At 51.2% G+C, this 70541-nt stretch overlaps 4 protein-coding genes and 1 pseudogene across 4 annotated transcripts; 2 read left to right on the top strand and 3 right to left on the bottom strand.

Annotated features, from left to right (window-relative positions):
• Positions 1–15312: 15312 nt before the first annotated feature.
• On the top strand, positions 15313–16953 carry LOC136492066 (uncharacterized). Its single transcript, XM_066488214.1, has 3 exons — positions 15313–15935; positions 16256–16655; positions 16939–16953. Exons 1-3 carry the CDS (start codon positions 15313–15315, stop codon positions 16951–16953), a joined length of 1038 nt encoding a protein of 345 aa, XP_066344311.1.
• Positions 16954–31901: 14948 nt separating this feature from the next.
• On the bottom strand, positions 31902–33870 carry LOC136490964 (aquaporin PIP2-5-like). The gene is made up of 3 exons (XM_066487172.1): positions 33184–33870; positions 32930–33070; positions 31902–32299 (listed from the first exon to the last, which is right to left on the bottom strand). Exons 1-3 carry the CDS (start codon positions 33802–33804, stop codon positions 32186–32188), a joined length of 876 nt encoding a protein of 291 aa, XP_066343269.1. The 5' UTR covers positions 33805–33870; the 3' UTR covers positions 31902–32185.
• A 1746-nt stretch (positions 33871–35616) lies between these two features.
• Positions 35617–50935, bottom strand: LOC136490963 (pentatricopeptide repeat-containing protein At1g77360, mitochondrial-like; annotated as a pseudogene).
• LOC136492064 (uncharacterized) lies at positions 41467–44530 on the bottom strand. Its single transcript, XM_066488213.1, has 2 exons — positions 43326–44530; positions 41467–41533 (listed from the first exon to the last, which is right to left on the bottom strand). Exons 1-2 carry the CDS (start codon positions 44528–44530, stop codon positions 41467–41469), a joined length of 1272 nt encoding a protein of 423 aa, XP_066344310.1.
• A 5518-nt stretch (positions 50936–56453) lies between the features above and the next one.
• Positions 56454–57474, top strand: LOC136494343 (protein S40-4-like). The gene has a single exon (XM_066490513.1). It carries the CDS (start codon positions 56627–56629, stop codon positions 57176–57178), a length of 552 nt encoding a protein of 183 aa, XP_066346610.1. The 5' UTR covers positions 56454–56626; the 3' UTR covers positions 57179–57474.
• The last annotated feature ends 13067 nt before the right edge of the window (positions 57475–70541 follow it).

The following is a 70541-nucleotide window of genomic DNA, read 5'->3' as shown; positions in this document are numbered from 1 at the left end:
CATAGGTAGATCCCAAAAGCTGTTGTGCGGCAAAGCGCACCTTCTGCTCATCTGTCACATTGAGCAGCTAAAACTTATGCTCTAGAATACGAAGCCAATGCTCCATGTCCAGAGGCTCAGCAGTTGGCATGAACATGGGCGGGTGTGTCCCCAAGAAGTCCTAATAGGAATAGGGCCTCTCGAGACCGCGAGCACCACCCCCGTTCCCGCCATTGCCACCAGGGCCTCCACGGGCGAAGCCACCAATAGCTTGTGCCAGCATCTCCAGGGCACGAGCTGACTCACGACGAGTAGCCAACATCTCAGCCATCATCTCGGCATAGGTCATCGGAGGCGGTGGCGGTGGCAGAGGAGGACAAGGAGTGGGGCCTCGTGGCTCTTCCCATTAGCATTGCCATGATCATCACCATGACCATTTTTGCTCTGGTCTTCACTAAGACCATGGCCCATCCTAGCACTGGTGCTCCCACGACCAGATCTTAGGTTCATCTGTAAATAGATAGGAACCCACTGTTAGGGACCAGGCCTCCATACTTAGAAACAAAAGGCTAGAGAGATGATAAGGCCTAACAAATGGTTACTAGCGAGACTTTTCCTTAAGTGTTAAAGCATTTCTATTTATTTATTATCCTATCAATTTACTACCCAAAATTATACGTGTGGAGGGAGTTTAGTTTAAACAGATTCTCTTCTCATGATGCATGGATCGACCTATTCATTCGCTCAAGCCAGAATATAGCGGCATTCGTAAATAATTTTTGGCACAGCGCACACTCACTCCCCGTACGCTAAACGATTCTTACGCAGTGTAAGTTAGTATACCTATAGAAGATTGATTAGATAAAACTAGTGCCACTATCCTAGATAGACCATATTACTAGGGCTTATGCTTATTTACGTAATTTATCGCATCCTACTTTTTGCAAAGCTTTTGTTGGTCAAATTTTAGGTTTTGAAAAAAGTTTTTAAACTCATACTCATTATTGGGCTCTGATACCACCTGTGGCAGAACCGCCTGAGATAACACACTTTTAGTGGCGCTCATCTTCCACTAGACACTAAGCACCTCGAAAGTGAGCTACATCGGTCAGTTCCATCGAGCACACCCTAAGGGAGAACTCAAAACAATCCACGTTTTACATCTAGAATCTAATAATGAGTACAAGTTTACAATACTTAGTCCATTTTATACAACCAGAGTTCTTGGAAAATATTTATTACAATACTAGAGTTTAGAGTGCGATAATTAAACAATGGAATAAAAATAAACATCTATCAGAAATGATACAAGGATCCATCTGTGCCCACTAGAAGAATCTTCTACACAAGAGCTACTCCTCAAGCTACACCTGCAATAGGGGTAAAATAAACCCTAAGTCCATAATGTACTCGCAAGACTTACCCAACTAGTGGGAATAGTTTCTCGACTCTCAAGGATATGATAGGCAATAAGGATTTGTTGTTTTCTTTTTGTTGCGAAAAGCATTACTAGGAGTACGTCCTTAAGATCAAGTTTTATTAGCAGTCATGATTACTTCATTAGCTAACAATTCTAAGTAAGCATCTATTCTACTTTCAAGCAAGGGTTGAGCAATCAGAACCATTTTACCATCGTTCCTCTTCTAGTTCTTACTACGGTGCTAGACCATAGCCAAGTCATACCGTCTCACAGAAATGGTGATTCATGAACCAATGTATACTAGTTGGGTACCTCAAAACACATGCCCTATTTGTACCCCAGGCACAAACAAGACCAACCCATTCCACTCCTGTCATGGGGTCTAGATCCCCGTCCAAACTTAGACTCCAAGCCTCCACACTTGAGACCTAGTCTCAACATGGTGCTTAGACCTCCACCTTTCCCCGCCTCCAATCAATCGGTCCAGAAAGAGCTGGAACCCACGACAAGAGCATAACGAGCCTTTCCGCTTCCATAAGCAAGTATGTGCTCAGGATAATAAGTCTGTGACCTGACTACCATCCACAGCAATAGACGGTCCTTAATCGACACGGACAGGAAAAATAGTGTTACCAAGCTAAGCTCCATTGGTTGTGGGACACAACTATTACACCCACCAATACCCATACCATATCCCTGCCCTGTCTCCATTTTTTCTTTCATCATTTTATTATGAGAGTAATAATAATCCCCTATTGTGAGCAACGGTAGGTTACTCATGCTACCGATGACCTAAGCATAGCATCTACTTGAACCTACACTAGTAAGACTCTTAGGATAGATATATCTATGCATGTGGTTTTCATAAAATTCATGTAACGTAAATGCACATCACATATATATATTCAGTGATTATAAAAAATAAGGGTTATGCACCGAGGCTTGCCTTGGACAGGCATGGTGTCAGCTGAGTCAGTCGTTGGTGGCTCCGGGACTTCATCCCTCATGAGGATCTCCTCCTCGTACTCCGCAACAATCTCCTCGAACTCGCAATCATCTGTGGTCACTATCTCCACCAACTCATTCTCTACATGCATACGATGATGATGCAACACTTAGCATTTAGGCAACAACAATTTTTAAAATAAGAATACGCATACTAAGTTACTAAGCTAGCTCTAATGACTAAGATACTAAGTTACTATCATCTTCATTAAGCAGAGTGTTGGATTCAACTAACAAACCCTTAGCTTGGTAAATTAAGGATATATCTTTATTTCTACTAGTGATTTAATGTATATTGAAACAAAGAGCATTAACTACCCTAATGCTTAGTCTACCCTAAGGCTACAAAAATTATAGCGAGCATGTAATAATACCATGAAGCTACTATAAAAATTTTAGGACTAAAACTAGCACCAATTTACCACAAAAATTCCTACAATGATTAATTTAATAATATGAAGCATTCTCAAATGATTTAATAACTCCTAGTATCAACATGTATATATAAGAACTAAGTACACCAAATGATAGAGCATAATTTTATGAACCTAACAAAATTTGTTTCACAATTTTTGGACGCCTACACGATTTTATATTAATTGCCAAAGATCAGCTCAGAAATTAAATTAGAAAACTATTTCTAATTCCTTATGAAAAACAAAAAAAAATCTCCCATGTGGCCCACACACGTGGCCCATGCGACACAGCGCGCGCGCTTAGTGGCCCATAGGCGTGGCCCACACGAAGACGGCCCATGCCGGGGAAAGCCCGCGCGCGTTGGCGATTTTGCAAAAGAGATCTCGAACTTCTCCTGAATTACAACTAAGTGCTAACACTATTTCTCCCTCTCTCAAACCTTCTCACTTAACCCCCTAGCTTTCCTGGAATTTCCCCGCACGCACCCCAAGTGACCCAGCGCACGGCGGCGCGGCGGCTGGTGACACAGCGTGGTTGCGCCGGCCACCTGGGACCTACGACAGACCACCTAACGGGCTTGGTAGTGCCTTCTTCATGGCTGGGTGGGGTCGGGTAGCGAGAGCACCTGATGATGAAGACGTGGATGCGCTGAATTGAATGGAGGTGAGCACTCGGTGGCCAATTGATGGTGCGGCTTGAAGGTAGCGGCAGAGAGAGAGGCGGGGCGGCAAGTGGGCTCGTCTCGGTCTTGCCTTGGCGGGACATGGTCGGCATGATCATGGAGGCACACGCGTAGACGCTTCGGACGAGCACGTGCGTCCCCGACCGGCATGGCTTGTGCGGCCGCAGAGCCATAATTGATAAGGCGATGGCGAGCTCGGCCACGTGCGCGTGGTAGTGGTGGCCTCGAACTGGGCTGACAGCGACGCAGAGGTGCAAAGGACAGGCGCGGACGCGATGGTGATGCGACGACAACGGCAGTGGCTGTGTCGCTATGCGGGACGGACCGACAGTGCAGCAGCACCGCTTGGCTGCGCAAGTAGCAGAAGCAGCTTCGCACGCCAGAGGCTAGCGGCAGCCAGGCCACAGCCAAGTCAGAGCAGCCGGACATGCACGGCAGCGCGCGGCGCACAGAGCAAGCAGGCATGGCGACGTTGCTCCCCCGAGGTGTGGTGACCGTGCTCACCCGGTGAACTAGCCCGAGAACATGCTGTGCACAAAATTTAAAGCGCCTATAACAACTAAACGATTGCTTCTGGACCTAAACCATCTTCACCATGCTCAAGATGGCATATGAGGCTACCAACCCGAGCTAAAACATAACCCCTTTTTTAACCCGATTTTGCAAAACAAATTGCCAAACATGGCATTATCTAGCTGTCTATACACTTAAAAATCTTCTAGGTCTATGATCTAAATTTGATTCTAAGTTGCATTTCTAGGCTATTAGAAATATTGGCTAGCAATGTTATTTTTCTACAGCAAGTATTTTATTGTCATCTACAAAGTTCATATTTCAAACTTTATTTAAGCGCTACACATATATTCTATAGTGTTTTTGTTCAATAAAATTTAGTTTTAAACCCTACTTGATATACATGAGCTATTGAATCAATTTTCGTTTAACATTTTTATTAGTCATTTTAGGTTACAAGAAATTGATCTACACACTTTATCACATGCACTAAGACATAAACATAATGCTCATGATATGTTTTAGTAAATGATTTAGAATGTAACACCGTGTTACATCACAACATAGCGATACACATTCATGTGTAATGTGGATTATTGATGGTCAGTCCAACATAATAGATAACAACAAAATGCAAAGCTATAAGCTTACTTGCAATTAGTGCAATGTAGAGAAAGTTAACTCGATCAAAAGGGACGCGTCTAAAACTTCAAGTCCAGATACATGCACTTAAGTATAGATTTAGGAACGGTATGCCTATTAAATATATATTACCCATATTTTCTTATGCCTTTACCCAAAATTCTTTTCCCTTTTCATGTCATAGTTACTTCAAGTAGTAATATGCTAGATGCATCATCTATGAATAATCATTTCTAATGTTCTATAGAATCCAATCATACTTCTGATATTTATTGGTTCTGGCATGATATTCACATATCAAGTGTACTATTCAGTGTACAACAATATATTCAGGGGGGTACGACATAGACTTCTAGCTTTTGGGCTATTAAAACTTAGTTTAAGATTATACTATTTCTTAGCAAAAATTGATCTTTCTAAGATTAGTTAATATGCCAGTATAGTCCAATTATTCATGTACTTCTAGAAATTTAGTTTTCTTTCTACCTACATGGTAGTAGTGCATAAAGAACTATAACCTTCACACTTAATTGAGGCTTCTTTATGGATAAGATTAATACAAAATTTGTTTAGATAGGCAATAGGCAATTATTTATATGTAAAACATATAAATCTAATTCATTCCATGCAAGATTAACATATATTACTACAAGTAAAAATTGCAACTAAGAACTTCACATTAGTCTTCAAGCTAATAAAGTAACCATTAACTCTTCTACGAGTTTACATAATCCACTTAATTCAACGGGAATTAAAACTTAAAGCACCACCACCACTACTATCAATACTTGAGGATATGAATTTCAAAAGCAACAAATCTATAAGCACATGAATTAAGTTCTTCTTCAAGAAAACCCTTAAATATTCTAAATAATATCCATTCTCGCATGTCTTGTAACATATGCAAGCTAATAATATCCTGATTTATAAAGCTGTCTAAAAATTCTAACTCAATTTCTATTTGAGTAATTTCTGATGATAAATTCAAATACTGCATGTATTACATTGCTCTTTGATATTCTATACACAAGAGACATTTCTTTGAGAACATTCATTGATAAAATCTTATTTACCATCTTGTCTTCTAGACATTAAATACTAAGCTTTAAGCTATTGTTTATAGAGCAGCATCATACCTCAATCCATAGGCATACAAGCTTGAAAATTCAACTTTCAATATAATATGATATTCTATAATCATAATTTGGGATTTTTCTCATGCAGTGAGTCCCACAATGCATTCGTTATTTCTCTCGGCCATATACTCATTCTACAGAGTAATCAGAAAATATATATCCTAAATTCACTACACTTCAATGGTAGCAAAATATCCTACATATATTTAATAATGATCGTAACAAATAATTTAACTATTCAGAATAATTCCAGGAAATTTCTTCTTTCTTTAAGGCATGCATATTAATATAAATTGGACCATGTGCATATAAGTTTACTATATGTAAACAAGTAGCAAGGTGCAAAAAGATAGTGAATGGTTATGCAAATATTCTTAGACGCATCCTAACATTTTTCAGGATATAATCATGGTACGTGCTAATTTTCAGAATTAATACCAACCTTCCATTCATCTCAAAAATTCATTATGCTAGGAAAAACAAATATGAGCCTCTCAAAGATGATAAGTTTAAGGTATGCAGGATTTAGAGAGCCTATCACTACCGGAGACCGGCTCTTTGCCGAGTGTCACGTGGTTTGCCGAGTGTTTTTTTCGGGCACTCGGCAAAGACGCCTTTGCCGAGTGTTTTTTTGACACTCGGCAAAGAGGCTCTTTGCCGAGTGTTTTTTTTGACACTCGGCAAAGAGTCTCTTTGCCGAGAGTTTTTTTTGACACTCGGCAAAGAGCTTCTTTGCCGAGTGTTATTTTTTTGACACACGGCAAAGAAAATTTCAAAGCATATATTGAAGCAGTAAATTAATTCAAATAAAAAAGTTTTCAACTACAAAGTTGTATAACTCATCAAGATGTACAATGTTTGTTTTGGTCTTTTCTTTATACGACAAAGTGAAAATAAATTTGTTCACAAATCTAACATATCTCTCTGGTAGTTTATGAAACTACAAGAGAGATATATAAGATTTGTGAACAATGTTAGAACGACCATGTCGGATGAACAGATGACCAAACAACCAAAATAAACTCTGTAGATCTCGAAAAGTTATGAAACTTTGTAATTGGCAACTTTTTGATTTGAAAACATTTTGTCATGCAAAATTGTGTTTGAATTTCAAAATTTTAAAATTCAAATTTTGTAAACGACCTCGGATGGAAAAACTTCCTAAACTAAAAGTGTAGATCTCGAAAAGTTATGAAACATTGTAGTTGACAACTTTTTGATTTTAAAACATTTTGTCATGCAAAACTGTGTTTGAATTTCAAAATTTTAAAATTCAAATTTTGTAAACGACCTCGGATGGAAAATCTTCCTGTCGGTGTTTCGGACCGAGGGGTCCTCAATCAACCAGTAAATGTGAACTGCGTGCCCCTAATCCCGGATGGCGATGCAAAGAGACACAAGGTTTATACTGGTTCAGGCAATCGATGCCCTACGTCCAGTCTGAGAGATCGATCTTGTATTCCTTGCACCGAAGTGCTTGTAGTAGGGGGTTACAAGCTAGGTGAGAGAGGGAGCTAGTCCCAGGTCTCGGCGGGGAGTGATGTGGGCTGCTTGAGACGTTGCTCTCAGGCGGCAGGAGAGTGTGCGTGAATTGAGTGAGTGTGTTTGCGCGTGAGGGCCGGCGTGGTCTCCTTTTTTAGAAATGGCCCTGGCTGCTTCCTTTTATAGCCGCAAGGAGGGAGCCAGGAGTACATGAGAGAGCTACATGTGGAGCCTTAGCGAGGAAGGAAGATCTAGTACTGTGGCCTATTCCTGTAGCAGCACAGTGCCAGGAATGGCAATTGGTACTTGATCACTGGTGCGTCGTGCCGGCCATGCCCAAGGCTATTGAAGTCATAGGGGTCCTCGTTGACGTCTAGTTAGCATGGCCTCCGCTGTAGGTGACATGCCGTGCCTTGTGAATTTTTGACTTGGTGGCGCGCCGAGGCCTGGCGGTGTTTGTGGCTGACTGCGCAGAGGCCTGGGAGGTGACCTGAGTATGATGCGGGGGCCTCGGTGGTCAGCGTCGTACCTGATTTAGGTGGAAAAGTGCAGGGTATGTGGCTGCAGGGCGTGGTAACCCCTACACCGTCAGTAAGGGATGGTAAAAAGGAGATTTGACCGTTGTCCCATCGCTCCTGTTGCTGTACCCTGCCGGTCGTGGCTGACATAGTGGGTGCATTCAGGCACATTAAATGGATGGGATAGCCTGCCAGAGGGACGGCCTCGGCGAGAGGGCCTCTGCGAGAGGGCCTCAGCGGGGCGAATCGGAAAATCGGCCTCAGCCAGAGGGCCTTGGCGAGAGGGCCTCGGTGGGGCGAATCGGAGAATCGGCCTCGGCGAGGGCCTTGGCGGGGCGAATCAGAAAATCGGCCTCGGCAAGGGGGCCTCGGTGAGACGGCCTCGGCGAGGGCCTCGGCGGGGCGAATCGGAGAATCAGCCGAGGCCTCGTCGTTGTCCTTCGGCTTTGATATTTGTAAGGTCTAAGCAATCGTTTTGGTTCTTGCTTAGGGTACCCCTTTTTATGGTATCCAACAGTAGCCCCTAAGCCTCGGGGGGAGTGCGAGCACTCTCCCTGAGGGTTTGTCAAGACTTGGCTTGCAGCTGCTCCCATCGGGATTATGTTTTTTTTGAGGTTCCGGTGGGTGCGCGCGAGCGCACCCACCGGGTGTAGCCCCCGAGGCCCTGGAGGAGTGGATTTACTCCTCTAGGGGCTTTTTTCCTATTGAGTGAGGAGTTTTTTTGCGTTTGCCGAGCCTCTGAGTGCAAGTTCGGGTCGCTGGGCTTCGGCAAGGTTGCAGGAAGAGCCCTCAAGCCTCTACACGAAGCGAGAGGGCGATCAGGAGTTCCCCTGGCTTTTTGTGCGACCCTCGGACCTCCCTGTCGGTCTCGGACACAATTTATGTCATGGCAGAGGACGATGAGAAGGCCGAGGAGGAGGTGATGAAGCTTGGTGGAGGCGGCTGAGGCCCCTGGCACATCGCTGGCCCGGCTGTTCGAAGAGGAGGTGGCTCCTCCTACGCCGTCTGTCAACGCTGGTAACCCCGTATTCTGACCTGGGCCAAAGGGGTCATGTAATAGATTAGGACGTACATCATTGTACCATAACGCTTGTGGCCATCGAGGCCTTTTCAGTACTTGTGTATATATGCATCTTAATCGTTTTCTATTATGTTTCCCAGCCCTTGCTCTCCGCTCCGTTTCTAAACATATCACTTGCAAAAAACTTCCTCGAAGCCCAAGCTGCCCCTCTAGCAAAAGGTGGTGAGGGAGTTGCCGTAGCCCAGAGGCGTAGGCAGTCTCACGGCTCGGCCGGCCTTTTGGCCTCGAGGCATACTTTTGGTCCTTAGGTTTTTTACAATTGATTTGTCAGAGTACGTGAGAGAGTTTGGCGTAGGAAATTTTTGAAAAGACGACTAAAAAACGGTGTCCCCCTGTCTCATTTTTAGACAAGTCCTTTGCAAAAACTTCCTTGAAGCCTAAGCTGCCCCTCGGGTGAAAGGTGGTGAGGGAGTTGCCGTAGCCCAGAGGCGTATGCTTTCTCGTGGCTCAGCCGGCCTTTTGGCCTCGAGGCAAACTTTTGGTCCTTAGGTTTTTGCAATTGATTTGTCAGAGTTCGAGACAGAGTTTGGGATTTGGGGGGGGGGGTCCCCCTAGCTCCCGAGGGAGGCTCGGTTCTATAGAGGCAGAGTCGAGTCTCACCCCTAGCGTTATCGTAATGCCGAACCCGTACCGATGGGCTCGGGGGGTTCCTCAAAAATTTAGAACAATTAAAGAACGCTTCTTTATTGTATTTTGAGGAAAATTGTATGACGCTTGGGAATTTAAGGGTAGAAGCGACATATCTATTCTATGTTCCAAGTGTTGGTGAGGATTTTGCCCTTCTCGTAGGCTAGCTTGTAGGTCCCGTGCTTTAGCACTTGGGTGGGCCACCAACTTCCAAGTCGTCGATGAGGTCACTGGCCTTCCTGGACTTGTCCTTGATGTCGTCCACGCCGGCCTCGACGGTTCGTCCGATGTGCTCGCCCAAGACCTGGGTGGTGCACCGCTAGTACGTGGCCCCTACATTTCTGAGACTGAATGGCATAGTCACATAGCAGTACATGTCGAATGGGGTGATGAAAGAAATTGGCTCCTCAGGAGGTGGCGGGGTAGAGCTTGATGGCAGGACGTCGCTCCATGCCACTGGCATCTTTCCCCTGCCCAGGCTTAAGCTAGATAGGTCCCCAACCAGGGACTCTGTACCAACAGCCGGGCATGGGATACCGACGGGGAGTCACCGCATGCCGCTGGCATTTCACCCATGTCCAGGCTCAGGCAAGTCAGGTCCCCAACCAGGGACCTTGTGCCAACAGCTGGACATGGGGTGCCGGCAGAACGTGGTGCGCCACCATGAGCTCACGCGGTGTCGGGGTGGTCCTACCCGCGTTACGCCTGGCGAGCGTGACGAGAGCGGCGGCTTGGGAGCCGCCCGCGCCTGGGCTGCTGGTGCATGATGTCACCGTCGGTTGATGGGGCTTTGGGTGGGAGGAGTACCATGTCGTACTTGTATCATAGAGACATGAACTCTAGGCTCCCGAACCAGATCATTGCGCCGAGATGTAGTGGTCGTATGGGGTCTGCCATCCGGGACTTGTTGGGATGATTAAGCTTACACGCAGTATGCCCCTACCTGGCGCACCAACTGTCAGTGTTTCGGACAGGGGGGTCCTCAACCAACCAGTAAATGTGAACAGCGTGCCCCTAATCCTAGATGGTGATGCAAAGAGACACAAGGTTTATACTGGTTTAGGCAATCGATGCCCTACGTCTAGTCTAAGAGATCGATCTTGTATTCCTTGCACCGAAGTGCTTGTAGTAGGGGGTTACAAGCTAGGTGAGAGAGGGAGCTAGTCCCAGGTCTTGGCGGGGAGTGATGTGGGCTGCTTGAGACATTGCTCTCAGGTGGCAGGAGAGTGTGCGTGAATTGAGTGAGTGTGTTTGCGCGTGAGGGCCGGCGTGGTCTCCTTTTTTAGAAATGGCCCTGGCTGCTTCCTTTTTGTCGGTGTTTCGGACCAGGGGGTCCTCAACCAACTAGTGAATTTGAACTACGTGCTCCTGATTCCGGATGGTGATGCAAAGAGACACAAGGTTTATACTGGTTCAGGCAATCGATGCCCTACGTCTAGTCTGAGAGATCGGTCTTGCATTCCTTGCACCAGAGTGCTTGTAGTAGGGGGTTACAAGCTAGGTGAGAGAGGGAGCTAGTCCCAGGTCTCAGCAAGGTGTCGTGTGGGCTGCTTGAGACGTTGCTCTCAGGCGGCTGGGATGTGTGCGTGTGTTACAATGTGTTACCCCGTGTTCCTCCCAAAACGGCCCAAGTCCTCTCCTTTTATAGCCTGAAGGGAGAACAAGGACGGTACAGGAGCTAACTATACGGTGTCGTGTGAACAGAGGCGGCATGTCCGGGCCCTGTAGCCTGTTCTTGTGGCGGCGTGGTCATCAGAGTGGTCCGTCCTCGGAGCACTAGGGCGGCGTGGTCATCCCATCCGATCCTGTGCGTCGTGGGAGCCCTGGGACTACCTCGGAGTGGGTGCGGCGGTGATCGTGCAAGCCACTGTGGACGGCCTGTGCGCGAGGCTGAGACTTGGTCGGTGCTGAGGCTGCACTGCAGTGGAGGGGTCTCGGTAGGCACGAACCCCAAGATAGCCGAGACCTTGGTGTACAGTGCCAAGGCCTCGAGTGGGCGGCTGATCGTGGGCACAGCGTTAGGACACAGTGGCCGGTAATTCCCGCTATACTCTGTCCCAGCCGATATGGCGCTGATCGTGGACACAGCGTTAGGGCACAGTGGCCAGTAATCCCCGCCGTGCCCTGTCCCGGCCGGTATGGCGCTGATGCGACCACGGGTCCCATCGGCCATTCTGTGGCGTTGAGCCATCGTCCGGCTGAGGTTGCGGGAGTGGTTGAAGCATTAATGAGACATGACGTGCTATCTGGAGGGTCGGTCGAGGCGGGGGGCGACGGGCTGTGGACGAGCCGGGCTCGAGCGACACGGAGAATGAGGCCTCGCGCGATACAGAGAATGCACCCCCTACCGAGGCCTTCCATGGCGAGCCTCACATGAGGCGGAATTCACGTCAGGGTGCCGAGACCTCCTACGCGAGGCTCGAGGCGAGGCGAGAGGCCTGGTGGGCTCAGTCGTTGCGGGTGAGGGGCCCATGGCTTACCTTCTAGCTTTATTTTTTGATGGGACTTTAGCGACCCTTTTGATTGTTCGCTCGGGGTACCCTGTTCTAAGGTACCCAACAGTAGCCCCCGAGCCTCCGGGGGAGTGCGTGCACTCTCCCTGAGGGTTTGCCTAGGCTTGGTTCGTACCCGCTCCCGTAGGAATTGGGTTTTGTATCTTGAGGTTCCGGTGGGTGCGCGCGAGCGCACCCGCCGGGTGTATCCCCCGAGGCCCTGGAGGAGTGGAGTTACTCCTCTAGGGGCTTTTTTATTTTCGTGTTTGAACAAGTAGTTCTTATTGCATTTGCCGAGCCCCTAAGCGTAAGTTCGGGTTGCGGGGGTCTCGGCGAGGCTACAGGAAAAAGTCCTCTAGCCTCCGCACGGAGCGAGAGGTTCATCAGGGGCCCCTGACTTTGGGTATGACCCTCACGCTTCCTTTCGCTCGGAAGGAGGGGTGGAATGTGCCAGGCTACCCTCGATGGGCACGAGCGTGGACACTTCTGGTGAGCTGTTATCGGGTAGTCTGAGTGGAGGCCCAAGCCCCGTTCGCTAGGGGACGGCTAGCGGTCCAGAGATGCACTCCAAGAGTACCAGAGGGTTTCTCTAGTGGGTGCCGAGGCCGTTCGCTGGGCCTCGGTGGCTCGGTGCCTCCCTATGGTGGGATCCCATTTGGATACTTCCCTGCCGGTCTCGGACACGACTTAGGACGCCCCGAGCGACTGTTCGCTTGGGCCTGGGCCATTCGTAGGCTTGCCCCGAAGTTGTCCCTGACTCTATTGCCCTAGGGCGGCTGCCGAAACCTCTTGGAGGCCCAGCCTTCGAACCCCTGGACCGTAACGGGCTCGGTGCCCTTTATCATGTTTTGTAATGAAACCTCTAGCGTGGGCTTGGACCGTTTGTCTTGGTCTTCGGATGCAAGAGGAGCCCCCAAGCCTCCGCCTGGAGCAAGAGGGCGGTCGGGGGTCCCCTAACTTTTTCATCCGACCCTCACATATCCTTTTCGTTCGGACGGAGGGTTTGTTTGCCGAGCCCATTCTGGTCTCGGCAAGGTTGCAGGAAGAGCCCCTAGCCTCTGCACGGAGCCAGAGGGCCGTCGGGAGTTCCCCTGACTTTTTATACGCCCCTCGCACGTGAGGGTTTGTTTGCCGAGGCCCCTTTTGGGTGCGAGCCTGAGTTGTGGGGTCTCGGTGTATTTGCAGGAAGAGCCCCCTAGCCTCTGCACAGGGTGAGAGGGCCGTCAGGAGCTCCCATGTCTTTTTGTATGACCCTCACGCTTCCTTTTCGCTCGGAAGGAGGGTTTGTTTTGCCGAGCCCCTTTGAGTGCGAGCTGGGGTCGCTGGGTCTCGGCAAGGTTGCAGGAAGAGCCCCCTAGCCTCTGCATAGAACGAGAAGGCTATCGGGGGTTCCCCTGACTTTTTATGTGGCCCTCATGCTTCCTTTTCGCTCGGAAGGAGGGGTGGAATGTGCCTCGCTACCCTCGGTGGGCACGAGCGGTGGCACTTCCGGTGAGCTGTTATCGGGTAGTCCGAGTGGAGGCCCGAACCCCGTTCGCTAGGGGATGGCTAACGGTCCAGAGACACACTCCAAGAGTACTAGAGGATTTCTCTAGTGGGTGCTGAGGCCATTCGCTGGGCCTCGGTGGCTCGGTGCCTCCCTACGGTGGGATCCCATTCGGAGACTTTCCCCCGGTCTCGGACACGACTTTGGGCGTCCCAAGCGTTTCGATTGCTTGGGCCTCAGCCCCGCATAGGCTCGCCCATGGTTGTCCCTGACTCTGTTATCCTGGGGCGGCTGTCGAAACCCTTTGGGGCCCAGCCTTCGAACCCCTGGATCGTAATAGGTTCAGAGCCCTGGTTCCTTCATACGAAAGGAATAGGCCGCATGGAATATCTTCCCTATTGGCTCTGCACGGGCGGCGCGCCTTTTGAGGCGGTTTCATGGGGAGTCGAAACGACGCCTGCTGCCGTAGTGGCCGAGCGTGACGTGGTGGATGGGACGTAACTGTCCTCGCATTCAATGCGGGAGACGTGGGTGCGTGGGCCGGCAAAATCGGCTCTTGGTTAACCGCGCCGGATCGGGGGGAAAACCTCCCCGATTTCATGGCCCGTTCGTTCCGCCTCCTCCCTGCATAAATACCGGAAGAGTCTCGCCCCTCCTCATCTTACCTTGCCTGCATTAGCACCGCCTCCGTCGAGCCATCGCTAGAGCAGCGGGTGCTGAGAAGAAGAGGAGAGAAGAGCGAGCCTAGGGAGAAAGCGAGAAAAAAGCGAGAGCGTGGGAGAGAGAGAAAAAACTCACCGCCGCACCCGATTCCTCCATCGCACCCATGGCCGGTGGCATCGTCGTTGTCGAGGTGGACCCCTGGGACCCGTCGGACATCATCGAGGAGATGCTTCAGTCGCTTGTCGACGGTGGACTCCTTCGCCCGGTGACGGACCCCACCAGGCTAGAGTGGATTGCTCTGTACGGCGAGCCAGAGCCGAGGCCTCGCGACGGCTACGTCGTGAGCTTCGTCTCCTTCCACGAGCGCGGCCTCGGCGTTCCGGCGGACCGGTTCATGCGGGTGCTCCCACACTACTACGGCGTGGAGCTTCACAACTTCAATCCCAACTCCATTGCTCAGGCGGCTATCTTTGTTGCCATCTGCGAGGGGTATTTGGGGATTGCTCCCCATTGGGAGTTGTGGCTCCACCTATTTCGGGTGGGGCACACTACCAAGCCGATGGGTACGTCGGGTAAGAGGAAGGCGATGAGGGCCGGCGGTTGCACTCTCCAGGTGTGCCAGGACTGCCAGCACCTCTACATCCTGGCCCAGCTTGCGTCCTCCAACCAACGGTGGTACACGAGCTGGTTCTACCTTCGTAATGATGACGGAGGACTTCCTCCTTACACTGGGCAGATTGTGGGGAGCTGCCCGGAGAGATGGAAGTGGGGCGTCCCGAAGGACGACTAGCCCAAGCTGGAGCCGCTCCGAGAGGGGCTGGCGAGGCTGCGGGGCCATGGCCTCACCGTGGCTGTGGTCATGGCCGCCTTCCACCGCCGGAGGGTGCTGCCGCTGATGGCTCGGCGGCAGCGGCTGTTTGAGATGAAGCGGGGTGAACCCATGGAGGGCATCCGGATGTCCTCCTCCGCCCTTTCCGATGAGGAAATCCTTCGTCGGGTGGGGGAGACGGTAGAGGCGAAGCTGAAGGGTGGCAACTTGACCCCCTTCGCGATGCGACCATCACGGGGGTTCCTTTTGCTGGTAAGTCATGTGCCGCTATAGCCTCTGAACCTCCTCAGTCTCCCCTTACCCTTTGTTCCCTTATGCGCGTTTGTCGTTCCTTCAGGGGATGAGGGACGTGCGCTCCTCTCCGCCGCCCGTTCCTGAGGACGCGAGGCGGCGGGCGATCAACCGGGCGCATGCCGACGTGCAGAAGACACGGAAGGACGCCAAGGCGGCGAAGCGCATGAGGCAAATCCTCGCGCGTGAAGGGTTAGATCAGCGCCGCCGTCAACAAAGGAAAGATGGCCTACCGTTGGAGGAATCCCCGTCGACGTCGCTGTCGACAAAGGCCTCAGACGGGGATGACGGGGGCGAGGCGGGGCGAGGTCCCCTAGACCACCTTCCTGACGTAGTGGAGGTGGTGCCTGGGGCGCTGGCCAGCAGCCCGGCACTCCCGGGAGGAGGAGGAGAAGCGGACCCAGGGCCGGCGGTTGCCCGCTCCGGGGCCGAGGCCGACACGCCCGAGGCCTGGGCTTTGGGCAAACGAGCCATCAGCCCGGTGGGCTCAGTGGCCGTGGTGGAGCGAGTGGCGGTGGAGACGACGCCACCGCCCCCGCAGTGGACCAAAGGGGCGCCGGGGTCCATTGAGGACCGACCGGCGCCGATGGATACGGAGGCGACGCCTCTGCCGCCGCCTCCGCCATTGCGGACGAGGTTCACCGTGGCGAAACAGTTGTCGCCCCGTTCAAGGTTAGTGTATTTTTGGCGGGGTCATAGTGCATTCCGTTTGCCCTTTTGGTCTCGCGCTGACCCTGTAGGTTATTTTTCCTTAGTCGGAAGCGGCCTGTGGACGAGCTCCCCTTGGCGCCCCTTAAGGCGCTAAAGGCGAGCCCCGGCTCCTCCGCCCACTGGGTGGTGGAGGCACAAGCCGCTATCCAACGCGGCGTGGCGTCGGCGAGGGTCGACCCAAGGGGGCCGGCCGCCCAAGGAGGGGTTGCCGAGGCGGCCCCTACACAGTCGAGGGAGGGAGCGCTTCCGCCTCGTGGGGGTGGGGCTCATGAGTCGGATAGGGCCGGCGTGCCCTTGGTTGTCGAGGCCCCCGGGGTCTCCGAGGCTGAGGCGACAGAGGCCACAGCGCCCACGACCGCCGAGACCACAGTGGCCATGGTTGGTGTCTCTGCGTCTGCCGAGGCCACTATGGCGGAGGCCGAAGCCCCTGAGACCATCGAGGCCATCGCGATGGCGGCGATGCCGTCCGTCCAGGAGGCGGAGATGAAGGCGGCGGAGGCCTTGGTGGCGCCCTTGGTTCAGGGGCCGCCGTTGTTGCGAGAGAGCACCCGGGAGACAGAGGTCTATCTGATCTCCTTTGACGATACATCCCGAGCGCGGGAGGTGGTCGACGCCGAGGATGCCGGTGCCGTGGAACAGCCTATGCCGATCTTGGATGAGGGGGGCTCGGCCCTCGTGCGGGTACGACCCGAGCCTTGCGGGTGGGATCACCCACGGGTACTATGGTGGAGCCGGGACGACCCTGAGGGGGAGCCCCTGTTCACCCTCGAGGACGTGGCCGAGGGCGGGCACTGGGGCACCTTCGAGCAATACCGCCGGCTGGTGGAGCGGTCGCTACGGATGGCCCTGTCCGTGGTTGCCGACGACCTGCCCGGAGTCGCCCAGGTTCGCGTTTTCGTTTCTCGCGCGACGTTGTCCTTTTCTGGTTTTGTTACACTCAATGACCCCCGTTTTGCTTCCCCAGGAGCTCGAGACCTAGTCCCTTGGGAAGTCGGTCTTTCTCTGGTGGGAGAGGGGCGTCTGGGACCAGCTTCAGCGGTAGAAGGGTCTTCTTGCCGGCGCCAACGAGCTCCTATCGGCGTGGAGCGCGGAGGTAGAGGACCTCCGCCTTCATTGTGCTGACGTGAAGGTCGAGGCGGCCACGGCCCAGGCGCAACTCGCCCCTCTAGCGGCCTGGGTTAAGGAGTTGGAGGAGGAGCTCACCCGCGCGGTCAGCGACCGGGATGCCTTTAGGGGCCGAGCCGTTGAAGCTACGGCCTCGGCCACGGCTCACGCGGGGCAGCTGGGGGCGGAACAGAGGGCGCACCAGCTGACGAAAGGTGCCTTGGACGAGGCCCTTGCTGCAGCTGAGGCCTCGTGGACCGAGGCTGTAATTTGGAGGGGGACGATCGAGGGTGAGTTCTAGTCCCTCATTTTGTTTTCCTTTCCTTGTGTTCACCCCCTAACTCCCTTGTCTGACGCAGAGCTGGGGAGCGAGGCTTCTCAGGTCGAGACCCAATGCTTGAAGGAGGAGGCCAAGGCTTCCCATGCCGAGGCCCTGCGTTGGAAGGAGAAGACCGAGGCCTGTTAGGTCGAGACCCGACGCTAGGAGCTGAAGGCCAAGGGTGAGTTCCATGGGTTTCCTCCCCTAGCTCCCTTGTTTTCTCTCTCGCTCGACCTTATTCCATTTTCTGCGGTGCAGAGTCAGAGGCAGAGGTTACTCGGGCCGCCGAGGCTTCCAGCGTGGTGCAGACGGTGCTCGAGACCGAGATCGGGGAGCATGAGGCGCTGAAGCGTGCTGCCCTTTCCACCTGCGAGGCCTTGGAGGTTGAAGGGGTTCAGTCAGGCAGCTCCCTGGGGAGCCGTTTGATCGCACTGAGCAACCAGATGCGTGAGCGACTCCGAGGAGCGCTGCACACGGGTGTCAAGCGTGCGCTGGCCGTCATTTCTTCTCACTACATCGGCATCGACCTCTCGGCCATCAGCGATGGGTATGTCCTACCTGATGATGATGAGGAGGCGGACGTGGTGGTCACGAAGCTGATGGAGGTGGTGGAAGGCCCTGGCACGGCGCTGGCGACGCTCTTTGAAGAGGAGGTGGTTCCTCCCCTACCACCCGCCGTTGTTGAGGGCTTTGAGCCTTGATCTGGGCCCCAGGGGCTTTATGTAAAAATAGAGTAGGAGTTATTTTTGTATCATAACGCTTGTGGCCATCGAGGCCTTTATTTCTGAAGTATTTGTGTTTCTTAGTTGTTTTTCTTATGTTTCCGAGCCTCTGCCCTCTGTTGCTCCTGATCAGATTTCATTTGCAAAACACCCCGTTGGGGCCTAAGCCGTCCCTTGGGCGAGAGGTAGTGAGGGAGTGCCATAGCCCAGAGACGTAGGCCGTCTCGCGGCTCTACCAGCCTCTTGCTTAGGAAATAGACCTTGGTCCGAAGAGTCTTTACAACTGATTCGTCAGAGCCTGCTAGAGTCTTGGCGTAGGAATTTTTGCGAAAAACAACTGAAGAATGGTGCGTGGGACCTAGGGGGGAGTCCCCCATTTAGCCCCTGAGGGAGGCTTGGTTCTGCTGAGGTAGAGCCAAGTCTCCCTTGCCATGTTATCGAGTTGCCAAGACCTACGATGGGCTCGGGGGGTTTCTCGAAAAATTAGACCAACTAAAGAACGCTTTTTAATTGTATTTCAAGAAACATCATATACAAGGCTTGGAAATTTAGGGATAAAAGCGACGTAGCTGTTCTATGTTCCAAGCGTTGGTGAAGACTTCGCCCTTCTCGTTGGCCAGCTTGTAGGTCCCGGGCTTCAGTACTTGGGCAATGATGTACGGTCCTTCCCATGGCGAGGGTCAGCTTGTGGCGGCCCTTGTTGCTCTGTGCTAGCCTTAATACCAGGTCGCCTACCTTCAAGTCCTGGTCTCGGACATGCCGAGCCAGATAGCGTCGTAGGCTCTGCTGATATTTGGCCGAGTGTAGTAGCGCGACGTCTCGGGCTTCCTCCAGTTGATCGAGGGCGTCCTCTCGGGTGGTGTAGTTACTTTGTTCGTTATAGGCTTGTAGCCTCGGGGAACCATATTCCAAGTCAGTGGGGAGGATGGCCTCGGCCCCATAGACTAGGAAGAAAGGCGTGAACCCCATGGCTCGGCTTGGAGTGTTCCTCAGGCTCTAGATGACCGACGGGAGTTCGGCAAGCCATTTCTTGCCAAACTTTTTCAACCGGTTATGAATTCTTGGTTTGAGGCCTTGTAGGATCATGCCGTTGGCACGCTCTACTTGGCCGTTGGTCCTTGGGTGTCCTATGGTCGACCAGGCTACATGGATGTGGTGGTCGTCGCAAAATGTCAGGAATTTTTTGCCGGTGAACTGTGTCCCGTTGTCGGTGATGATGGTGTTGGGGACCCCAAATCTGTGGATAATGTCAGTGAAGAATAGCACCGCCTACTCGGATTTGATTCGATTGATTGGACGAGCCTCGATCCATTTGGAGAACTTGTCGATTGATACCAGTAGATGGGTATAGCCCCCGAGGGCCTTTTGCAGAGGCCCGACCATGTCGAGCCCCCACACGGCGAACAACCATGTGATGGGGATGGTTTGCAGGGCCAGGGCCGGGAGATGTGTCTGCCGAGCATAGTACTGGCATCCTTCGCAGGAGCATACTAGCTTGGTAGCGTCGGCAACCGTCGTCATCCAATAGAACCCTTGGCGGAAAGCGTTCCCTACGAGCGTCTGAGGCACCGCATGGTGCCCGCAGGCGCCTGCGTGTAAGTCCCAAAGCAGGGCTTGGCCCACCTCGGAACTGATACATCGTTGGAGGACACCTGAGGGACTTCGCCTGTACAATTCGTCATTATAGAGGGCGTAGGTCTTGGCTCGGCGCGCAAGCCATCACGCTTCGGTTCTGTCGTCAGGGAGCTCCCCCCGATCAAGCCAATCGAGGAACGGGGCTCGCCAATCCGCGTCCTGATCAGTCTGCGGAGGCTCGGTGTTGACCTCCATGACCTCGGGCTCGGTCGAGGGGGTCTCGGTAGCGGAGGGGGCGTCGGGCTTTGCCATGGGTTTCACAGGTGGGCCCTCCTCTATTGTCGAGGTGTAGCAAATGGAAGGTTTGTGGAGGTCTCTGACGAAGACGTTCAGGGGGACCGGGGCCCGCGCCGAGGCCATCTTTGCCAGCTCATCGGCGGCCTCGTTGTGCTTCCGCGCGACGTGATTTAGTTCGAGACCGTCGAACTTGTCTTCTAGGCATCGTACCAACTTGCAGCAAGCCTCCATTTTGGGTCGAGGCAATTCGATTCCTTCATCACTTGATCTATGACGAGCTGCGAGTCGCCTCGGACGTCGAGGTGCCATGCCCCAAGTTCGATGGCGACTTGTAAGCTATTGATGAGGGCCTCGTACTTTGCCACGTTGTTGGAGGCGGCGAAGTGGAGCCGCACCATGTAGCGCATGTGTACTCTGAGGGGCGAGATGAACAGCAGACCCACGCCTACCCCGATTTTCATCAGGGATCCGTCGAAGTACAGGGTCCAGCACTCCATCTGAGTTTGAGCCGGTGGCAATTGGGTGTCTGTCCATTCAGCCATGAAATCGACCAAGACCTGAGACTTGATCGCTTTTCAAGGTGCAAAGGTCAAGGTTTCCCCCATAAGCTCGACGGCCCACTTGGCTATCCTGCCCGAGGCCTCCCGGTTATGAACTATCTCGCCCAGGGGGAAAGATGATACCACAGTCACTGGGTGCGACTCGAAGTAGTGACACAATTTGCGTCGGGCCAGGACCACGGCGTAGATCAGCTTCTGGATGTGGGGGTAGCATGCTTTGGTCTCGGAGAGCACCTCGCTGATGAAATAAACAGGACGTCGGGTGGGCAGAGCATGCCCCTCTTCCTGCCTCTCTACCACTACGGCAGCGCTGACCACCTGGGTCATTGCGGCAACGTAGAGTAAGAGGGCCTCGTCCCTGGCCGGGGGTACCAGGACGGGAGGATGTGTGAGCAGCGTCTTGAGTCTGTCGAGGGCTTCTTCGGCCTCGGGGGTCCAAGAAAAATGCTCGGATTTTCTCAAGAGTCGGTACAGAGGCAAACCTTTTTCGCCGAGGCCTGAGATGAAGCGGCTCAGGGCCGCAAGGCATCCCATGACCCTCTGTACTCCCTTGAGGTCTCTGATTGGTCCCATGCCGGTTATGGCCGAGACCTTCTCTGGGTTGGCTTCAATGCCGCGTTCTGAGACTATGAATCCCAAGAGCATGCCTCGGGGGACCCCGAACACACACTTCTCGGGATTGAGCTTGATGCCTTTCTCTCTAAGGCATTTGAAGGTTATCCTCAAGTCGTCGACGAGACCCTCGGCCTTTCTAGTCTTGACCACAATGTCGTCTACGTAGGCCTCGACGGTCCACCCAATGTTGTCGCCGAAGACCTAGGTCATGCACCGCTGGTACGTGGCACCTGCGTTTCTAAGGCCGAAGGGCATCGTTACGTAGCAGTACATGCCGAATGGTGTGATGAAAGAAGTCGCGAGTTGGTCAGACTCTTTCGTCTTGATTTGATGGTAACCAGAGTATGCATCAAGGAAAGACAGGGTCTCGCACCCTGCAGTGGAATCAACGATTTGATCGATTCGGGGTAATGGGAAGGGGACCTTTGGACAGGCTTTGTTCAAACCGGTGTAGTCTACACACATCCTCCATTTCCCATTTTTCTTCTTGACTAACACGGGGTTAGCCAACCACTCTGGGTGGGACACTTCCTTGATGAACCCGGTCGCCAAGAGTTTCTGTACCTCCTCACCGATGGCCCTACGCTTTTCCTCGTCGAAGCGGCGCAGGCGTTGCCTCACTGGTCTAGATCCGGCCCGAATGTCCAGGGCGTGCTCGGCGACCTCCCTCGGTATGCCCGGCATGTCCGAGGGACTCCATGCGAATATGTCGGCGTTTGCACAGAGAAAGTCGACGAGCACGGCTTCCTATTTGATATCGAGGGTGGCGCTAATCCTCAGCGCTCAGTTGTCCGGGCAGGCAGGGTCGACCGGGACGAGTTTGATGGCTTCCGTGGGCTCGAACGCCCCCGCACGACGCTTGGAGTCAGGCGCCTCGCCACTAAGTTGGTCGAGGTGGGCGATGAGGGTCTCGACCTCCGCCAGAGCCTCAGCGTACTCGATGCACTCAACATCGCAGTCGTATGCATGTTCGTACGTGGACTCAATCGTGATGACACCGCTAGGGCCTGGCATCTTGAGCTTGAGGTAGGTATAGTTGGGTACTGCCATGAACTTGGCGTAACACGGCCACCCCAGGATGGCGTGGTAGGCTCCCCCGAACCCGACTACCTCGAAGGTAAGGACTTCCTTGTGGTAGTTGGAGGGGGTGCCGAAGCAGACGGGAAGGTCGATGCGCCCGATGGGTCGTGTGCGCTTCCCTGGTATGATGCCGTGGAAGGGGGCGACGCCGCCTTGGAGCCTCGACCGGTCGATCTTCAAGAGCTCCAGGGTATTGACGTAGAGGATGTTGAGGCCGCTGCCTCCGTCCATCAACACCTTGGAGAGTCGGGTGTTGCCGATGATCGGGTCGACGACCAGCGGGTACTGCCCGGGATTCGGAACATGGTCAGGGTGGTCATCTCGATCGAAGGTGATCGCCTCCCGAGACCAGTCAAGGTACTAGGGGGTGGCCACCTTGATTGAGAAGACTTCTCAGCGTTCCTTCTTGCGCTGCCGCGCCGTAAGGCATGCCGAGGGTCCACCGAAGATCATGAAGGTGTTGCGTACCTCGGGGAACCCGTCGTCCTTGTCTTCGTCTCGGTCGCCGGTGCCCTTCTACTTGGCGTCATCGTCGGGGAGCCCGAGCCTGGTGTAGTAACATCGCAGCATGGAGCAATCCTCGAGGGCGTGCTTGACCGGGCCTTGGTGATAAGGGCATGGTTTCTTGAGCATGTCGTCGAAAGGCCTAGGGCCTTTGGGGCCTCGGGGATTCTTGCGTTCTACGGCCCCAACCAGATCAGCCTCCATGACCTCCTGCTTCCCTAGGCGCCCCTTTTTCTTTCTCTTAGGGAGGTGGGAGGCCGAGGCATCGGGGGCCTCGTCCCTCCATTTTCCCTTGGTGTCGCTGTCGGGGAAGATGGCTCCGACAGCCTCCTCGCCCGAGGCGAAGTTGGTGGCAATGTCGAGGAGCGCAGCAGTGGTGCGTGGCACGTTCTGACCTAACTCCCGAACCAGGTCTCGGCAGGTGGTGCCGGAGAGGAAAGCCTGGACCATCTCCGAGTCGCCGACGCTGGGCAACTCGGTGCACTGTTTGGAGAAGCACCGGATGAAGTCTCAGAGAGACTCGTCTGGTTTCTGGCGGCAACTCTTAAGGTCCTAGGAGTTTCCGAGACGTACGTATGTGTCCTGGAAATTCCCAACGAAGATCTGAACCAAGTCGCGCCAGTCGTGGATCTGAGAGGGAGGAAGGTGCTCAAGCCAGGCTCACGCCGAGTCTGACAAGAGCAGGGGGAGGTTGCGGATGATGAGCAGATCATCGTCCGTGCCACCTAGCTGACAAGCCAGGCGGTAATCGGCGAGCCAAAGCTCGGGGTTGGTCTCGCTGCTATATTTTGTGAGGTTGGTTGGCTGGCGAAACCGGGCTGGGAACTGAGCGTTGCGGATAGCTCTACTGAAGACCCGAGGGCCAGGTGGTTCAGGAGAGGGACTGCGGTCTTCCTCGCTGTCATAACGGCCACCCCGATGCGGATGGTAGCCTCAGGCGGGCCCCTCACCGTCGTGGCGTCGTCGTCGGCCGACCACCTCATGGTCTCCCTGCACCTCATGTCGATTATCGAGGCAGTCAAGAAGCACGGGGACCCTGTGGGCTATCAGTGCTCGAGCGGGCTCGGGGCGTCCCGAGGCTTCCCTATCCTGCCGAGGCGGGGCTGTGGGCAAGTTCGAGGCGCCCCCGTGCCGTCGGGAGGTGGAACTTTCGGCCTGCTGAACCGCGGCGGTCTCTAGGAGATCCCGGAGCTCGCCGCGGACCCGCCGCCCCTCCGTGGTAGAAGGCTCGGGCATTGCGCGGACCAGCATTGCCGTGGCCGCGACGTTCTGGCTGGCGCGATTGAAGACTGGGGGTTGCTCACTCCCTTCGTCGTCATGGATGCGGTGGTGCACATCGCGGGCCCTCCGTCGGGCTCCCCCGCCTTCGCCGTGACCTCGCTGTTCCTGTTCGAGAGTATCTCAAAGCTGCTACAGAAGGAGTTGGTCTTGTTCGACCTTGGCCTGGAGCTCATGGAGTTGTTCCAGGTCTGGGCGTTGAGGTCGCGCAAGGGCGGGGGTCTCGTTTCATGCGGCCAGCAGGACAATGCGTGGAGGTGTGGCAGCGCCTGTACCCGGGTGAAGCGGGGAACGGCTACCTGCCCCCTCGTCCTCCTCGCCCACTCTCGGCATCCCGAGCCCGACGTGAAAACATTCGCAAGTGGGGTCGTAGGTGCCTTTGTCGTCGGAGTCGGAGTAGCCTAAGCAGTAGTCGCTCGCGACCAAGAACTGGCGCATAGCCCCAGGGTCATGGAGTTCGGAGAAATCCACTCCAGGCCATGCCTCATCCTCCTCCGAGGAGTCGGCGTGGGTGCTTAGGTCGAGAATGAAGCGCTGGCGGCATTCTGAGGGATCCTCGTGAGCGGCAGTGTAAGCGTAGGCGTAGGAGGCAGCGACATTTCTCAACCCAAGGGGGTATGGGGGTGGTGCCGTCGCCAGACTCTGCTCTGTCGGGATCGGCTCCTTAGGGAGCGGTGGAGCGGGGCTTGGTGACGGGGCATCGCCGTGTGGCATCGGCGATTTTCCTTCGTCCCAGCTCAGGCTAGATAGGTCCCCAGCCAGGGACCTCGTGCCAACAGCTGGTCGCAGGATACCAGCGGGGAGCGGCGTGCCGCCCTGGATTCACGTAGCGTTGGGGTGGTCATGCTCGCGTCGCGCCTGGCGAGCGCGGCGAGAGCGGCCGCCCGGGCGCCGCCTGCGCCTGGGTTGCCGGTGCGTGACTTCATCGCCAGTTGGTGGGGCTCAAGGAGTGAGGAGTACCATGTCGCACTCATGCCCTAGAGACAAGAACTCTAGGCTCCCGAACCAAACCACCGTGCCGAGACGCAATGGTCGTACGGGGTCTGCCATCCGGAATTTGCTGGGATGACGAAACTGACACGCAGAGTCCCCAACCTGGCGCGCCAACTATCGGTGTTTCGGACCGGGGGGTCCTCAACCAACTAGTGAATTTGAACTGCGTGCTCTCGATTCCGGATGGTGATGCAAAGAGACACAAGGTTTATACTGGTTCAGGCAATCGATGCCCTACGTCCAGTCTGAGAGATCGGTCTTGCATTCCTTGCACCGAAGTGCTTGTAGTAGGGGGTTACAAGCTAGGTGAGAGAGGGAGCTAGTCCCAGGTCTCGGCAAGGTGTCATGTGGGCCGCTTGAGACGTTGCTCTTAGGCGGCTAGGATGTGTGCGTGTGTTACAATGTGTTACCCCGTGTTCCTCCCAAAACGGCCCAAGTCCTCTCCTTTTATAGCCTGAAGGGAGAACAAGGACGGTACAGGAGCTAACTATACGGTGTCGTGTGAACAGAGGCGGCGTGTCCGGGCCTTGTAGCTTATTCCTGTGGTGGCGTGGTCGCCGGAGTGGTCCGTCCTCGGAGCACTGGGGCGGCGTGGTCGTCCCATCCGATCCTGTGCGTCGTGGGAGCCCTGGGACTGCCTTGGAGTGGGTGCGGCGGTGATCGTGCAAGCCACTGTGGACGGACTGTGCGCGAGGCCGAGACTTGGTCGGTGCCGAGGCTGCACTGCAGTGGAGGGGTCTCGGCAGGCACGAACCCCAAGATAGCCGAGACCTTGGTGTACAGTGCCGAGGCCTCGAGTGGGCGGCTAATCGTGGGCACAACGTTAGGACACAGTGGCCGGTAATTCCCGCCGTACGCTGTCCCAGCCGGTATGGCGCTGATCGTGGACATAGCGTTAGGGCACAGTGGCCGGTAATCCCCGTCGTGCCCTGTCCCGGCCGGTATGGCGATGATGCGACCTCGGGTCCCGTCGGCCATTCTGTGGCGTTGAGCCATCGTCCGGCTGAGATTGCGGGAGTGGTTGAAGCATTAATGAGACATGACGTGCTGTCTGGAGGGTCGGTCGAGGCGGGGGGCGACGGGCTGCGGACGAGCCGGGCTCGAGCGACACGGAGAATGAGGCCTCGCGTGAGACGGAGATTGGATTCCTTGCCGAGGCGTGCCGCGAGAGGCCTCGCGCGATACGGAGAATGCACCCCCTGCCGAGGCCTTCCATGGCGAGCCTCGCGCGAGGCGGAATTCACGTCAGGGTGCCGAGACCTCCTGCGTGAGGCTCGAGGCGAGGCAGGAGGCCTGGTGGGCTCGGTCGTTGCGGGTGAGGGGCCCATGGCTTACCTTCTAGCTTTATTTTTTGATGGGACTTTAGCGACCCTTTTGATTGTTCGCTCGGGGTACCCCATTCTAAGGTACCCGACACTTTTATAGCCGCAAGGAGGGAGCCAGGAGTACATGAGAGAGCTACATGTGGAGCCTTAGCAAGGAAAGAAGATCTAGTACTATGGCCTATTCCTGTAGCAGCACAGTGTCAGGAATGGCAATTGGTACTTGATCACTGGTGCGTCGTGCTGGCCATGCCCGAGGCTGTTGAAGTCGTAGGGGTCCTCGTTGACGTCTAGTCAGCATGGCCTCCGCTGTAGGTGACATGTCGTGCCTTGTGAATTTTTGACTTGGTGGCGCGCCGAGGCCTGGCAGGTGTTTGTGGCTGACTGCGCAGAGGCCTGGGAGGTGACCTGAGTATGATGCGGGGGCCTCGGTGGTCAGCGTCGTACCCGATTTAGGTGGAAAAGTGCAGGGCATGTGGCTGCAGGGCGTGGTAACCCCTGCACCGTCAGTAAGGGATGGTAAAAAGGAGATTTGACCGTTGTCCCATCGCTCCTGTTGCTGTACCCTACCGGTCGTGGCTGACGTAGTGGGTGCATTCGGGCGCATTAAATGGATGGGACAGCCTGCCAGAGGGACGGCCTCGGCGAGAGGGCCTCGGCGAGACGGCCTCGGCGGGGCGAATCGGAAAATCGGCCTCGGCCTCTGCGAGAGGGCCTCGGCGGGGCGAATCGGAAAATCGGCCTCGGCCAGAGGGCCTTGGCGAGAGGGCCTCGGCGGGGCGAATCGGAGAATCGGCCTCGACGAGAGGGCCTCGGCGGGGCGAATCGAAGAATCGGCCTTGGCGAGAGGGCCTCGGCGAGGGCCTTGGCGGGGCGAATCGGAAAATCAGCCTCGGCGAGATGGCCTCGGCGGGGCGAATCGGAGAATCAGCCGAGGCCTCGTCGTTGTCCTTCGGCTTTGATATTTGTAAGGTCTAAGCAATCTTTTTGGTTCTTGCTTAGGGTACCCCTTTTTATGGTATCCGACACTTCCTAAACTAAAAGTGTAGATCTCGAAAAGTTATGAAACTTTATAGTTTACAACTTTTTTATTTGAAAGCATCTTGTCATGCAAAACTGTGTTTGAATTTCAAAATTATAAAATTCAAATTTTGTAAACGACCTTGGATGGAAAAACTTCCTAAACTAAAAGTGTAGATCTCGAAAAGTTATGAAACTTTGTAGTTTACAACTTTTTTATTTGAAAGCATCTTGTCATGCAAAACTGTGTTTGAATTTCAAAATTTTAAAATTCAAATTTTGTAAACGACCTCGGATGGAAAAACTTCCTAAACTAAAAGTGTAGATCTCGAAAAGTTATGAAACTTTGTAGTTTACAACTTTTTTATTTGAATTCGTTTAGGGCCTCAAATATGCAATTTACACTCGGTTTAGTATAATATATTGGGAACTAAAACGGAATCTAGACACAAGTGAGAGTGTGGTGTAGTGGTAGAGGAGGTACGTGCACAGCGGGAGGTCTCGGGTTCGAATCGCGTCAGCCGCGTAGCCATGAAATTCACGCGAAAAATGTCGGAGATGGGTGGGCGCTGGCCGGTGGGGGCCTCTATTGATAAAAAAATTCCATTTTTTTTTTGGTAAAAATCCCATTTTTCGGGTTTTTTTCGATAAAAGACACTCGGTAAAGTTGGCTTTGCCGTCACTGTTTTTGGCGAATGCTGTTCGACCATTTGCCGAGTGTTTTATGTATTTTGCCGAGTGTTTCGGACACTCGGCAAACTACAGGAGTCCGGTAGTGTATATACCTTATACCATGTTTCTAATGTAAACATTCAAGATTTTATTCTTGCAATTACATGGTATATAATTCATAATAGTTTTGCACTAGCATTTTTCATAATTAAATTGAAAGCATAGAAATTTTTAGTATATTCTACTATTTAATTCAGAAAATAAAGCTAGAAACAACACCCATTAAACTTCAGGTTGTACATGCGGGTAAAAGAAATACAGTAAATATGCATAAACATGGGGTCTAGGGTTAATTATTCAGAAAACTGCTGGGGTTGTATGCAAAAAACACCCTAAATATATAATTTCTAAATCTATTCTGCAAGAATACGAGATCTGTAAATAAAATCTGCAGGATTGAGAGATCCAACGTAAAAATTTCAGATCAATACAAGTCTTTCTTTTTTTTCTCTCGATTTTCTGCAGTCCAATTCGATCTGGACCGATTCTGACCCGTTCTTGCTTAGCACAAAGACCTGCTCGGCCTTCTATGTCTTCAACAACTCAGCCTGCTCGGTCCAATGCGCAGCGCGGTCTGCAAGCCGCTGTTACCGAGATTCTGCAAGAGGAGACGGGGCTGGAGTTTGACGACGGCGTGAATAAGCCGTTGATGACTCTGCGGCGTGCAAGCTGCTGAGGTTATGACGACATGCAAACCGTTCAGCGGTAGTGTTCGGGCTGAGATACCGATCCGCGTGTAGGCGAGGATCAGCGGCAACGGCATGCTAGCCGAGATGCACTGGAGGCCAGGGATGAACAAAGCGTACCTACTCGGTGGCAGCTTGCAGCCATGGTGCGTGCGGTTCCGTTGCAGCGGAGGATGCACACGGTGGCCGTGTCACGGGACACGCGAGGTCACAGCGTTCGGGCTCATCCGGCTAAGCAAGGCACCACCTGCAGATGGCGGCCATATGCTGTCCGTGATGGAATTCCGTACATGTTGCTGACATGCAAACCAAGAAAAGAAACTTCTACCTTCTTCTTCTTTATATTTTATTAACCCTAGATTCCTTCTGTAAAGCATGTATTGTTCTGTATGCACTACGTGTACAAACTTGTATGTACTGCGTGTACTATATTATGATAGAAAGAGTAGCCAAGCTCGATGGCTAGTATAAACTAATCTGCGAGATATAATTCATTCATACCTTGCCGTGGATGCTAATTTGATCTACCTCACATGCCGCGTAGGGCGGTGGTTAGTAGATACATACCGCGTAGGGCGTTTGACATTGTCGTAGAACTGCCTGCTTGATGACAACGGTGTATGTCAATGTAATACAAATTAGTTGCAGGTAGAGGTAGCATATCCGTTCCGCTAATAACGTCGGGATGTCGACGTCGTCGAAGTAGTCGTGGCAGGGACGTCGACGGTAGGAGCGTCGGTGTCGAAGTTCGGCGGCGGCTTCAACGGCGATGTCAACGAAGAGCTTGACGTGTTGATAACGTGTTATAAAACATGTTGCCAGCGGCTAGGATCTTTCTCTCTCCGTCTCTCATGATCAACATAGTAGATGAAAGTAAAACACATAAACACAAGAGATAGGGAGATTATTCTTTATTTCTCTGAATATCGGTGATTATAACATAGAGCTCCTACGTATATATGGTCCTGTTAAGGCCTGAGAGTTGGGTAAGAGCCCACGTATAAACATGGTCCTGTTAAGGCCTGAGAGTTTGGTAAGAGCCCACATACAAACAGATTAGGATTATGATTTCTTATTATCCTTTTCTTCTATGATAGAGTCCGTATATTTTACAACACTTATGTGGTAGGATAGGAAAAAGTCCTTCTGTACCCTCAGCCCGATTTACTTCTGTGAACCAGTAAATCGGATGTTCTGCCTTCAACTTCAACTTTTTCTAGAATTTTCAGGGCACACGCACGCGTGCGCGTTCAGTGGTACTGCACGTTTCCCGCGCACTGAAGGCGACGCCTCCCAATCTCTCCTTTGCGTGTGTACGGAAGAGCACGCGTGTATGTGTGCGTGTGGTGTGAGTGTAGAGTGTGTGGGTTGTGTACATCTAAGTTGTACCCGATCAAAAAAAAACTTCGAAACCGTTGTTTTTTCAAGTCTAATACACTTTATAAAAAAAACTTAAAAAATGTACCAATATTTTTAAAAAATATATATGGAATTTAAAATCCAAAAATCTAGTTTAATTCTAGTAAACTCATACTTCCTCCGTACCAAAATAAATGTCACTATGTGATATGTATTTTAGCTCAGAAAAATATGAAATCAGTTTCAAAAATTCTCTAAAAAAACATTGCCTATATTATGGTGCGTACTTCCTCTGTACCAAAATAAATGTCACTATAGGATGCATCCTTGTCAAACTTTCTTAAGTTTGTCTAGATTTGTAGAAAATATTAGCAGCATTGATATCTCCAAATAAGTTTATGATGAAAATATATTCAAAGATTCATCTAATGATATTAATTATGCACCATATATTACTATTTTTATATATATATTTGGTCAAAGATAATAAAAAATGACTTCTCAGTAGGTGAGAATGACACTTATTTTGGGATGGAGGGAATAGATTGAAATGATTTGGATCTTATATTGTCTTATTTTTTGTGTTTATTTACTAGTATATCTCTTTGTTATCCTTTTTGTGTTCATTTACTAGTATATCTCTCCTCTCTCGTTATCTATTATAATTCGAGGTCAAGAGGACTTTTTCCTTTCTAGTACTCGCAGAACTTTGACGGTTTCATAATGCTAGTTTGGGTCCGTTGACTCTAGAAACTATCAATGGGGCATTTTTTGTCCCATCTTTGAACTCTATGCTTAAGCATTGAATGAAAATTACCATTTCAAAAAATACAAGAGAGAAATAGGTAGCAGTAGGTCCCACGCAATAGAACCGAGGATGGGATAGAGAGGGCCGCAAGGGCATTATGGTCTATGTGAAGTAAAAGATTTGCGTGTCTTTGTATTAAGATAGAAAATATTTAATACAGCACGCCATAGTTATGGACACTCGGACCCTCATGGTCTATGTGAAGTAAAATATGACGGATGAAAGAATCCTCTTTCCCATTAGCAGTAGGTATAAGTATTGATATAGACATAGATAGGTCAGCTAGTAAGCCAACGTCATAATGGAGCCTAGACATCGTGCGCAAAACTGCACGAAAGAAGAGCATATATAGACCGTGACAAAAGATTGAGGCCCTTGGGTTTCAATAAATCATATGAAATTTCTATGAAATGACTTGTTCCATAGAAATTTTAGAGAAATTCTACTAAGATGTTGAACCTCATAGAAAGTTATCTTTGTGCCACTCCCTCTCGTTCGGCTTGCTGAATCTTGGTTGAAACTGGCTGAAAAACATTGTTCTGGCTGAATTGTTGTGAGAGAAAAACACTGTTTCGATTAAAAAAACAAGCCGAACAAGCCGGTTTCTGGGTAAGCCGAACGGGACATATATCTCTCTCATTGGTTTCAGTGTTTTTCTTGTGCTAAGTTTTTTTTTTATATTTTCTCAGTCAATATGATTCAAGATTAAGGTTATTCTATTCCTACATTTTTTTCTTCTATTCCCACTTCTCAAAATTCTGTATTCCAAAGGTGCCCTGAATGGTTCTGAAATTTGAGGCCTCATGGAGTGATGCCGTTGCCAAAGATGAACTATAGGCGCAGCACTCCACATGGCATATGCAGCGTGCATCAACAGGGACACGAGCGAGTCAACACAAGCATTCAACTTCAAGTACTTCAATCAAAAAAAAAAAACTTACATATATGCATTTATCTTTTTTTCATTTTGCCCAGTTGTCGTACACGGATAAGTACGTAGAACAGCAGCACAATCACACTAGCTTGGAAGAAAAAACAAGCAAATGCAGTGGAAATACAGACGCAAACTGATCACAAGGCGTGCATATATATATAATAACAATGCATGGCTAGAAGCAACGACGTCGCACGTAGGCATTTCACGAGTGCAGTGGAGAAGAGGAGGCCGGCCTCTGATATATCTACAGTTCATGCCTCCGGTTGTCCTTGTCCGGCGGGGCGGCGGGAGGCCATCGATCTAGCGGCTGAAGGAGGCAGATGACCCCAGCTTGGCGGCGCTGGCCCTCAGCAAGTACTGGTGATACGCCGCGGCAATGGCGGCGCCGATGAATGGACCCACCCAGAAGATCCACTACAATCACAGACGAAGACAGGACAAGCAATCGATCTAAGACACCTCAACTGATTCTGCAGATCACTTCATCAAGTGGGTTGCGATTTCATATATATCAATTGCAGTCACAAATTAGTGTTATTGATCAGTGCAGTAACAGTAAGACGGCAAGATAACATTTAGGTATTTTAGTACATAGATTAAAGTTTTTTTGAGTTAGGTCGGAGGGCGGTTGTTGGGAAGAGATTAGGCTGCGTGTTTTGTTTCAGTGTGTTTTTAATCAAGTGGCTGAAAATGTCACTGTGGCTGTGTGAGTAGCTACTAAAGAACTGTTCAACTGTATACTAATAATCAATTTGGGTGACATCTGCTGATCAGCTTAACTAAGTGATCATCATTGAGCCTTATCCTGACTTCCTGAACCTCCAGCTTGTTATAATAATCCAACAGTTCTATCTGCTCCTCTTAGCTAGTAAACCTAGGGCTGAGAAATATCGCGATAGTTTTTGTTTGATTAGTTAATTAAGATTAGGCCAGTGTTCATGGCAGCGGCGGCCATGCCTGTAAGCCATTAGCATTTAATTTATTCTTTGGCAGGATGTCCCGTCATTATCAGTAGAGCTTTAGCAGTATGTGTGTAGGACGTACGTGGTCATCCCAGGCCTTGTCGTTGTTGTAGATAACAGCAGCGCCCAAGCTCCTGGCCGGGTTGATGCCGGTGCCGGTGATCGGGATGGTGGCCAGGTGGACCATGAACACCGCGAACCCGATTGGGAGAGGAGCAAGCACCTGAATGAACAAAGCAGAAAGCGCAAAGCATTAGCAACAGCTACTACAGTGATGAAGCTCAATGGATCGGAGGGGAGGCGCTGACAATCGAGCTAGAGGCCAGAGCTACTTACGGGGACGTGGGAGTCACGGGCGTTGCGCTTGGGGTCGGTGGCGGAGAAGACAGTGTAGACGAGCACGAAGGTGCCGATGATCTCGGCGGCGAGCCCGGTGCCCTTGGAGTACCCGTCGCTGAGCTCGTTGGCGCCGCCGCCGTAGCGCACGTAGAAGGCGCTCTGGAATCCCTTGACGAGGCCCACGCCGCAGATGGCGCCGAGGCACTGCGCGACGATGTAGAGCAGCGCGCGCACCAGCGAGACCTTGCGCGCCAGGAAGAGGCCGAAGGTGACGGCCGGGTTGATGTGTCCGCCCGACACCCCCGCGGTGCAGTAGACGAGGATGAAGATCATGCCGCCGAAGGCCCAGGCGATGCCGAGGACGCCGACGCCGCCGCACGCCGCGTCGGGCGCCGTATTCGCCGTCGTGTCCGTCTGGTGCTTGTACCCGATCACCGTGGCCACCGTGATGTAGAGGAACAGCAGCGTGGCCACGAACTCGGCGATCACCGCGCGGTACAGCGACCACTTGGTCAGCTCCTCCGCGTCCACCAGCGGCGCCGGCGGCGGGTCCGAGTAGTCCTTCGCCGTGTACTCCCCGCCCTCGTGCGCCGCCGCGGCCTCGATGTCCTTGGCCATTGTCGCTCGCACTAGCCAATGAACTCACTCTCTAACGAGACTTGCTTGCTTGCTTTCTGCTTCTTAGCTTAGCTCGCTTCTGTTGTGACGAGAGTGGCCAAGGCGAGGCGAGGTATTTAAGGAGGGGCAGTGAGAGAGTGAGACGGTGGTGGTTCGTGACAGGAACAGGCGGCTGCTTCATGATTGGATTGTTTAAGTGTTCTTCTCCTCAGAGATAAGCCGAGCGTCTGGCCAGGGAGGTTTCTGGGTTTATAATTTTGCCGACCGCGACCGACTAAAGCGCTCATCATGGTTACATAATTCTGGAGCCTAATACGGGGGTTGGGGCTAAATTTAATCAGTGGCTGAGCTTCATTCAGCGACGACGACGATGCATGTGTGTCAGCGTGTCTATGCTTCGTGTCTGCGTCTGATAATGTGTGGTGAGGGAGGCACAGGCGTGAGCCTCATCAGTGTGGAAATATGAAGTCTACAGTGCCATATGCATGCCTCTGCTATGCTTGCAGCAAAGACCACCGGCCTCTGTACGTGATTCAGGCAGGGCCTTTGCTAAATCTTCAGAGCTCTGGCAATCAAGGAGTGTCTCTGTATCTCTCTGTTTTCTTTTCTTCTTTGCCAATTTGTATCTCTCTGTTTTCAACTGCTGGATAGAGAACAATCAAACCTGCTATAAAAATTTGGCAGAAATTTTTTAAATTGTCGTTTGCCTGGCAACGCAGTATGCTTCTCCACCAATGGAGAGCTGCTCGATCAGCAGTTTGGCTGCCAATGATACCACCGACGGACAAGGGAGACAACTAAGCAGCACGCAGAGGCACATACATCGCAAGGACCACCTAATGGCAGCTGCTAATTAAGATCGTTATGAGGCGCTTGATTAGGTGCAACCTAAATGTCTTATCGTGCGCAAGCATTGGCTGTATCCCTCGTCTCTTTGACACGAAAAGGGCGTACAAACAAACTTGTGGCAGCACAGCGTGTAATAACGCCCTGTCATGACGCCATGTCATGCTAGCACTTTCCTGAACCATCGAAACTGCAGGTCTGGAACCACACGGGTCGCTAGCTAGTTGCAACGAGCGCTGTGTTTGGAGGTCCTTCTCCGTTGCTTTTCACCAGGCAGCAAGTTCGAGCTAGAACCGTCTGCGGAGCTCATCAGTGTCTGATGCCGTTGTTGTGCTGCTGGTGCACAGAATAGCTGAGGACTCTTTTCGTGTATGAGGAGGACAGCAGCAGCACGAGACAGAAAGCCAAGCCCCAATGGTCCCGTCCCGTCTTCCACGAGATTCCATCACAGGACGCTCGAGCCTCGTGTTCCAGTGCCATCCTGTATTCCTGTTCACACGTGGCGACTACCTGGAACACGAGGCACAGACAGTCATGCAGTTTTCGTGCGAGGTCGAGACCCGGGCGTACAACAGCCATCAGATTACTATAAGCGAAACGGACAATGGTGGAGCAATCAAGCAGTGACGCTGGCACCTTGCATAGTTTATACAAGCCTATATGGCTGAAACGAGCTGGACGGCTCGGGTCCTACACACGCCGATTTGTTTGATCGATTTTTGGCAACTACGCTGCGTTGTCAATATTGGACAATAGGTTATCCTCTTAGCTCATTTAAAAAAAAAAACATCTCAAAACTCTCAATACAGAGAGAATTTCGGTGCATGCATACAGATAACCAGGTCCTAACGATATTGCAGCAGCACCAGAGCAATCGAATGACTTGCCGCATAAGAGTCAGTGATCTGATTAAAAGAATGACAACAAGAGAACACATCAAAAGCTTAAACTTTCTCAGAAAAAAAGAAGTTAAAACCTTCTTGCACGAAATTGTAGCTGAGGAATAGGGTCTAAGGATCAGCATAGGTGCTTGACACTGACAGCCAGGAGTTTCTGATATTACATAACCCAATTTGATATTCATAACATATATTCTGAAGAAAAAAAACAGTGATAACATGCAGCGTCACTAAACTAGCCCCTTATTACACCAGAATCAGTAACCAGCCAAAAACTAGCACAAAATGGGGTCGGGAATCTACAAGAGCTACACTAACATCCCGACCACTGCTTGTGTGATCAGAGTATAGTTCCAGGCTTCCAGGATCCCAGGCTAGTCCAAAACCTTGGTAGTCAGGAAATTCAGCAGTCCAGGCGTTAAACTTCTACCCCGTGAGCCCCAAAGTTTCTGTACATGTTAATGTGAAATAAATGAACTGCCAAATGTAATAGTTACACTGGAATGTATAAATAACGGCTAGTTCAAACAAATGTTTGGACATTTCTTCACATTTAACTTAGAAAAAATAAGACAGCAAATTGTTGGCTTGCTACCAATCTTTGTGTGCCAGAATATTAACCATTTTGGGTGCCACAAAAACAACTAATATTGCACATTTACTTAGCAAACTGAAGACAACAAAAACAGTTCAAAGATAGAAAAGGTTCATATGACCTTTAACAGTATATTCAATAATACTAATCATCCAGGTATTCAGACAGTAATATTCAATAACTAAAAACAACTGAAACTGCACCTTTACTAAGGACAGTTTGACACGACAAAAATTTGGACAGTAGCAGCTTTTTTTATGATCTCCAACAGTACATTATAGAGACCAGAATATTAACCAGCTAAGGTTCCAGAAGTCAGTTGGCATTAAATTCCTTCTGTTACAGCAGAATGGCTTAAAAATTGGCAATACAATGCCCATTTCCTCCAGAATATCACCTTCAGATGTCTAAACTTATCATTAATAACACAAGAATATGGTAAACGGTCAAATAATGGCTCATTGTCAACTTTAATTCTAACGGCTCCTTATGTGTTTTAAACATGCAGAGATGGACTGATTGTGGTGCTTCAACACATGCAACACTAACTCTCTTGAAAGTGTGCTTATTTATGAAAATAGATCTAACAGAGATTTCTACAGATTTTCCTGGGGCCTCATGGCATGAGCACTAGAGAGGACACAATACAATATTTCAAAGAAGCTACTCTTCAAGATATATTTCTGGGACTTAAAACATTCACAGCTTCAATTCCTTAGCTATAACATAAGCTGGGGCCATCCACCATATCGCAAAACTAAACACCATAGTAGATTGTATGTCATATCACTGTCTGCACGATGCAGCCTAGATATTACATCCACGAGGGTACAAACTAAGAGGCTAGATGATCTGAGGGTTTCCTATGCACCATCGGGTGGTGCTTTATATCAAAGGAGACATAGGTAAGTACAAGTGTGCATGCACCCATAAGGAGATGTCCAATGGTAGTCTTCTTGGTCAAGAAAAGCCAGGGTACCCCTTAATACCAGCTCTTTTTTTTCTCGAACACGCAGGAGAGCTGAGTATCATTATATTAAGAAGAAAAACAGGGGTTTAAAAACCCCTTACAGCACCACACACACCCCAACACACTTCACAAGGCACAATCTGTCTCTTCTATAGACAAAGACCTGACCCTTGAGGCCTTGACCACTAGTAGTGAGAACTCACCCATTGGCTGGCTCTAGAACAAGGAGATGGGAAACTCCTTGAGCTCCGACCAGACTCCAGAGGTGCAGTTTGTCCTTAACTACAGCTAAAACCCTATTAAGACTAGGTTGAATCCCATCAAACACACATCTGTTACAGTGGTTCCAAATAGACCATGCTCCTAGAATGATGACAGAATAATACCAGCTCTTTCCCCTTTTTGTTGAGAAAAAACAGAGAGAGGCAAAAAAAAAAAAAGGCTGAAAAGGCATTTTTGCTTTCTTTTCTACAGTCTGAACAAAGCTTTAAAAACATTCAGTAAGCTTTTTAATCAACTTTTGGTTTCGAAAATTCACAATTTGAACAAAAACAGAACAGTATGAATAAAAATAACAGCTTCCTAAAAAAAGATCAAGCTCTATGACTCAAGTAGTATCGCCTATATGAGCTAGAATTTTCCAACCAACTTCTTGAGAAGTGAAAGCCCTAACTGAACATAGATAATGCAGCAGTTTTGAAGACACTTCCCAATCTTACAAATACCAAACTGGACCAGGGTTGCCCACACATCACTCCCTCTTCTTCACAAGCTACGGTGAGAATCATAAGTTTCCTAAACAGGCAGGCAGTCAGGCAGGTGAGCATCCCTTATCTGGTTTCTCGACAATGAGACCATGTTTGACAACATTAGTAATATTTGGCAACGAAGATAATGGACAATAAAATTATAAAACGGGAATTAGGATTTATTGCGTACAAGTATTCATACATCATATATGCTAGACATATATAGTAATTTGGATATAAAAATAGTGTTCCTGTTTGATGGTTGATTGCTATGACAACGAACTACAGATAGCAACAGGGGCCATTCCTCGATGAGGGGACCCTAAAGGTCACCCCTTCCACAGTAGCATTCCCCACAACCCCATCCTTCGTGAATAGCGGATACCCAATGGCTCCCTTACACAGTGAATATGATGTAGGAGCAATTAATTAAATTCTAAAATGAGAATATGGCACAAAAACATCATACATAGGCTAATCACAAAATCCGAGCAACAAAAAAAATATAAGAAAGATGAGAACATCAAGGGGCATTAATAGGACTATACAAGATTAGAAGCCTCCTATCTTTTCTATGAGTTATGCCAAACATATGACTAGTCCCAACATGTCACAATTGCAGGGCCCCATAAAGAGATAGGGGACTAGGGTAGAAGAACATTGCCACACCCGCTATACCCACAAGGGACATTTCACCCCCATTAAATATCCCTGTAGGGGTACCCCATTCGCCTAATAGGCGAATTACTCACTGAAGAACAAGGTCATGAACATCCCTACAAACACCTTAAAATGCAGATTCAGGTTTAAGGAAGAGCAGCTCAGATTGAGGCATTAAAGATCCTTCACTTCCAGTATGTTATAATGGTGTCCAAGCATAGTCACCACAAACCAATCTTTATTAGGTCCGACAGATGTGGGTGGCTTAAAACAAAGGCCAAAGAGTGTAGGGCACATTAGGTTTGTGCTCCACATCATCCAACCTAATGACAAAGTTGCCAATGCACATGCAACCAAATCCTGCCCCACGGTTTCATCTCCACAATGGCAAGAAAAAAGAACTACCGCGAGCACGGTCATGCACCGCCAAAAATGCCTTGAAGAGCAAATGATTGGCAAATGTGGTGTTCTTTAGGGCACTAGTTCATGACTTGGAGTGACTACAATGACTCACTAGGCCAATAGAAAAAGTAATTAAGCATGAATATTCCTTTCACAAATAAAGTTAGATAACAATTATATGATCAAAATCTAATGGAGAAGGGATGATAAACCCCTAAATCAAAAGAAAGGGGAAAATGAAAAATGGAACCATCGGAAGATAGGAAAATAGGTTCAACCAGCATACCCTTTGCTCATCATGTCATCTCCTCTCAACTCCTCTGTTGGTTGAGCATGTCTTTCCTCGCTACATGCTAGCACCATGTCACCTCTTTCAACCCTAGTGTTGCCTCTCTTGCCTTGTCCTCCTTTCCTTCCTGATAGAATTGTGATTCCTTACTATTGGGCTAACCCTGGAAGGGTAGCTATATGGGAGTCATACATGGGCCATATATGGGCCTTAATACACACATACTCCAACACCCCCCCCCCCCCCCCGCAGTCTGAACTACCGGCACAACGGAGTTGCAGACTGGACATGAAAAGAAGAACACACACGAGCCCCCCCATAGACGCAACTAGCCACCGGTGATGTTGAGGCTGGAGCGAAACTCGGAGAATGTGGAGGACGGGAGGCCCTTGGTGAAGATGTCGGCAAACTGGGAGGTGGTCGGGACGTGGAGGACCCGAACATCGCCGATGGCGACCCGATCGCGGACAAAGTGAAGGTCGATCTCCACATGCTTGGTCCGCTGGTGCTGAACAGGGTTGGTGGAGAGGTACACCGCACTGACGTTGTCGCAGTAAACAAGCGTGCTCCGGGAGAGGGGACTGTGGAGCTCGGCAAGAAGCTGGCGGAGCCAGGAGGCCACCGCCACGCCGTTAGCGACAGCGCGGTACTCCGCCTCGGCACTGGAACGGGAGACCACCGGCTGGCGCTTGGACGACCAGGACACCAGGTTGCCGCCCAGAAAGACAGCATAGCCAGAAGTGGAGCGCCGAGTGTCTGGACACCCGGCCCAGTCGGCGTCAGTGTAGACGACGAGGTCGGTGGAGTGAGACCGGTGGAGTAGCAGGCCGTAGTCGACAGTGCCTCGGAGGTAGCGGAGGAGGCGCTTGAGAGCAGTGAGGTGGGGCTCTCGGGGATCATGCATGTGGAGGCATATCTGCTGAACTGCATAGGTGATGTCTGGCCTGGTGAAGGTGAGGTACTGAAGTGCTCCTGCAAGGCTCCGGTACGCAGTGGGGTCTGGCACTGGGTTGCTCGCTGCCTCTGACAGCTTGGCCTAAGTGTCAACTAGAGTGGAGCAGGGCTTACAGTCAGTCATCCCAGCTCGCTCCAGGATATCAAGAGTGTACTGTCGCTGGTGAAGAAGGAGACCGGTGGGACGAGGCTGAGCTGTGACCCCGAGGAAGTGATGGAGCACACCAAGATCCTTCATAGCGAACTCCTGTTGAAGAGAAGTGATGATACGCCGGAGGAGTGACGGACTGGAGGCTGTGAGCACAATGTCATCAACATAGAGCAGCAGATAGGCAGTCTCAGCGCCGTGGTGATAGATAAACAGAGAAGTATCTGACTTTGCCTCCACGAATCCCAATGTCAGCAGGTAAGCAGCAAACCGAGAGTACCAAGCCCGAGGGGCCTGCTTGAGGCCGTAGAGGGACTTGTTGAGCCGGCAGACCATATCAGGACGAGAAGAGTCAACGAAGCCCGCAGGCTGGCTGCAGTAGACTGTCTCAGTCAGAGTACCGTGCAGAAAGGCATTCTTGACGTCCAGCTGGTGCACGGGCCAGGAGCGAGAGAGAGCCAGTGAGAGAACCGTGCGGACGGTAGCCGGCTTCACCACTGGACTGAACGTCTCATCGTAGTCGATGCCAGGGCGCTGAGTGAAACCCCGGAGAACCCAGCGAGCCTTGTACCGATCAAGGGAACCATCAGCCCGCCGCTTGTGTGTCCAGATCCACTTGCCGGTAACAACGTTGGAGCCAGGCGGACGGGGCACCAGATCCCATGTCTGGTTGGCGAGGAGTGCCGCGTACTCCTCCTCCATCGCGCGACGCCAGTGAGGATCCGACAAGGCGGCGCGAACGGAAGAGGGTACAGGAGAGACCTGCGGCTTGCCTGGCATCGCTGCGAGAGCCAGGGGCCGCAGGGTACCAGCCGCGTGCCGCGTCACCATAGGGTGAACATGACGCGGGTGTCGGTGCAGGAGAGGCGGGTGGTACACCGACTGCACGACACGGGCAACCGGGGGCGGAGGTGGCGGCGTAGGTGTCGACGGCGGAGAAGAGGCCACCGGTGGTGACCGAGGCGGCGACGGTGGTGGCGGGGCCGGCTCCGGATGCAGCGGAGCCGGCCGCACTCGGCGGTGGTAGACACACACCGGCTGTGCGAAACGCGCAGCAGGTGCTGAAGCCGAGGTCTCCGGACCCGCGCAGGGCGTAGGGCCAGGAGCAGCACCGGAGTCCGGCGTCGCCGGACCCGTGCTGGGCGCAGGGTCAGGGGCCGCACCGGAGGGCGTCGAGCCGGAGCACGGAGCCGGCGAAGGGCATGGTGGAGTAGTACCTGCAGGACACAACGTCAATGGTGGCTGGTCCACCGTGTCAGTGGGAAACAGGGAGAAGAGGTCAAGGTCGGGGGTGGAGGGGGGTGGGGAGGTGGTGGAGAAAGGGAAGACGGACTCGTCAAACACCACGTGGCGAGAGATGAGGATCCGACGAGAGGTGAGGTCAAAGCAACGGTACCCCTTGTGATCCGGGGAGTACCCGAGGAAGACACACTGAGTCGAACGGGGAGCCAGCTTGTGGGGAGCAGTGGCAGTGGTGTTAGGGTAACACGCACACCCGAAGACACGAAGGTGATCGTAACGAGGGAGGGTACCGAAGAGAGCGTGGTGTGGAGTGGGAGCCGGACAGGCAACGGAAGGTAGGCGGTTAAGGAGGTAGGTGGAGGTGTGCAGACTCTCAGCCCAGAAGTGAGCAGGAAGCGAAGCCTGGAACAGAAGGGTGCGCATGGTGTCGTTCGTGGTGCGAATCATGCGCTCAGCCTTACCGTTCTGGGAGGAGGTATAGGGACATGACATGCGTAACTGCACACCGTGAGAGAGGAAGAAAGCACGAGAGTTGGAGTTATCGAACTCACGCCCATTGTCACACTGAACGGCCTTGATGGTGAGGCCGAACTGAGTAGACACCCAGGCGAAAAAGTGGAGAAGCGTGGGGAATGTATCAAACTTAGCACGCAAGGGAAAAGTCCAAGAATAATGAGAGAAATCATCAAGCACGACAAGATAGTATTTATAGCCAGAAATGCTCATAACAGGAGACGTCCATAGGTCGCAATGTACAAGATCAAAAATATGGGTCGCATGGGAAGAGGAGGTAGGGAAAGGAAGACGAACATGACGGCCCAGTTGGCATGCCTGACACAAGTGCTCATCGTGAGCCCGAGTACATGGTATGTCGGAACTACGACTAAGCTGGGTCAAAGCATTACGACCAGGATGCCCAAGACGCCGGTGCCATGTAGTGGATGAAGTGGTGGCGGCAAAAGCAGCTGACGAAGCGGAGGGCGAAGCGGAAGAAGCAGACGCAGGAAACCGAAGGGTGTAAAGGGGCCCCATGCTGTCACATCGGAGAAGAGGACGCCGGGAAGCCAAATCCTTCACAGTAAGACCAGATGAGTCAAATTCAATAGAACAGGAATTGTCAGCTGTAAAACGACGAATAGAAAGGAGGTTGTGAACCATAGAGGGAGCAACAAGGACATCAGGAAGACGAAAAGAGCCATGAGTGTGAGCGGCACCCACGGAAGTGACAGGAAGACACGAACCATTGGCGACCATGATGAACGAAGGGTGGGAGGAAGGAGGATGAACAGAAGAGAATATACCAGGGTTGGGGGTGGTGTGGAAGGTAGCACCCAAGTCGACGATCCAGTCTGGGCCGACTGGAGGAGTCAGGGTCATGGTGCCGAAAGAGCGGGCCAAAGCCGTCGGGTCCCAACCGACAGGCCCTGGCGAGGTCCAGGTAGGTGGAGCCCACGGCGACGAGAACGGGGCGACTAGGACAGCGCCGGTGAGCATGGCCGCCGGTGGACCAGGCTCGCCCCCGAAAGCCCGGATGGGCCACATGGAGATGCGCCCTGACCAAGGGTTGTTGAAGGAGGGCCAGGGTGTACCCCGTGGAGGCGTCGGAGTACTCCCACGGCCAGGGCCCGCACCACGCCCCCCCCCCCACCCCCGCTCGGCCCGGGAGGAGGACCAAGAAGGGACGACGCTGGTGGAGCGGAAGGACATGGCGGAGGAGTGGCGGCAAGAGCAGTCGAGGAAGACGAGGACCCCGGCGCGGGTAGTGACCCAGGCGTGATGCCCTGAGTGAGCTCCTCCATGACAAGGTCGTCACGGACCTGGAGGAAGGTGGGAAAGGGCCGCTGCCGGGTGATCCAGGTGCGGAGGTGGCTGTATCGCTCGTTGAGGCCGCGAAGGACGTTGAGGACCAAGATGCGGTCCTCCACGGCCCAGCCAAGGTCACCGAGGGAGTCTGCCATGGTCTTCATCTTCCGGCAGTACTCGCCAACGGAGAGGTCGCCCTGGACGAAGGTGCGGAAGCTTGCGTCGAGACGCAGGGCCCGGGCTTCGGCGTTGCCTAGGAACTGGCCCTCGAGCGCCAGCCAGGCCCGGCGGGCGGTGCTCTCAGGGGTGCTGCGGACGAGGTCGTGAAGGTCGAGGGAGATGGTCCCCAGGATCCACGAGAGGACGATGCTGTCGAGACGCAGCCATGAAGGGGTTCGAGCCGCAGGCGGGGCGTCGGTGAGGACGTGGTCGTCTAGGGCGTAGCGGCGGAGGATGAGAAGGACCAGGTCCCGCCAGCGGGCGTAGGAGGGCGACTCAGGGTCGAGGACGACAGGAACCAGGCTCCGGATGTTCTGGACACCACCGGCTTGGTAGTGCAGCTGCGCGACGAGGGGATCAGTCGAGTTGGGCCAGAGAACCACTGTAGGGGACGGACGTGAAGCAGACGAGGTGGCAGTGGTGTCGTGGTACACCGGATGGACGAGGAGCTGCTCTGCCTCGGCGATCTGACGGGCCAGAACATCGCCCGCATCGCGCTCCCGCTCCCAGGCTTGGGCCGCCGCGCGCAGGCGTGCCTGGCCCTCCGCGGCAGCGGCCCGGGCGGTGACGAGAGCCGCTGCGAGGGCGGAGTCCGGTGGAGGCGCTGCGTGAAACGGCAGAGGAGGCGGGGCGGGAAATGGAGTGCCACCCGCGCCTAGCCCCTGGAATTCCGCGCGCGCGCGTGAGGCGTCGTCGTTGAGGCCCGCAGCCGCGCGAGCAGCCGCGCCGCCCGCATCCGCGCCGGGGAGGGCCGCATCCGCGCCGCCCGCATCCGCGCCGGGGAGGCCCGCATCCGCGCCGGGAAGGGCCACGACGGCGAGAAGAGTAGCGGCGGCGGCGGCTGGGTCACTGGGGCGCGCGCGGCTCGCGATTTGCGCCCAGGTGGAAGGGAGAGGGGGGAAGCAGTGGAAATAGGAGGGAGGGGGAGGAGGTGGTGGGCCACCGGCCATGGCGGCAGCGGCTGCCGGCGGCGGCTGCCTGCCTGGCGGCTGGGAGAGGGAGGAAAGGGAAAACCTAATCTGATACCATGATAGAATTGTGATTCCTTACTATTGGGCTAACCCTGGAAGGGTAGCTATATGGGAGTCATACATGGGCCATATATGGGCCTTAATACACACATACTCCAACACTTCCATCACTCCCACAACCTTTCATCTCTCCCTCATGTATTTTCTTGCTTCTTTCTCCATATTGATGATGGTGACCATATCAGCTTCAGCTATGAACCATGGTAGACAACAACAAGAGTTGGTCAAGCTAGTCCCTCTCTTTCTCGCCGTTTTGCCACCGGTCATGATGACATTATTTCAGACAAGCCCGTGATCTAAGATTCTTGAACCCCGATCATAGATCTAAGCTTCAAACTTGCCTCTAATGACTAGGTTGTGTCAAGGACATATGTGCCTTGTGTTGAATGTTGCATGATGCTAGTTATGCCTAATATTTCACCATCCCCGTCTCTTATCTTCATCAAGGTCCTCTAAATATCCATTTAGAGAAAAAGAGTTAAATACATAGGTGGCCCTTAAATGTCACTTAGGTCCACCAACTATGAAAGTGCATTTTAATGTCCATAGGACCATACCCTCCACGTGGGCACTAGCGCTAATATGGCATGTTGATTGGTCTCCACGAGACAACTCTCGGCTGGCGCATTTCATCGACCACGTGGTGAACGAGGTCACACTTGTGGTGGCCTCTCATTCATCGTCCTCACATGCAAAGCAAAGGTCGAAGAGCACCTTTGTCGTATGCTCAGATGCCACGTGCAACAAACTTAGTTAGCATGCTAGGCTGGCGCTAGAACCCACGTCAAGGGGGTACGGACTAGTGATGCACCACTTGAAAAGAATAAATACTAGGAAATGCAGTTTCCATGTTGGTGGCCTAGATGGCACAATGTGAAAAGTTGGACTGCCCATGCATTAACTAAAAAGCTCTGACTATACACGAGACCGGTGAGGATTTTACTGCTGGTGCCTTTGTGGCCCTTATGATCGAGTTTGACACACAGAGGTGATGGTTTGAGGCCATGATGACCAAGCTGACAAGCACAACACACAGAGGTGATGGTGTGATAGGGAGGCAGGGTAGAGTGGCCCAGAGTTATTGCACCATGTAGACTTAGAGTTCAAGGCAACACAAGCACATGGGCTGGCCGGCACGGCTAGAGCTGCATGTCCAACCCAAGCCATATCCATATCATGGTTATTAAGGCTGGTAAGGCAAGGCATGGCGAGCTACCCCTTCCAGACGCCTAGGCATTTAAGGCATGAGGCAAGGTGATGCCATACAAACATCTTATAATATATAATGACACAATAGAATGTAAAAGCAATTATACTTTAATATTGCTGGTTCTTAGCCTGTAATACCATAATAAGTAGTGACACTAGAGTACTAGTGCACAACATAAAGTAGCAAAATAGCAAATCTGAAATCTCTCCTCTCAATAGCAACAAATTAGACTCTAATGACACCACTTAATTACTAATGACATAACACCCAACTCTTGCCTTTCATCTCTTAGTATACATCATCATCATCAAACTCATCAGCATTGTTAGTAGCATCCAAGCATTCTTGAATCATTTTCCTTAGTTCAGTGCCATACTCTGGACATGGAATCACATCTCTATAGCCACCAGCTAGATGTTTCTTCAATCTTTTAATTCCTGCTATAATTCTCTTGTCACAGAACCTGTCCAATAACCATATCCCATCCTGAATCATTCGAGTTCAGTGGTCTACGTTTTGGATCATTCTTCGGATCGTATTCAGCTGGACTCTCCATTGTGTTGTTGCCTTGTTGGCTGCAGAGTAGAGAAGAACCAAGCACAACCTAGTCAACAACCTAGCACAAAGCAGCAAACCAGCAACAAACCAAAATATACACTCCAAGTCAACTATCCAAGCGAAGGACGGAGCAGACAACAACATAGAACAGAGGAACGGGAGGGGAGGAAGACAGAAGGCGTACTTATGTTGTGAACCGTTGGCAAGAAGCCAGAGCAGAGGGAGTTGAGGCCAAATCAACGAGCGGAGGTTGGAGGCACGAATCGACGACGCGAATGTTGGAGGCCGTCGAGGAGTCACGAATCCAAGAGCGGAGGGGTAGGGGCGCGGATTGAGGCGGGCAAGTGGCGGATCGAAACGAGCAGGCGACAGCGGCGGCGACCCTCTTCTCTCCCCCTCTCTCATCGCTCCCCCCCCCCCCCCCCCCCCTCCCTCAACTCACACGGATTCCCAATGGGCGCCTGCTTGCAGGAGAGCAATAGGCACGTGATTCCCTCTCTTTCCCGTATGCAGTGCCTTTTTGCATGCCTTTTTCTCCCGCGTGTGCGACGTCCAAACGACGACTTGGTTGGAAAATAAGAGGTCATGTCCTTTCCTGCATTGTTGGCTCAAAGTGAGGAACTCACCCTAGTTTCAAGCACTTGACCCGCCACAAAAGTGGGAAGACGCAGAAGAGTAACAATGCCATAGCTACTAATCCAATCTTTTGTGGTGAAGACAAAGCAGATGAAGGTGGGAAGAGCACCCAAACTGCTGATTCGTCTCAAGCATCACAAGGAAAGAGGCCCATTGGAATGAAGTGTGCAAAGGAGTAGCAAAGGAAGACTTGATGCATTATACAAGGATGCAATTCAGGAGTTGCAATGGAGAAAGAGAGGAAGATGAAGGACATGAGATGACAGGAGGCCAAAACAATTCAAGAGCGCAAGGTATTTACTAAGGAGCGTCGGTTGATGTGAGATCAAGAGAAAAGATCATGTTATGTGATGTCTCCATGTTAGATCTCGAGTAGAGGAACTATGTCTTGGCAATGAAGGCACAGATTGAATTCTCTCATTAGCTCACTTGCATCATCCAAAGAACTTTCTAGGATGGAAACATAAACATTTTGTAGCCGACAATATGGCATTGTCACGTGGTCATTTCATTTAATTCCACTGAAACTACATGAATCAAGAGGTTTGTTCCTAAACACATGTCAAGACGCTCTAGGGTCCACATGGAAGAAACATTAAAGCGTACCTAATATGAGCAACAATCCACGAAAATCCCATGCTTCATAGTGCAATAAAATCTTTCTCCATTATGACCAAAAACATTTAGGAAAGCTACTAATAGGGTCAAAGTTATTAAGGCGTCGCCTAGTTGTCGCCTAGGCATCTAGGGCGATTTTCCAATCGAGGCGTCGTGCCCGCCGCGACCTCCCTGTGTATGGCGTCGCCAAGGCGTCGGACAGACGCCGCAAGAGCGAAAAGGCGGTTGCGGGCGTAGGGAGAAGTGTGCGGAGCGATGCGCGCGCGGAGAAAAAACGAAAGGTAGTTGCGCGCGTAGGTGAAATCGCGCGGGAAAACAAGAGGGAGGTGCGCGTGAAGGGGAAATCGCGCGCCTATACTTTCCGTGGAGACGCGCCGCACCCTGCAGTTCGCCAATTGAGAGACGGGAGGGAAAGAGATGGATCGATGGCGGCGGTAGCACCTGGAACGCGCCCCATCCCATCCAGCCGCTCCTGCCCCCTCTGCTTTGCCGATTCGCCGCTCCATCCCATCCGTCCGCTCGTGTCTTCGACATCCAACCTCGCGCCGCGTCCTCGCTCACCGATCCGCGCCTCTGACCTATGCCCGTCGAGGACTGTCTGCTTCCGCTTCTACATGGGCTCTGCGTCTTCTTCCGCTGCACACTTCCCTGCCAGAGGCCAGGCCCATCACCCTTTCACATAGGCTCAAGTGTACCTGTTTTCCCCTCCTCTGCATGTCCTTCCTCTGTTCAGAAGTCTGGATTATATTGCCTATTTGCTTATGCTTTGGATCTTGGACTTGGATGATATACTCCTGTGATGTCGGATGTTGCTAGTGCTTGGATAATTGGATAGGGGTATAAACTGCTCTGGCTAGTGGGTGGTGGCTACTTGCATAGAGTCTAAAATTGGCAGCAAAAAGGTGCATACCAATGTATGTTTGTCCTGCTCTAATGTAGGTGAGCGTATGTGTATGGCATCGCCTCGCCGCGCGCCTTATTCGCCTAGGCATCTGGAAGGGGGTGGGTCGCCACGCCTCGCCTTACTACCTTAATAACCTTGAATAGGGTACAAGGAAAGAAGAATATTGCACAACAGACACCACCTTTTGGCTTTGGCGTATGACAAGGAAAGAAATTCTTGAAAGCTTCAGGGTTAAGAATCTCAAATTCATCTGCCAAGCCATGTTAGTTTGGCTAAACCTAAGCTAAAATATGACGACTCAGCTATGGCAAAATAGCAAAACAAGGAGTTGATCAAAGGGAATTGAATCAGATCATGAATCACTTCCCTTGTGCTAGGTAATCAAAATATCAAGAGCGCTTGGCTTGTAAGAAATTTTGGTAAGACCAACACAACTAATGATAGTTATAAGAGAAAAAATTAGTAAAGCCTAAAACAAGGACATAACAATGGATTCATTAGACCAAAGGTGGGGAAACAAGCTACATTCAATGAATCGAAATATGTGAGTTCTCTCTTTATTCAAGTTCCTCAAAAGGTTTGAGGTGCAAGCTGATTCGACATTCCATAAATGGTAATGGAAAAAAGGAATAAACATTCAATGGCTTGGCAAAGAAAGAGGTGAGAGGCAATCAAAGGAATATGTTAACATATTACAGTCCTTTCTATAGGCCTTGCATTGTGTTAAAGGACCCTATTTACCAAGACAAGGAGAGTAACACCAACCAAGAGCAACAAAGACTTGACACATACAAGAACTAGACAAGTTTAATAATACCACTTGGTAGTTCAACAAAAAAAAATGTCATGAGGCCTAATTAGGAAGTGAATAACACAAGATGAAATGAGCAGCAATCACATACAAACAGTGGCAATCACTAACACAGTCAATACACCCATATGGAAAGAAGACATACCGGCTGATTAAAGCATTCAGGTGTGTAGCTAATATCGCTTCAGCCTTCTTGCAATGTGGTCATATTCTTGGTGCCTGTTAGCCTTAGCAAAAACATGCTTCATATTCTCCATCGTGGATCGTGACAACTCAACTCTCATGTCAATCATCTCATCTGCACGCCTCTTCACCTCAGTTAACCTGCCAAAATCAAGCAGCCCTGCTATTAGCTCTTTGGCAGAGTCCTCAGCTGGGGTAATGTTGTGCTCCACAATACAGCGCCACACGTCGATTGCTGCAGATGGGTTAAACTCCTTAAAGAACAAGATGATAGCAGCAGCGCAATTGGATGCAGTAGGCAGTTGCTCATTCTTGCTCATTTCCTTTAGGAAACTTTCAGCCTCACGAGCCTTGCGATGCTTGGTGAATCCCTCCAGTATGGTATTGTATGTGACAGAATTTGCAAAGACGCCGTTGAGGGGCATTTCATCAAGCATCCCAAGGGCATAGTCCATGCTACCAGCATTGCAGTAGAGGCCAATCATGGCGTTGTACATTGAGAAATTGGGAACGAGGCCAGCTTCAGAGACCATCATGTTCCAGATGGCTACGGCGTTGGTGTAGTCACGCTTGCGGACGACCAGATCCACAGCGGTAGCAAAAAAATTGATCCCCGGCAAGCAGCCCTTGCTCCGCATCACCTGCAGGAATTTGAACGCCTCGTCGAACAGGCCGCCGCGGACGAGAGTGGAGAGGAAGGAGTCGTACGCGGCCACGTTGGCTGCGTCCCAGCCGACGCGGACGACCATCTCGCCAAAGACGCTCTTGGCGCGCACCGCGTTCCCCTCCTTCTCACATGCCTCGAGCAGTATCGCGAACGTGTCGGCGTCGGGTGGGATGGTAGCCTTGGTGCGCTCGAAGACGTCGTGCGCCGCCTGCGCGCGGCCCTCGACGCGGCAGATCGCCGAGAGCAGCGAGTTGAGCGCGACGGCGTCGGGCTTGAGGCCGTAGCGGTCCATGACGTCTAAGGCCGCGATGGCATCCTTGAGGTTGCCACTGGCGCAGTAGGAGGCGAAGACGGAGGCGAACGTGGCGACGGAGACGAGGCCGCCACCGCCCTCCTGGTGCATGGAGCGGATGGCGTCCCACATGGGCTCGAACATGGCGGCCTTGCCGAGGATGTCGACGAGGAGGTTCCATGCGTAGGCGGTGTGCGACACGGAGTGCCCCGCCCAGCGGAAGAAGCGGACGGCGGACCTGGGGCGCTTGTAGCTCTCGCCGGACTTGAGCACCAGTTCCTCGACCTCCGCCGTGGGGCCGATGCCGCAAGCGGACAGCGCCGCCTCCACCTCCCCCGCCGGGACGCGGCAGATGATCTCCAGAAAAGCCTCCGCGCGCGGGTTCGACGACCTCCTCCCTTTCGGGGCTCTTCTCCGCCGCCGTAACCATCGGCGAAAGCGGGGGCTACCTTCGACCTGCTGCTCCTCTTTTATTCTATCTACTGATTCCAAATCCTCGTATCTCCTGGTTCGCGTCTGGATTTCAATCTGAGGCCCCGTTTAGTTCTCAAAATTTTTGTTTTTATTTTTTTTTTTTTTTTTTTTTTGGTAGCATTTTTGTTTGTATTTAGCAAAAATGTCTAATTATGGATTATTTAGGCTTAAAAGATTCGTCTCACGATTTCTCGGTTAACTGTGTAATTAATTTTTTTTCATCTATATTTAATACTCCATACATGTGTCGTAAGATTCGATGTGACGAGAAATCTTGAAAAAATTTGGGTTTTGGGTTGCATCTAAACGGGGCCTGAAGAACTTGGAACGTAAATCGTACTGCCGAATGAAGAACGGCAGAACGGAGTTTGGAGTCTGGAATCTGGAATCTGGAATCGAACACCTACGACACCAAAGGGAGAATAGCAGCGCCGTCGCGGCGTTTTTGGGGACAAGGTCCGAGGCCGCCATTGATGGACAGGCAGGCGAGAAGCAGGGCCCCCACGATGTTTGGGTCTCTCAAGTCTCAATTCTGGTCCATTGGGCTTATTTGAGCCCACACGCCTCGGTCAGTCGCGCTGGGCCATCAGCACCAACCAAAGTGAGATCTATTGTAGGCCCAAATGCGAAGCTTTACTATGCGGTACTATCTAGGCCTGGTTCGTTTCGCTGAAAAACTAAACCGAAAAATACCGTTCGTTGATTTGTTGCGAGAGAAAAATATTATACAATGACTGATAAGCCAGACTGATAAGTTCAAGCAAACAGGCCCTAGTTTTATGTACAGCGCGCACTGCATGCCCTAATAATGACCGATAATGTGGCACAAATAAAAAAGCAACCCATGAGATTCGCTGCAGCTTTGACAACCAAAACTAGCCACACGACTTTCTTTCACTGAAGAGAATAAGAGATCACCGAATTTAAGTCAGATAAGGTGTAACCGGCCGATTAATTAGTCCGCAAGTGACAAACTTTCTCGTATTGATGATACTATATACTCCTGCCATACATAGTATGTGTACGTGCAGGGGCGGATCTAGGGGGAAGGGGGGGCTCCAGCCCCTACACAGCTGGTGTATCAATAAAAATATGAAGAGGACGAGAGAGAAGAAGAGAAGGAGGAAAGAAGAAAAATAGAGACAAGGGAAGAAGAAAGAGACCAGCCCCTACGATCCTGTCTCAGCATCCGCCACTGTGTACGTGCCGTGTGCATGTTGTGCACTGCGCGCTGGAGTCAGTGTCGAAGCAGTCCGGGATGCGTACGGTATTGACCTGCGTGCTGATCCAATCAGATCAGCTTTTTATCCGGAGCAGAGCAGCTGATGGAGGAGGCCCGGCGCTGCAAGCAAGAACTGGTAGGCCAAGGCCTGGTTTAAATTACAAGTTTTTTCACTCTCTTTTTATCACATTAAATTTTTGTACATATGCATGGAGTATTAAATATAGATAAAAAATAACTAATTACATAGTTTGATTGTAAATTACGAGACGAATCTTTTGAGCCTAGTTAGGCCATGATTGGACAATAATTGTCAAATACAAACAAAAGTACTACGGTATCAAATACTGATTCCTAACCCCAATCTAAACCAGGCCAACAACTCCTCCGAGACAAGACGCTGATGCAGTGATGCGTACGTCCATCGATGGTCGATTGTGTTTAGATGGGAGGTCAAAATTTTTGGTATCACATTAAATATGTTGAAAGGATGTTGGGAAAGATTTTTAAATATTAATAAAAAAATAAATTATAGAATCCATCAGAAAACTGCGAGACGAATCTAATGATAATTAATCAGTCATTAGCACATGTGGGGTTACTGTAGCACTTAAGGCTTTTCATGAACTAATTAGACTTAAAAGATTTGTCTCGCGATTTTGTCGAGAACTGTGCAATTAGTTTTTTTTTTATCTACATTTAGTACACCATGCATGTATCAAACATACTCTTTTATCGTAGAAGACAAAAAAAATTTTAGAAACTAAACAGGGCCTTATTAATGTCAAAAGCGGCGCACGAAACCGGCCGATCGAACGGGACGGAGGGTGGAAATGCGGAATAGGACGGGACAGCGCGATCGTAACCCGGGCGCGTACGGCTCATACGCATGCATGTCTGTCGTAATTGGCTGGGCGTGGGCGACGCTGACACTTGTGGCCGTTCTTCCCCCAGTCGAATCGACGGACGCAAGTCGCTCCCTTGACACTCCACAGCTTCGCCGTCGAGTCTGAAGAAGGTGAGAGCATCGCATCTCTGCATGGAATATTTGCCGTGGCGTTTGCTCGTCAGTGCACCGTGCACGGCAGAGGGTGTAAGAGCGCCATACATGTCGACATATGCATGGTTTTGATCAGGGTCAGCCGTTCAGGCAAGAAAGAGATAAACACCGTGTTCGCTTGTTGGTTTCAACCAGCCCAAACCAGGCAGTCAACAGTATTTTCCTCTCACAACAAATCAGCACCAGCCAGCCTAAACCAGCCCAGAAACCAACCAGTGAACAGGCCGAAAGACGGTAGTGGCTCTGTAACTCTGCACGGTGCCTACTCCTACCGTTTAATTGTGCGCGGCGCGCCTACGTGGCCGCGCCCACTTGGACTCCGCCAGTGCGCGCGCGCGCGAGGCTCCCTCGTGGCCGGCCGCCGCCCTGGGCTTTCGGACCGGCTGTGTTTGCATTGCATTGCATTGCATGCATGCACCGCGAAAACCACAGCGCGCGCGTCTTGCAGCGACAACAACGACTGGGCTAGCGGTCGTGCGGATCGGACGACAACTACTCCTGATCCAGGACACTGCGCACTGTGCTGCGGTCACAGGGAGGAGTAGGGCCTGGTTTAGATTGAGTTTAGGAATCAGTATTTGGCACTGCAGTACTTTCGTTTTTATTTGATAATTATTGTCCAATCATGGCCTAACTAGGCTCAAAAGATTCGTCTCGTAATTTACAATCAAACTGTGTAATTAGTTATTTTTTTATCTACATTTAATATTCTATACATATGTTCAAAGATTTAATGTGATGAAGAGAAAGTGAAAAAACTTGCAATCTAAACAAGGCGCTTGCATTTGTCGCCGCTGCCGCGTCTGGCGGTACCATGCATTTGTCCGCGTGACACGCCATTCTTTGGGGCCTCTCTGAATTCTGAAAGACGGAAACATTCAGTGCATGTCGGATATATATTGTTCAGACGAGCTCTGCTCCCATGCGTCTCGAGTCTCGTAATGCTGATCCGGAAGGAGCAAGGTTATGCACGCCTAGTACTCCTACGTGATTATTTTTAGTGGTCGCTGGCAACAGTAGCGTTCTTCTTGTCACGCTCGCGAAAAAGGGAAAACAGTGGCTCTCGGTCGCGGTCGTGTAGTTTTGGTTGTTTGCCGATCGCCGCTGCCAATCCTGTGGATTACATCGCCCTCCTAAAAATGCGACTTATAAGTCACGAGAACATATCGTTTGCCACTAGGCCGGCCTTCACGTGGCCACGCGGGGGCCACCAGCGTCCGGCAGCGTTACGTGGCGAGCGTGAGGGGCAAGAGTGCAAGACCGCCTGTCACCGTCGCAGACCCATGGACAGGACGCTAGCGAAGCGAGGGCCCTGCTGCCATCGTGCGTGCAGCTAGCGACAAACTCGAGGGCCTGGAACATTGTTTTTGTTCACTATCATACGTCCATTAGACACCGGAACTGCCCTTGCGCCAATTATTATTATGGCCATCGGCCACTAATTAACAGACAATACGGCCATCCGGCAACATTAATTAGAGAAAATAATGAGAATTCTACTCCTATATTATAGGTACGTAGACACTTTAAAAAATATTTCCTCCGTTTTCAACTATAAGGTGTTTTAGTTTTTTTTATATATATCAAGAGTTCAAGGCATACTCCGTAGTTTATATTTAAGTTTAGAGTAAAAGCTATGTAGAAAAAAAAAAGCAAAATGTCTTATAACTTGGGGTGGAGAGAGTAGACATACCATTCCAACCGTTCTTATACAGTTTATGTGTGGCTTCCTATTGCATTGTAAACATTGTTTGTCTAAGCACACCTAGACCGGACATCTCAAGTAGCGTGTAGACGGAATAGGAGCACGATTAAACCATCTAGACAATGATTAGTAAATATTAATTGTTACTCACGTGGTAATTGTGTAACTAGCGTTTTGTGTCTAAGATAACATTGATCTGTTTGAGACTGACATAGAACCATTTTACATTGGCACTTGTTTAAACTACCGGATCGAGGACATATGAGAGAAGAGGATACAACTGCTGATTTGTAAGTTTAATTTCTCTCTCTTATTTCACCTCAACCAACGACATAACTAAGGCAGCTGAGGATGACCTTATATTATTGGTTTGAAGTAGCATTCACAGGTACTTGGTAGTTGTAATCATCTCATTCTCATCTATCCTCTGTGTGGACACCTAGTTACATTGTTTCTTTGTCGATGGAAAATTAAACTAGCAGTTTCGGGGTCTTTTCGTATTACTCGTCATACTTTGATGATCCTATTGCTTACTATACTTTGACGTCGGCAGTGCTTTTCAGAGAATATATATCTGTTAAATAAATTACTAAAATCGTTTCCATCGAAAACGTCTTGATAAGCTTTGAACAGTAGGGCTGTAGGACCGAAGCAGTCAGTTGTTTGGAAGAAACGGACAAAGTGCATTCATGGTACATCACGTACGAAGGTGGCACAACCTTATCACCTTTATCTTAAAGAAAGGTGGTTTGGCATTTCTGTCTGGATGACGCGTCTACCGCGTTTAGGCCTGGTTTAGGCGACGAATTTTTTTTTTGAAAAATAGTACTGTAGCACTTTCGTTGTTATTTGGGAATTAGTATCCAATCATAGTCTAATTAGGCTTAAAAGATTCGTCTCGTGAATTTCGTCTAAACTGTGTAATTAGTTTTATTTTTTATTTATATTTAATGCTTTATGCATGTGTCCAAAGATTCGATGTGACGGGAAATCTTGAAAAATTTTACAAAATTTTGAGAACTAAACAGGCACTTAGATTAGAGGTGACAAATTTCCCTTTTTATTTGTAAAATAAAAAAAATAAAAGACCACAAGTGACAAAACCCAGTGTGTCCGGTGGGAGGTCAGCACACCAGTGTGTTTTGGTGGTCCGGTCATCCGGTGGCGGTGGGGTTCTGTTTTGCATCATTGCATGCATGGCTTTGCACTGTTCCTATCACAAGGTTAATTAACGCATCCAGATCTCTCGTGACGAAGCGAAACTGATCCAACGTTGGCGTGGCCATGCCTCAGGAGTCAGGAGTGGCCGCACAGGCGCCCACCGTCCCGCCGAACGCACCTTCAACCCGTGGCCGTGGGCCGCGTGGCGCGCCAAAGTCCAAACCGCCGGAGGGCAGTGCCGTCATTCCGGAAACAGCCTTATCCGCTTCCGGTCCCACAGTGCCCCCTCGTCATCACTCTGCATTCTGCAAGCAGCAAACCCAGCGAGTGCACCCACTGCTTTCAGCTTTCCAGCTTCCATTTCCAACCCTCCTCACACATCCGGCGCTATAACATCCAACCCCGTGCAAGTTCCAAAACCATAGCCGTCCTAGTCCTGGCACCACACTCTCGCACTCCTCTTCGGTGTGGTTCGTGCTTGCGGCTTTCGAGCCACTGATTCTGATCGATCGGCATGGCCGGGACTGCGAGGTCGTCGGCGGCCGCGAAGCACGCGTACCGGATGTTCGCGCCGTCCAGGGGCGGCGCCGCGACTAGGGGCCCCGGCGCCGGCGCCGCGGAGGAGTTCGACGAGTCGGACGTCGTCTGGGGCTCGTTCGGCGGCGGTGCGGACTCCCACTCCAGCCCCGGGGCCGAGCTGCAGGCCGCGGCCGGCTGGGCGCGCCCGATCCCCACCTCCCGCGCCGGGGCCGGGCGGAAGAAGCCCGCCGTGGACGGCGGCGGCGCGGCGGGGTCGCTGCCGATGAACATACCGGACTGGCAGAAGATCCTCGGGGTCGAGTACCGGGACCACTACCACGCGGGCGAGTGGGAGCCTGACGCGGACGACGACGACGGCAGGGCGCGCGGCGGCGGGGCGGAGATGGTGCCGCCGCACGAGCTGGCGTGGCGCAGCCGGGCGGCGTCGATGTCGGTGCACGAGGGGATCGGCAGGACGCTCAAGGGGCGCGACCTCAGCCGGGTCCGGGACGCCGTCTGGAAGAAGACCGGCTTCGAGGCGGACTGAGCTGATCGGTGATCCACCGCCGCCGCGCGCGCCGGCGGGAGAGCTGGCTCGCTCGTTCGGCGGGCGCGATGTACGTTGCTGTAAATCACTCTCCATTTCTTTTGGACGAGTGCTACTGCTACGCTTTACTGTAGGTCGTACCAATAATGGGTGCATAGCACCAAACGATCGATGTGAGTGGCGATGTAACGGCAGGCGAGACGGCCCACTGAACAGCAGGAAGAGACACCGAATATTTCAGGTCCAGTACATGGATGGATCTCTTAAAATAGCTTCGATACAACCTGCTGACAGCAAAACAAAACGTTCTATTCGAGGCTGGATTAAAGAAAACACGCACAGCATGCTGCGAGTCTCCGCGCCAGAGCCCAGAGGAGGAGGGGCTTCAATAATTGATGGACTAGATTAGAGAGCATTAATACTGCCTTAGTATATACATGGCGAGTGATCTAAAATGGCGTAGCGCGGTGTCGTTTTCCCGGCGCCGTAGGTGGATAAGATCAGGTAGGCCCCGAGCCGGCGCGCACCCCCATCATCTTGCTGCACTGCACTGCACACGGGAAAGCGGAAAACCATCAGGACGACTGGATTTCCCGTCCGACCCGACCCACCGCGGAGTCGTGACGCTCCTCCTGATCAGTGATCTCGGCAGGCAGCAAAGGCAACTAATGTACGTAGGCAAGCATGCATGCAGGCCGCGGGTGCACCGCGTCTCCGACTCAGCGCTCCGCGGTGGCGCGTGCGCTCCCCATGTCCAAATTTGTCGGGTCCGACCGAGCAGCTGCCTGTTGGCCATGCACCGCGCGGCCTGGCGCAGCCGCGCAGGGCAGCGTATCATGCCTGCCGCGACCTGCGAGCTGCACGCGCGATGATTACTTTTAATCGATCGATGCTGGATTCTGGAGAGGAGGGACTGCACGTAACGTAGCGTGGCTGCGGCCTGCGGCTCCACTTACGAAAAGATGCACCTCCGCGCCTACTGTTGGGGGTCCGTCGACCGCGCTCACTGGAGACCACCTCCGCGCCGCGATTGCCTTGCCGACTGGAACGCACGCACGCGCGTTGAGCAGAGCATCACCGGAAGCAAGTACACTCTACTCCGTACGCTGGTGCGCTGCGGATCCAAGTGGTGTTTGTGTTTGTCGCGTGGGCGGCCGGCCGCGGGGGCGTGCGTGTCACCACGCGCGAACGGGCACGGCTACCCAGCTTTCCTATCCAGTCGCCGCGCGACTGCCCTGTAGATGGTTTTGCCGCTGGTAGGCGCCCCGTTTGTTGAGGTTTGTTTGGTTTATAAGTTGTATTTTTTTAATCAATAAATATTATTTTTTTTTTATATTATTAGCCAATAATACTTTGAGTCATAGTTTATCAGTCAAACGAGCAAAAACGAACAGGGCGATGGTAGGAGAGCCGCGAGAGCGAGTCAGTGGGCGTGGCTGGCGTCAGGTTACGATTGTTCTATGCAGTCACGCCGAGCCTCGGAGGTTGCGGGCTTGCTTGCGGCTCTCCCTCGCTCTCGCCAGGCCCCACAGGGCACACGTGGTGTCCGCTCCTGAAACGCCAACAATTTCCTGACGTTGACACGACGGGTAACGCCGTTCCTACCCATTGGCGGCAGGCTGGCCGAATTTTTTATTTTTTAGCATTTTTAGAAAAAAAATTTAGAAATATATTCTGTGGAGTTAAGATTTTAAAATCTGGACTCTCAGCTCGGCGTCATTGTTGCTGGCGCCGAGGTCTTAGGCTCGACGCAGACGTGACGGTGACTTGACAGGCAGCTCGGCGCCATATATCCTGGCGCCAAGCTTGACGCCGTAGATCCTAACGCCAAGCTCGGATAGCTGTAAAGTGACCTTGCTGCCCCATTCCGTGCTAAACAAATACACCATGCATGCTAGAGCTAGCAGTGTACTACAACAATCTTGACCACTTGCGTTCACGAAGTATTCCAAGCATTATCTGAAAATACTCCAGTTGCATGCGTTCCTGCTGCGCTGGTCACAAAAAGATACTATGATATACACGCGGCATGATGCATGAAGTATGTATCTGTTGGTGTGTGTGTGTGTGTGTATATATATATATATATATATATATATATATATATATATATATATATATATATATATATATATATATACACGCGTGCGATGCACGACTCGTTCGTACATCTAGCTAGCAAACCAACGCACAACGCAATGAACATTTGGTAATTGCACAAGCGCAACTTGCATTGTTCTCGACGGTTCTCCTCGATCGATTTTTAAAATCACGGAAGCATCCCTCTGCACGACTATAGTCGTGTATGTATTTCCTATCCTATATATATAGAGAGAGAGTCCTTACGTGACGACACGTACGTCGATCGATACACTGTGCGCTTCTTCACGTTCCGTGCGCTGTAGGATTTTTTTAAGAAAAATTTGTGTGCTGTAGGTTGTTGCGAGTTGGACGTAGTGCACGCGTACGTGGAGCTACCTATCCGGAGAGTTATCAAACGGCCGCTCCCGCTGACTCGATCTTGAAGACAAAATCGCTTGAATAAGGTACGTTCAAAGCCTATAGCTATCCAGACCTTAAGTGCCATTTAAAAAAATAAAATACAGTATTTCTTTGTTACAATTTATTCAGAACTTTTTTTTAATTCTCCTTCTGTGGCCCTGCCGCTAATTCTCAGCAAACAAGTCAGGACCTAACAGCATCATTCAATACGATCGTGCTGTTAGCTTGACTTATAAGTCATATTTTTTCAGCCAATAAATAGTATTTTTCTATCACAATAAATCAGTCAACAGTACTTTCAGTCCTGACTTATCAGCCAAACGAACAAGACAAATAGCATAAATTGTGAATAATGTACCCCTAGCGCGCTCGTCACCAATTGTGAATTACGTAGCCACGTGATGAAATTCATTTTTTGCTTAGAGGAGAATAATATAATTTTGGCACCAGCAATGGCACATAAGGAAAGAGAAAAATGTAAAACGATGGCGTTCAAGGAAACCACATAAAAAATATATGGTTACAAAGTATACTATATTTTAATGGTACTGATGGATTTTTCTGCACGCTTGGGAGTACTCCAACTTGAAAGAAAACAGTTATAAAAAACTCTACAGAAAATACTGCACGATGCATATGCACGCAGCGACAGAAAGAAAGAAGGGCTCCCCTTTGCATGTGGCCCAATGCCGGTGCAGGCAGGCAGGCAGCAGAACATGATGGCGGCACCATGATTTCAAAGACGCAAAACCGCGGCAGCCACCATGCGGCGCTCCTCTCCCCCCCGGGCCCTCTCAAGCATGCAGTCTGCCTGCACTAGCAGTCATGCTCAGCGAGCTCGGTGAAAGTAGCCTATTCGGGAGGCCGTATCGTATCGTAGATTATTTACTGCTAGCTGGTTTGGTGTGAGAGAAAAGCACTATTATCGACTGGAAATTTACGATCGTTTACGAGCAAGCGAACAGGCTACATTAGGTCCTGACGACGTGGCAGCGTCCAGGCACCTCGATGTCTGTGTGAGCACCGAGCACCTGCCGCCTGTGCAGGACCGGACGCGTGGTGAGAGGGAGCGCGCGCGAAGAGGACATCCAGGCATGGCGACCGACAGGACGCGAGAGGCTCGACGAGGAATAAAACCTTTGAAGATCATGGCACCGAGCTCGACGTTATAGATGATGGCGCCAAGCTCGACGCTAAGATCTACGGCGTCAGGATCTATGGCACCAAGCTTGACGCCATGATCTATGGCGTCGAGCTGTCTGCCAAGTCACCGCAACGTCTGCGTCGAGCCTAAGACCTCGGCGCCAGCAACGATGACGCCGAACAGTATAAGCTCGGCGCTAGCAATGATGGCGCCTGAGCTAAGGGTCCAAATTTTAAAATCTTACCTCTAGAGATATATTTGTGATTTTTTTTTAAAAAAAGCTAAAAAATAAAAAATTCGGGCTGGCTGGCTCCTCCGGACTGCATCCATCTGCATGCACTCCATGCCAATGCGAAGCAGCTCTATCCAGTAATCGGTTCTGCTGACGTGTCTACACTGTACGAGCAGTACTCATCGTTGCTCCACGATGGCGATCGATCAACAAAGAAATGCCGAAACGGATCCATCTCCCGGCGGCACCTAAGTGCGAGGTCAAATCGTACTCGAGCTAACAGTGGTTAGTTGGTCACACTAATAGCGCTGTCGCGCTCCAAGAATTGGGATGATCCTGTCGCATGCAAAACCACTCGACATCGGTAGCCATCACCTCTCCGTTCAGAGCTACGAGTATTTTCAGTCGTCACAGAGGCACTGTTCAAATGCGACAATTGGCTAGTAGAATCCGCACATTGTAAAACCATCGATAACAACACCCAACGGTGCAGGCCATATCCTGTCATCAGAAAACGCTCTCCAGGTCAACACAGAGCTGCAGTCCCTGCAAGTTGAGAATTGTTATCTGAACTCTGATACGGAGTATTTCGTCTCCACGCCGGTCACAGGCTCACAGCTCGGAAAGTCTCTGCCTCTGACATCAAATCAAACATCCTAATGGCTCATCGTACCGGATGACGAAGCTCCAGCGAGGCCCTGACAGATTTAGCCAACCGGATGAGGTTTAGCTCTGGGCGAGACATGCAGTTGTGCGTTGTGCCGAATTGCCAATCGATGCCCGTCTGAGGTTCTTAAGAGCTCAGACAAAATTTTCAGTGGCTCTCGTTATCTAGTATGACACCCTGCTTCCTAATGACGTGATTTGCTTCATGACTTTTGTGTAAGTATCCCATCCGGTCAAGTCCTTCATTTTCTCCCTTCTAGTCACGCAATTTGGGGAAGCATCTTTCTAATAGACATAGTGGATCACCTAGACATAGATCTAGCAAATACAATTTTACATATAGGATAAAAACTTCCTAGAACATGATCTAGAGAGAAAGAAAGGGAGATGAGATGTCACCGATCATCCACGGGCTTGGAGGAAAAGCTCGACGTAACCATGGCGAAGGTGATGCGGTCTGGGTCGGCGGTGTCACGGTGACGGTGTTGAGGTCAGTCGTAGTGCAGTGGTGGCGCAGAGGCGACGGTGAAGACGTCAGTGGAGCTTCTCGTCGCTGGCTGCGCCCCTCACTAGATTGGATTGGGTTTGTTGGTGGATATGGCGGCTCACGGTGAATCTCGTACTAAGAGCCACCGGCCCCACCTCTCTTTATAGCGCAGTGCGACGGGGCCCACCAACCATGTAGGGTTGGGTGCCCCCGATCAAGGCGCAAGGTCAATGCCCAACTCTGCCGTTGGACCGAGCTGGAGAGATCAACACTAACAATCTTTCCCTTGATCTTATCTTATTACTTAAACTTAACTTACTTTATTTTTTTCCATTCCATCATAGATCAATGCATAGAGCGTGTCTCATCGTCACGGTCAGTGCTATTAGATTAACAGCTATAATGCACCTCTCTGTTTTGAAACAGATTCTCAACTTGGCCCTTATTGTTCAGAAATCATAGGCTTTACTTTAAACCCATGTCGACTAAGTGTTCTCTGAACACGCTGGGTGGTAAGCCTTTTGTAAGCGGATCCACGAGCGTCTTTTCTGTACTTATGTGCTCAAGACTAATTATATGATCCCGGACTTTATCTTTCACAACATAATACTTTATGTCAATGTGTTTTGCAGCACCACTTGACTTATTGTTGTGAGCATAACATACTGCTGGATTATTATCGCAGTATGACTTGAGTGGCTTATATATGTCGTCTACCACTTTCAACCCGAGCATGAACTTCTTTAGCCAATTCATCAGCCCTGTGGCCTCATAACACGCTACAAACTCAGCATACATCGTAGACGATGTAGTGACGGTTTGCTTGGAGCTTTTCCACGATATAGCTCCTCTTGCGAGAGTAAATATATATCCTGACGTAGACTTTCTATCATCTCTCGCATAATCTGAATCTGAATACCCCTCTATGTGTAGGAAATCAAATCTTCTATGCGTTAGCATTAGGCCTTTTGTGCCTTGCAAGTAACGCAAAACTTTCTTTATCAGTCTCCAGTGTTCTATTTCTGGATTACTCTGATATCTGCCAAGTAACCCGGAAACAAACGCTAAGTTAGGGCGTATACACACTTGGGCATATTGTAAACTTTCGACAGCTGAAGCATATGGAACCATATTTATTTGATCGATCTCATATTGGTTCCCGGGACATTAGAATTCCCCAAATCTATCGCCCTTGACTATGGGAGTAGGTGAAGGCTTACAATTTTACATATTGTGTTTCTTTAGAACCTTTTCTAAGTATGACTTTTGTGATAATCCTAAAACCACTTTTCTTCTATCTCGGTAAATCTCTATTCTTAGAACGAACGAAGCTTCACCGAAATTCTTCATATCAAAATTCGAGGACAAGAACTTCTTCGTTTCTAGTAGTAGATTAATATCACAACTAGCGAGTAAGATGTCATCCACATTGTCGGGTACCATAAAAAGGGGTCCCCTAAGCGTATACCGAAAAAATCGCTTAGACCCCATAAAAATCAAAGCCAAAAGACAAACCATTGGCTAACCCCCCGGCCTTGACCGAGGCCACCGGCTCTCCACCTCGCCCGAGGCCTCGCACGAAAGGCCTCGGACGGGGAACCGATTCTCCGTCTCGCCCGAGGCCCCGCGCGTGAAGCCTCGGACGAGATGCCGATTCTCCGCCTCGCTCGAGGCCGGCTCGGCAATAACCCGTCGCCTCTGCCTCTACCGATCTCCCCGACAGAGCGTCGCGTCCAATTAATGCGACCAGCCACCCCCACGATATCAGTCGGACGACGGCCCGACACGGCAGAGCGGCCGACGAGACAGGGAGTCGCATCAGCACCATACCGTCCGTGACGGGATAAGGCAGGGGTTACCGACCGCTGTGCTCGCTACTGTACCCACGACCGGCGCCCACGCTACACTGTGCTACCTAACCCCTGCTCCAGAAACAACGCGATGCGGGGAGTTAAGTCTGGGACACTATAGCCTCGAAATCAGTGTACAGGTCCAACTGCTCCCTCCAAGCCTCAGCAATCCACTTCAAGGTCTCAGCAACCTCAGAACCCGTGCCCGCTGAGCCCCCATGGTGGCTCGGCCTCCGCACCAACCGAGCCTCGGCTCTTCATACTGTCAACGCACAGCGACCGACACGTCGCCCGCCAGGCCCGGCGTGCTATCACTGGAGCTCCCACATCGCACAGGATCGGATGTGATCGGCGCATTGCTCCAGCACTTCAAGGGCAGAACCACTCCGTCGACCATGCCGCCACAGTAACAAGCTACAGGGCTCGGACATGCCGCCTCTGTTCGCACGACGCTACGTAGCAACCCCATGTATCACCCCTGTCCCCCCTTCAACTATAAAAGGGAGGGACCGGGGTCGTTCCTAAGGGTTTTTTGGCTAACAGACACGCTCGCACGGGCTCACGAGATAGACGAGTTACGAACTCACGCACACTTCCCCGCTGCCTGAGATCAACATCTCAAGCAATTCACACCGTTCCACGCAGAGACCTGGGACCAGCTCCCTCTCTCGCCCTGCTTGTAAACCCCTACTATGAGCACCTCGGTGCAAGGAATACAAGATCGATCTCTCAGACTGGACGTAGGGCACCTATTGCCCGAACCAGTATAAACCTTGTGTCTCTTTGCATCACCATCCGGAATTGGGAACACGCAGTACAAATTTACTAGTTGGTTGAGGGCTTGACGGTCCAAAACACCGACAGTTGGCGCGCCAGGTAGGGGTAGTTGCGTGTTAACTTCGTCATCCCAACAAGTTTCGGATGGCAGACCCCGTACGACCACTGCGTCTCGGCACGGAGATCTGGTTTGGGAGCCTAGAGTTCATGTCTCTAGGGCATGAGTACGACATGGTACTCCTCACACCCCGTGCCCCACCGACCGACGACGACACCACGCACCGGCAGCCCAGGCGCAGGCGGCGCCCGGGCGGCCACTCTCGTCGCGCTCACCAAGCGTGACACGGGCGGGACCACCCTGACACTGCGCAAGCTCACAGCGACGCGCCGTGCTCCACCGGTATCCCGCGCCCAGCTGTTGGCATAAGGTCCCTGGTTGGGGACCTGTCTAGCCTGAGCCTGGATAAGGGAAAGACGTCGGTGGCGTGTGGTGATGCCCCGTCATCAAGCTCTACCCCGCCACCTCCTGAGGAGCCAACTTCGGTGGAGCAAAACCCGGCGATGGCACCATCCCCGTACCCCTTCGGGTTGAGAAATGCCACCGCCTCCTATGCTTACGCCTACGCTTCCGCTCACGCGGAGCCCTTGGGACACCACCAACGCTTCGCCCTTGACCTCGACCCCACAACCTCAACTCACACCCACGCTAACTCCTTGGAGGAGGACGAGGCGTGGGCCGGAGCGGACTTCTCTGGGCTCTGTGACCCTAAAGCCATGCGTCGCTTCCTGGCCGCAAGCGACTACTGCTTCGGCTACTCCGACTCTGACAATGAAGGCACTTACGACCCCACTCGTGAGTGCTTCCACGTCGGGCTCAGGATGCCGAGCACGGGCGATGAGGACGAAGGGGCAGGTTTTCACTCCCCGCCCCCCGAAAGGGCGGGCGGCGCCGCACCTCCACGCGTTGAGCCATGGGCAGCGCAAAATGAGGGCCTAGCCCCCAAGGGACCTCGATGTCCGGACCTAGAGCAGCTCCGTGAGCTTCAGGCCAAGGTCGAACAAGACCGACTCCTGCTGCAGCAGCTCCGAGACACTCTCGAGCAAGAGCAGCGGGGGTCGCGGCGAGGTTGGAGCAGCCCGGCGGAGGGCTCGTGGTGTCCACCGCCGCATCAACAACGACGTAGGGGACGAGCAGCCCCCTATCTTCAATCACGCTAGCCAGAACGTCGCGGCTGCGGCGATGCTTCTTTGAGCGATGCCCGAGCCCTCCACCACGACCGGGCGATGGGTCCACGGCGAGCTCCGGGACCTCCTCGAAATCGCTGCGGTGCAGCAGGCTGAGAGCTCCGCCTCTCGGCGGCACGGGGGCGCCTTGGAACTACCCACGACATCCCTTCGGTAGGATAGAGAGGCCTCGGTTTGTCCCGAGCCCGCTCGGGCACCGATAGCCAACAGGGTCCCCTTGCTGCTTGACCACCTCGGCAACCAACGCGAGATGCAGGGTGACCACGAGGTGGTCAGCAGGCGATGACGCCACGACAATGAGGGGCCCGCCTGGGGCTACCATCCGCACCAAGGTGGCTGCTATGACAGTGGGGAGGACCGCAGTCCTTCTCCTGAACCGCCTAGCCCTCGAGTCTTTAGCAGGGCCATCCGCACTGCTCATTTCCCAGCCCAGTTTCGGCAACCGGTCAACCTCACGAAGTATAGCGGCGAGACCAATCCTGAACTTTGGCTGGCCGATTACCGCCTGGCTTATCAGCTAGGCGGCGCGGACGATGACCTGCTCATCATCTGCAACCTCCCGCTGTTCTTGTCAGACTCGGTGTGAGCCTGGCTCGAACACCTTCCTCCCTCATAGATCCACGACTGGCGCGACTTGGTCAGGGTCTTTGTCGGGAATTTCCAGGGCACATACGTGCGCCCCGGGAACTCCTGGGACCTTAAGAGCTATCGCCAGAAGCTGGATGAGTCTCTCCGAGACTTCATCCGACACTTCTCCAAACAATGCACCGAGTTGCCCAGCGTTGGCGACTCGGAAATTGTCCAGGCTTTCCTCCTTGGCATCACCTGCCGAGACTTGGTCCGAGAGTTAGGCCAAAACGTGCCGACCTCAACTGCCGTGCTTCTTGACATCGCCACCAACTTTGCCTCGGGCGAAGAGGCCATGGGGGCCATCTTCCCCGACAGCGATGCCAAGGGGAAGCGGAGGGACAAGGCCCCTGAGGCCTTGGCTCCCCACTGAAAGGTCCTAATGGCTAGAGGGGGGGTGAATAGCCTAATAAAATTTCTACAACAACACTTAATAAAATGGTTAGACAATTATGAGACGAAGCAAGTGTTGCGCTAGCCTACTCAAAATGCAAGCCACCTACCACAATTCTAGTTAGATAGTGTCAATTCACTCAAGAGGTATGACACAACTCTATGTTAGTGTGCTCTCAAAGGCTAACTGAAGAGCCACACCAACCAAGCAAGCAAGCTCTCACAACTAGTTACACTCAAGAGCTTATCAACTAGTTTGCGATAATGTAAAGAGAGTGATCAAGAAGATTATACCGCCGTGTAGATGAATGATCCAATCAATCACGTGGATGAATAACAATGAAGACCAATCACCTCGGAATCAATGATGAACACAATGATTTTTACCGAGGTTCACTTGCTTGCCAGCAAGCTAGTCCTCGTTGTGGCGATTCACTCACTTGGAGGTTCACGCGCTAATTGTCTTCACACGCCAAACCCTCACTAGGGTGCCGCACAACCAACTCAAGATGAGGATCACACAAGCCACGACCAATCCACTAGAGTACCTTTTGGCGCTCCGCCGGGGAAAGGTCAAGAACCCCTCACAATCACCACGATCGGAGCCGGAGACAATCACCACCCTCCGCTCAACGATCCTCGCTGCTCCAAGCCGTCTAGGTGGCAGGCAACCACCAAGAGTAACAAGCGAAATCCGCAGCGAAACACGAACACCAAGTGCCTCTAGATGCAATCACTCAAGCAATGCACTTGGATCACTCCCAATCTCACTATGATGATGAATCAATGATGGAGATGAGTGGGAGTACTTTGGCTAAGCTCACAAGGTTGCTATGTCAATGAAAATGGCCAAAGATGGTGAGCTACAGCCGGCCATGGGGCTTAAATAGAAGTCCCCACGGAATAGAGCCGTTATACCCCTTCACTGGGCATAACACGGGCCGACCGGACGCTCCGGTCCAACTGACCAGACGCTGCTCCTCAGCGTCCGATCGCCCGATGGCGTCCACGTGTATCCTGCGTTCAACAGTGAACGTTTGATCTCAACGGTCGACAAGTTGACCAGACGCTCTGACAGAGCTGACCAGACGCTGGACCCTCAGCGTCCGGTCGTTTACAGTAAGGGTCCAAAACATGATTTTGCTGACCGGACGCGTCCGGTCATGCTTGACCGGACATAGCCCAGCGTCCGGTGCTTAACCCTAAGCACTGTGCCGACCGACAACATGACCGGACGCAACCCTTCAGTGTCCAATCGCAGAGTGACCCAGCGTCCGGTCAGTTGACCGACGCCAGCGTCATTGCGACCAACTCCATTTCACCTCTAACTTCTTCACCCTTGCTCAAATGTGCCAACCACCAAGTGTATCACCTTGTGCACATGTGTTAGCATATTTTCACAAACATTTTCAAGGGTGTTAGCACTCCACTAGATCCTAAATGCATATGCAATGAGTTAGAGCATCTAGTGGCACTTTGATAACCGCATTCCGATACGAGTTTCACCCCTCTTAATAGTACGGCTATCAAACCTAAATGTGATCACACTCTCTAAGTGTCTTGATCACTAAAACAAAATAGCTCTTATGGATTATACCTTTGCCTTGAGCCTTTTGTTTTTCTCTTTCTTCTTTCCAAGTCTAAGCACTTGATCATCATTATGATATCATCATCATGTTATGATCTTCATTTGCTTCACCACTTGGAGTGTGCTACCTATCTCATGATCACTTGATAAACTAGGTTAGCACTTAGGGTTTCATCAATTCACCAAAACCAAACTAGAGCTTTCAATCTCCCCTTTTTGGTAATTGATGACAACCCTTATACAAAGATGTGAATTGAAATTCAATTGAATCCATGTTGCTTGCCCAAGCATATTTACCATGTGTAAAAGGATATGGACAAGTTTCATGAACCCCAAATGGTAGCAATTGCTCCCCCTACATATGTGCTAAGAGTTTGGATTGTAGCTTGCACATATGCTTAGATAGGAAATGTAGGAGTCAATGTCTACCATATGATGCTAATGTATAAGAGATGGACCTTTGAAGCGTGATACCAATTGGAGTGCACCAATGTACCATCCTTAGCACCATGGTTAGATCAATACCACTTGGAAACAATACTTGAAATGAAGGTTATCTAGTGATTTCATTTCATCATTTAATCTTACAACTAATCATACATCACACAAGCATGGATGTGTAAATTTAATACTTGTGCCATGCAAGCAAACATATGAAATGCACATTCAAATGCACCATACAAGTTCATGAGCTTGCTCCTCCTACTTGTGTGCTCAAAATTTTAGTTGATCCCTTTCCTTTGTCATATCTCTCCCCCTATTCATATATCAAGATATCATATGTTTCTTTCCCTTTAAGATATTTCTTTCCCTTATCTTTGTTTCTCTCCCCCTTTGTCATCAATGACCACAAAGGTTCTAAATATAGATAGTATTACTTGTAGGGTCGAGATTATCAATGTCAATCAATGTGGTGAGGATCATTTTCCCAAATTTGGTCCAATCTAGATTATTTCCCAAAGATATTTAACTCGGTTTGATCCAAGGACAAGCTTCTTCACACCTCCAAATAAGGGTTATCTTGTACCATGTTGAGTTAAACACTTATAGTTCATTTTCTAGATTAAACACTAGGTTTACAAGCCCATAAACATGTCATATGCCATCACTAGATTAAGTCAAGCATAGAAGCAATAGTGATACCATATAGACATCAAAATCATTTGATTTTTATGAATGAGCCTAATAAAATAGAACCACTTGAAAGGTCCTAATAAGATTGAAAAATGACTAGATGCACTAAAACATGTCCTTAGCAAGGATGTATGCCATGCCAATCAACTTTTACCTTGGATTGCTCGAAGGAGAGGCATGTCATATGAGTGGGGGTGCATCAACACATATTTGAGAAATCCAATATGTTCAACTCATTCCTTAGCTTGCAAAACCTTTTCTCATCCAATGGCTTGGTGAATATATCGGCAAGTTGATCTTCGGTGCCTACACTCTCAATGCAAATGTCCCCTTTTTGTTGGTGATCTCTTATGAAATGGTGGCGGACATCAATGTGCTTTGTTCTTGCATGTTGAACCGGATTGTTTGTCAACTTGATTGCACTCTCATTGTCACATAGCAATGGCACTTTCTTGAACTTGATTCCAAAATCACTCAAAGTGGCCTTCATCCAAAGTACTTGTGCACAACAACTACCGGCGGATATGTATTCGGCTTCGGCGGTTGATAATGCAACACTATTTTGCTTCTTTGATGACCATGAAACAAGTGATCTTCCCAACAATTGACATGTGCCCGAGGTGCTCTTCCTTTCAACCTTGCATCCCTGCATAATCCGAGTCGGAGTAACCAACTAGCTCAAACTTTGCTCCTTTGGGATACCACAAACCAACATTTG

The sequence above is a fragment of the Miscanthus floridulus genome, chromosome 11, assembly GCF_019320115.1.
Source record: "Miscanthus floridulus cultivar M001 chromosome 11, ASM1932011v1, whole genome shotgun sequence".
Classification (NCBI taxonomy): domain Eukaryota; kingdom Viridiplantae; phylum Streptophyta; class Magnoliopsida; order Poales; family Poaceae; genus Miscanthus; species Miscanthus floridulus.
Note: the sequence above shows the minus strand (reverse complement) of the source record. Positions and strands in the feature narration are given on the sequence as shown.

What these genes read in the sequence shown, in the direction of transcription:
- LOC136490964 (XM_066487172.1), bottom strand. Translation starts at nt 33,804, where the DNA reads ATGGCCAAGGACATCGAGGCCGCGGCGGCGCACGAGGGCGGGGAGTAC. An exon ending in CCCGTGACTCCCACGTCCCC is followed by an intron (nt 33,071 to 33,183) that starts GTAAGTAGCTCT and finishes TTGTTCATTCAG; the next exon opens with GTGCTTGCTCCTCTCCCAAT. An exon ending in ACAAGGCCTGGGATGACCAC is followed by an intron (nt 32,300 to 32,929) that starts GTACGTCCTACA and finishes CTGTGATTGTAG; the next exon opens with TGGATCTTCTGGGTGGGTCC.
- LOC136494343 (XM_066490513.1), top strand. Translation starts at nt 56,627, where the DNA reads ATGGCCGGGACTGCGAGGTCGTCGGCGGCCGCGAAGCACGCGTACCGG.
- LOC136492066 (XM_066488214.1), top strand. Translation starts at nt 15,313, where the DNA reads ATGAGGGACGTGCGCTCCTCTCCGCCGCCCGTTCCTGAGGACGCGAGG. An exon ending in CAGTTGTCGCCCCGTTCAAG is followed by an intron (nt 15,936 to 16,255) that starts GTTAGTGTATTT and finishes TGAGTCGGATAG; the next exon opens with GGCCGGCGTGCCCTTGGTTG.
- LOC136492064 (XM_066488213.1), bottom strand. Translation starts at nt 44,530, where the DNA reads ATGGCCGGTGGCCCACCACCTCCTCCCCCTCCCTCCTATTTCCACTGC. An exon ending in ACTCAGGGCATCACGCCTGG is followed by an intron (nt 41,534 to 43,325) that starts GTCACTACCCGC and finishes TGTGTCCTGCAG; the next exon opens with GTACTACTCCACCATGCCCT.